The following is a 70,508-nucleotide window of genomic DNA, read 5'->3' as shown; positions in this document are numbered from 1 at the left end:
TATGGTAGTGGGAAGGCACAAATCTCCTTCTCATCAAAGTCTTCATTTCGTCCCAAGTGTTGATAGGATGCTCTCCATACCTTCTTCTCTCCTTTTGCAATTGATCCCACCAAATTAAGGCATAATTGGTGAACTCAAGGGCAGCCACCTTTACTTTCTTTGTATTATTGTAATTGTGGCATGAGAAAATTTGTTCTATTTTCATCTCCCATGCAAGATATGTTTCAGGATCATTCCTCCCTTGGAAGGAAGGTATCTGGACTTTCACACCTCCTAGATCATCTTCTCGTCTATGGTCTCTACCTCCTCTTTCATGTCTTCTTCCCCCTTCATGCCTCCTTCTTTCTCTTGGTGGATCATAGAATGGTTCACTTTGACGAAATTCTTCATGATTAGAATTGCCCCCACGGTTCGAAACTTTTTCTCCTTCAAGTCGGTCCATCCTTTTGTGTATTTCTTCAAGTTGTCTTTGAAGTATTCTCTCAAATTGTTGAGTAAGTGCCTCCATTTGAAGCCTATTAAGATCTCGCCTAGGGGAATTAGGTGATTTTTCCCCACTCATGCTTGCAACAAAAAAATAGAAGATAACAAGGAAAATTACAAAAGAAATGTTAGACGGATCTCACCACTCTACTCACGTGGTTGCACTCAAATTTATCCACTCAGCTTCCTTTATAAGTTCTTAAGGAAAGAACCTTATCAATATCTTTCTCAAGACAACAAGTAGACAATCAAGTGAATAAGAAACCAACAAAAGAAATATGAGTAGAACAAGAGAAATAAACGGATAAAACGAGAAATTCAGCAATGACCGAGAGCAATGGAAGGAATATATCTTTGAATTCAGATTTCACAAAGAAAGAATATTGAATCCTTTCAATTCACAAATCCTCCTCTCTTTTTTTTTCTTTTTTTTTCAATCAGAAATCAATGACTCTAATGATTTTTTTTCCTTTTTGTTTTTTTTTTCGAATTTTCCTTCTTTTTTTTTTTTGAGTTGAGGACCCAAATAGCGAATAGAAATTTATGATAGATAGGGACGAAGAGATCAACAAAGATGGACAAGAACAAAGATGAAAACAAGATACAAACCTAAAAATCAAGGAGCCAAGGCTCTGATACCAAATGATAAAGAAACCTTGTAAATGGATCGCCTTGAAATTCAGCTTGGGAAAGGGTATTGACGCCACACTCAAGCAAGATGAGAAGGTGAGTGATAAGTCATGGAGTTTTGATCGCCACAAGTTGCCTTGATAAGATCGAAATTAGTTCTTTGCCTAAGAACAAGAAGGAAGCTCTCACAAAAGATAAACTCAAATTTTCATTCAAACTTACATGATTTGTCATACAAGAGTTCTCCTATTTAACATCCCTTAAGATCCCCTATGCACTAATTATGCAATAAATATCATGCTTGCATGCATGGGTTTTATTATCCACTAATGCAACCACTAATCCCTAATACTAGCTTAATGCAACCATGCATGCATGGTATTTGTTATACTAGCTTAGGAACTTTCAAAAATACATTAAAAACACACAAAGGACATCAAAAGTCACTTTAGAAAAACCCCCCCATGCATGCACACGAAAATGGTCCTCATGTTGGACCAATTTCACTTTCAAATTGAAGGAATGTGATCCACTTAGTTGTTGCCTCCATTGTGCATTGATCCTCCTTTTCCTTGAGCCTTATTATTAAGCCTTCCAAAGCATGCTTCATTCTCTTAGTCTTGGACCTTGTTATGGGTCCCCCAATTCCCTTCAATGCCTCTTCTTGGCTCACATCACTCGTCCTCATCAGCAAGCAAGGTCGCACGTCGTTCAACAAGTAGTGGTTGATCGACCTAAACCCAGGGGGAAGGTATGGACTCCCATGTCTTGTTCACTTCATCAGTCAACAACTCACAACACCCGCGACTGTCGGAGCCTCCCCCCAATCACTCATCCCACACCAAGGAGCTATCGCCGTCGGTCACCTTCGCCAGGTCAAAGGCGTCAACACCCAAGTCCCGCTCGACGTACAAAAAGGAGATCTCCCGATCGGCAACATAATCAGCAGCACAGGGCCATCCCTCGGGCATCACATGAACGACCCCAACCATCTGCTCGGGAGGAGGAGAACAGAAGCAATACGTCGAGGGGTGAAATCAACATCATCGCCGGAGGACTGACCGGAGACGACTCCAACAGGGCAAGGAAGGCGCACGCCAGGCAGCTGGCGATCCATGCGGTTGGCTGCAGTCAGGAACAGGCGAACGGGACCGAGATCAGTTTTGGGCCTAGGGACCTCGAAGGAGTTGAAGTCCCGCATAATGACGCCCTCATCATCCAAGCGGTAATAGCTAACTACAATATTCACCGCATCTTTATTGATACAGACAGCTCGGTCAATATAATCTTCCGGAAGGCCTTCGATCAATTGCAAATTGACCGAGCCGAGTTGTTGCCGATGACAACCCCCCTCTACGGGTTCACCGGTAACAAAGTTTTGCTAGTCAGACAGGTCCGGCTGGCTATCTCGTTGGGGGAGGAGCCACTCAGAAGAAGGCGGACCGCCAACTTCATCGTGGTCGACGCTCCCTCCGCGTATAATGTTATCCTAGGGCGACTGGCTCTCAACGAGTTCCGAGCGGTCGTCTCCACCTTCTGCCAGAAGATCAAGTTCCCGGTGGAAGACCAAGTTGGGGAGGTCCGAGGAGATCAGCTTGCCGCTCGGAGATGCTATGTAGAGATGGTCCGAGCCGAGGCTAAATCCGCTCGGAAAGTGCCACGAGTCGAGGTAAACACTATAACCGAAAAGTCACCTTCTCTAGTTTATGAAGAAAAGGAGGAGGTACAGATCCACCCTGCCCGACCGGAGGCCACGACTTTCATAGCATCTAACCTGGAGGCAAGCCAAAAAGAGAAGCTGATCAGATGCCTCCAGAGAAATTGCGACGTTTTCGCTTGGTCGACCCACGAGCTGCCAGGAGTTTCGCCGAGCATAACGCAGCACGAGCTTCACGTTCGACCGGTTGCTCGGTCGGTAAAGCAAAGGAAGAGGGATTTCAGTGCTGAACAAAACATTATTATCCGACCGGAGGTGGAGAAGCTCTTGGAGGCCGGCCACATAAGGGACGTTCAGTTCCCGAGCTGGCTCGCAAACGTAGTGCTGGTCTCCAAACCAGGCAACAAATGGAGAGTCTGCATTGACTTTCGGGATCTGAACAAGGCCTACCCGAAGGATTTCTACCCTCTGCCCCGGATCGATCAACTAGTAGACTCCACAGCCGGGTGCGAGCTGATATGCATGTTGGATGCTTACCAATGTTACCATCAAGTCTCGATCGCCTAAAGAGACCAAGAGAAGGTCAGCTTCGTCACTACAGACGACACTTACTGTTACAACGTAATGCCGTTCGGACTCAAGAACGCTGAGGCTACCTACCAACGACTGATGAACAAGGTGTTCCGGGAGCAGATCGGGCACAACTTGGAAGTATATGTAGATGATATACTTATCAAGTCCTTCCGAGCGGTGGACCTTTATACGGATTTGGAAGAAACTTTCCATACACTAAGGAGATATGGGGTCAAGCTGAACCCCCAGAAGTGTCTGTTCGGAGCAAAAGGCGGGCGTTTCTTGGGCTATATTGTGACCGAGCGGGGCATAGAGGCGAACCCCAGCAAGGTGAAAGCATTGCAAGATATGCCTCCCCCCAGAAATCTTCGAGAAGTACAGCGCCTCACCGGTCGGATAACGGCGCTGTCACGATTCATCTCCCGAACGGCCGACCGAAGCCTCCCTTTCTTCAAGATTCTGCGCAAAGCTACCAAATTTCAATGGGACGAGGAATGCGATCGGGCGTTTGAGGAGCTGAAGACTTATCTCAATTCTTTGCCCATGCTGGCCAAGCCGGTTGTAGAAGAGTCGCTCCGTATTTACTTGTCTTCGACCGAGCATGCTGTGGGCTCGGCATTAGTAAGGTCGAATAGCGAAGAGCAGCCCGTGTACTTCTTAAGCCACATTCTAAAGGATGCTGAATCTCGCTACACTGGTCTTGAGAAACTGGCTTTTGCCTTGATCCTCACCACGCGGATATTGCGCCCTTATTTTTTGGCGCATACAATCATCGTGATGACGAATAGCCCGCTGGGAAGGGTGCTCCTGAATCCAGAAGCGTCCGAGCGGCTCATCAAATGGATAATAGAGCTGAGCGAATTCGACATTCAGTATCAACCCCGCCCGGCGATTAAGGCGCAGTCCTTGGCAGATTTTGTGACCGAAGTGCATAATCCTGAGTCCAAAGCTGTATGGAAAGTATTTATGGACGGATCGTCCACCCGACTCGGAAGCGGAATTGGTATCTTGTTACTTTCCCCTCAAGAAGAGTGGATGCACCTGTCCGTCTGGCTGGACTACCGAGCAACCAATAATGAAGTGGAGTATGAGGCCCTCATAGCCGGCCTGCAGGCCGCGCGGCACGTAGGAGCCACCCGGGTGACACTATTCTCAGACTCCCAGTTGGCTGCTCAGCAACTCTCAGGGTCCTTTGAGATAAACAACGCAAGGCTCAGGCTCTACGCGGAGGCCTTTGAACAACTCAGGGTCAATTTCGTCGAAGTTGTAATACAGAAGATCCCCCGGGCCAAGAACCAGTCTGCGGACGAGCTATCCAAACTTGCTAGTTCAATATCGCCGGTCGTCATCCAGCAGCCAATCGAGCAAGTGTCCCTGGTGGCGCACATCTACCGGATGGAAGGTCTCACATTCTCGAGCGACTGGAGGACATCGATAATAGAATTCTTGCGATCGGAAGCTACGCCATCCGATCGGGAGGAAGCCCAACTATTAAGGAGGAGAACCGGTCGGTTCACGCTCATCGGGGATCAACTTTATAAGAAAGCATTCTCCCGACTGCTGCTAAAGTGCGTCAGCTCGGAGGACGCAGAGTACATTCTCCAAGAGGTACACCAAGGATCTTGCGGAGGTCATCCGGGCGGCCGGTCTTTGGCGAGGAAGATCTTGCTGGCCGGGTATTTCTGGCCAACCCTACAGGAAGACGCCGCTCGGACCGTCGCTACCTACCTCTCCTGTCAGAAGTTCCACAACTTCTCCCATAGGACAACGGAGCAGATGAAGGCGTCTGCTGTGTCCTGCCCGTTCGACCAGTGGGGTATGGATATAGTGGGACCTTTCCCAATGGCAACCGGGCAATGGAAATTTTTGTTGGTGGCGGTCGACTATTTCTCCAAGTGGGTCGAAGCTGAACCACTGGCCAAAATAACTGAGCAGATGGTCAAAAAGTTCATCTGGCAGCATATAATCTGTCGGTTCGGCATCCCTCGTCGGCTCATCTCGAATAACGGGCGACAATTCGTTGGCCAGGAGCTCGGAGAATGGTGCAAAGGATACGACATCGAACAACACTTCACTTCCATGGCGTACCCTCAGAGCAACAGACAAGCCGAAGTAGCCAATCGGGAGATCTTCCGAATACTTCGGGTTCGGCTCGATCACATGGGAGGAAGCTGGGTGGACGAGCTGTCATGCGTACTATGGGCCATCCGCACAACCCCAAAGGAGGGAACGGGGGTAACGTCGTTCCACTTAGTGTACGGAGGCGAGGCGATCGTCCCAGTCGAGGTCGGAGTGGAGTCCGATCGGATCCAAAGCTACGATGGGGACAACACCGAGCGAAGGCAGCTGGAGTTGGACCTGGTGGACGAAGCGAGAGCTAAAGCAGCCGTCCGGCTGATGGTGTACAGGCAGAGAATGAAGCAAAATTACAATAGGCGTGTAATTCCCAGAGCATTCCAGGTCGGTGATCTTGTATGGAAGAAGGTGAAGTCGGTCGGCGATGTGAGCAAAATGGCAGCTCCCTAGGCAGGGCCCTTCAAAGTCGTCGAGAAGCTCCGATCGGGTGCATACTATCTGGAAGATGAGGACGGACGGCGGTTAGATCGACCATGGAGCGCAAACCACCTCCAGCCGTACCGTGCTGGATAAAAGGTGCACCAGTGTAATTCATTTTATGTATGTTCCGCTCGTCTGTATCCTTTGGCTGCAGGATTGAAGATAAGAAAAATTGCGAAGAGTCTGAGCGTTATTCGCCGAACGACAAACTACGTGAAGACCGTCGAGCGGCGACGTTAAACTCTAGAGTCGAACCGGCGACTATAAACCCCCCGGCCGAAAGACCGTCGAGCGACGACGTTAAACTCTAGAGTCAGACCGGCGATTATAAACCCCCCGGCTTGAAGACCGTCGAGTGGAGACGTTAAACTCTAGAGTCGAACCGACGACTATAAACCCCCCGGCCGGAAGACCGTTGAGCGGCGACGTTAAACTCTAGAGTCGAACCGGCGACTATAAACCCCCCGGCCGGAAGATCGTTGAGCGGCGACATTAAACTCTAGAGTCGAACCGGCGACTATAAACCCCCCGGCCGGAAGACCGTCGAGTGGTGACGTTAAACTCTAGAGTCGGACCGGCGACTATAAACCCCCCGGCTTGAAGACCGTCGAGTTGCGACGTTAAACTCTAGAGTTGAACCGGTGACTATAAACCCCCCGCCCGGAAGACCGTCGAGCGGCGACGTTAAACTCTAGAGTCGAACCAGCGACTATAAAACCCCCCGCCCGGAAGACCGTCGAGCGGCGACGTTAAACTCTAGAGTCGAACCAGCGACTATAAAACCCCCCGCCCGGAAGACCATCGAGCGGCAACGTTAAACTCTAGAGTCGGACCGACGACTATAAACCCCCCCCGGCTTGAAGACCGTCGAGTGGCGACGTTAAACTCTAGAGTCGGACCGACGACTATAAAACCCCCGGCTTGAAGACCGTCGAGCGGCGACGTTAAACTCTAGAGTCGAACCGGCGACTATAAACCCCCCGACCGGAAGACCGTCGAGCGATGACGTTAAACCCTAGAGTCGAACCGACGACTATAAACGGCTTGAAGATCGTCGAGCGGCGACGTTAAATCCAGAGTCAGACCGGCGACTATAAACCCCCCGACTTGAAGACCGTCGAGCGGCGACGTTAAACTCCAGAGTCGGAACTGAGGCCCAGCATCTAGGGCCAATGATCAGCAAGCCTTAATCCTAAGGACATGGAGAATACAATGGCGTGCGCTTACCAGCGCCGATCAACAAAAAACTAACGGAAATTCCATGTGGAGAAAAGATCGCTTGACCGAGCGGCGTAGTTGAGAAAGGCACTAACAAAAAACTAACGAAAGTTCCATACGGAATGAAGGTCGTTTGAACGAGCGAGGAAGTTAAGAAATTACATGCGGAAAAAAGGTCGAGCGATCAGTCGGCTCAGTTGCAAGGAGCACTCAAACAAAAGGTTAACAGAGCAAAAGCTGGCATTCCCAAGTTACATTTAAAAGTTCGCCGACCGGGGGCAAATTTACATATGCCATTCATTAAAATTAGGGTTTAGCCGATCGAGAGAATTACATAAAATACTTCATTCAAGGTAGTTGAAAACATGATTCGGGATGGTGGTGAGAAGCACCGCATGCTCCGTAGCAGGGATGATCACGGATTCGAGAAGCTGACCCTTGGACTTCAGATAGTCCGCCATGGCGGTGATGGCCAACTCGAAGGCGATGACCATCCGGTCGCAAACCTTCTCCACGAATTCCGCCGAGCGGATGTATTTTTGCCTCAAGGTAGCAACGCGGCCTGGCTCCGCTTCCTGGTACTCCTTGAAGGCAGCACGGGAAGCATCAAGAGCCTCCTGCAAGGCCTTCAAATCGTCCTTGAGTTTGGTCACCTCCTCCGAGCGGCCTTTCTGCTCTCCTTCTAGCAGCTCGGCCAGCTCTTTCACACGCTGCCCCAGAGCTCGGGCTTCCACATTCTTTTTATCCAGATCAGCGATAGCGGTGTTCTTCCGAGTGGTGGCGAGCACAATCTTGTGGTCATAAGTCTTGACCTGCTTGTTAAGCTGGTCCAGCATGTATGTCTGGTCGGCCGTTTTCTTCCGCTCGGTCTCTAACAGGTCCTTGGTTTTTGCGAGCTCCTTCTGCAGCTCAGCATAAGAGGGACCTCGAGAAGAAGACGGGTCGCCCGGACTCTTCAGTCTTTTCAGGTCCTCCTCCACCATTGCCAAGCGGTTGGCAACAGCAATTTCTTCCACCCATCTCTGATATACAAAGGCATGTTAAAAGGCCGACCGGGAAGGCTACATAAAAGGGCAGAAATGAAGCTAACCCCTGTGGACTGTTGCATATGACTGTCAGCTAGCTTGTCGAGCGGTATCATGGTCACACGGGCCCGGGCGTCCGCCCACATCTCAACGAGGGACCCCTTGATGGTGATCATATGTTCGGGAGCTGTCGGCCGATCGGACTCGGCCATAAACACCTCAGTGGGGAGGTGCAGGGTGGCCCTAATAGTACGGCACGGGCCCGGGGTTGTATGAGCGGACGCAGAGGAATCGGAGGTCGGGCTGGATATTGTGGACAGAATGCCCGAACGGCGAACTCGGCGGGGTACAGGGGGGAGAGAGCTGACCGGTACCGCTTCGATGGGGGCCGCGGGCGCATCCAGTTAAGAGGGGGTCCGATCGGAGGAGAGCACCTCGACCGATGGCGCTTTGCCGCGTTGAGATGCGGTGCTCGTCCGCTCAGACACTTGCACTGCGGAAGTTGCCGAACGTAGAGGCTTCTCAACATGTCGTCTTTTCCTGTCGAGTGGGAGCTCATCCTCCGGTTCGGAGTCTTCCTCCCGAACGGTCGTTTCCTTGGTAGGAGTTGCACCGCCAGCCGCATCCACAGGCGAAGCCTGAGCGGCCGACTCCCCTGCATTTGTCTCGCTCTCACCCTCGTGAGAGCCGACCGGAGCAATACCCAACTACTCCATTTCCTTGGTCGTTGCCGCTTCGAGCGCGGCCGCTTTCTTTTTCAAGATCTCGAACAGCACACACTCCATTACGATGTTCGCTGCAAGGAAAGGATAAAGAAATCAGTTAGAACTCAAGGCAAATGTACAAGTGAAGGTCTTACCAAAGCTGCTCGGGAGCGGGGTCCGGCTCGGACTCAAACCGAATATATACATCACTCCTTCATGTAGGAGTTTGTTGATGTCGAGCTTCAGACCGGCTAGCAGATTCGCTGCTTGAAGGTAGTCCGATCGGGTCTTATATTTCTTCAGCTCGGGGGAGATGGGTGGTCCGACCTACCATCTCGTACGGAAGGGGAGCCGCCCGGGAATACGAAGGAAGAAAAAGTTCTCTTTCCAATGTTTGTTGGAAGAGGGCAGCTTATTAAAAAAGACTAAGCTGGGCAGAGCTTGAAACAGATAAGTGTTCGGCTCGGACTGCTTGGGATAATAAAAATAATAGAAGACCTCCGAGTGGAGGGGAATGTTGTGTATCTTAAATAAGACCACAACTCCGCACAGGAGGCGAAAAGTATTGGGAACCAATTAGGCGAGCACAATGCCAAAAAAGTTACAAACTTCAACGATGAAGGGGTGGAGGGGAAACCGCAGACCGGCTACGAATTGGTCGCGGAAAAGATAAAAAGCGCCGCTCGGAGGTTTGTGCGGCCGAGCGGAAGGTGAAGGCAAAATCAGTTCAAAATCTGAAGGGATGTCAAAAGCGTTCATCAGGCTCTCGGCATCACGCTGATCGAATCGCAACTCCATGGTGGTATACCATGGGCCGAGAGCGAGGTCCGCGGGTTGAGAGGAACTTGTCATCGCCAGAACAACGGGGGAAGCAGAAGTCGAAAGGGAAAGCAAAGGCGCGAGCGAGAAGATGAGCAAAGTAGTAACCAAAAGACGAAACGCGGCCAAGAGCGCGAAGAAAACACAGGAATCAAAGAAAGAAAGGGAGGAGAACCTTACAGACAAAAAGATCGAAGGAAGAAGACGAGGGTTCGCCGGAGGGCCGGTGGACGAGGTCGCCGGAGAGAGGAGCGCAGCGAGAGCTTCGAAAACAAGAAAGCGAAGGTGCGGCGAAGGAGAAGGGCGAGGGCTTTATAGGGTTATGCCCGATCGTCCTGAGCCGTCGGATGTAGGTCACAGGGACCGAGGCCTCCATCGCGTCGTTCATTTCAAATCGTCGACGTCCCATCGGAAGTATCATTGCTGTCTTACGAGGACGACGACGATGCCACTTGGCACCAGGCCACAGGGGCGCATTTGATGAGCACCATTACGGTGCGCAGTGCTCGTGCTCGTGCTCATCTATAATGGTGAATATTTGCACGCATTCCGAGAAGATCCCGCGGGCATCGTCACAAGCCGATGGGGCAACCCTCGGCAATCAGCCGACCGGCTCTATTCGACCCCATAGGGGCCAAGCGGAGGCACACGCTCGGTCAAACTCATAGTCCAGTCAGTCGGACTCAGCGCCTCCTTCGACTAGACTTGAAGGGGAGGCATGTGATCCGGTGATAAGGATGGGGGATCCTCGTTGGCGGGAGGTCAACGACGTGTGGAGGTCAATGGTCAAGAGGGTCAACCCCAAAGTCGTGCCGAGCGGACTGGAGGGCTGACCAATCATCCGGCCGGCCAAACATCCAGCCATGGATCTCCACGGCCGGACAAAAGACAGCCCGATCAGGGGTCGGGTTTCCGATGCTCAAAGTAGAAGAGTCTCTGAGCCGAGCGGATAGGCCGCTCGGCCGACCCATATGACAATCAGGCGCAATCCCATCTGAGCACATGAGCAGGGCTTCACCGCCCGGGCAGAGGTATGCACATTCTCGGAGGCCGCGAGCGCCGAGCGGCTGGTCCGCTCGGCCCGGGAGCAGACAAGAGCGCTAGGAAACAAAAAGGACAGCTGGTAACTTCATCCTCGAGACACCTGCCACCGACAAACAGCATGGTCGGCGGCCGAAGCGGACAGAGTATCGTACAGTGGAAGTTTCCACCGTCACATCAGGGATATGCTCGGACGATTGCGGAATGGCGTCAGACATGCTTTTCTGATACAACCCTACCGAGGTATGTTTGGGGAAGCGTGCACGCATCGATAAGCGTGTCCGCGCCTCCCCGGGATCCTATATAAGGACCCCCAGTATTCGACGGAGGTATGCAATCTTGATCACTGTAGCCACAGTAGCGTTACTCTACTATTCTTAATCGCTGTCTGACTTGAGCGTCGGAGGGTCGTCGTCAGGAAACCCCTCCCGGCTCGGCTTCTTTGCAGGTCCGCTGGAGATCCACATCGCCCGTCGAAGACAACGAAGGGTGCCACGTCCCCAGCATCCGTCGACTTAGCACCCGGACAGGATCAGCTACATTTGATTAGATGTAATGTAATCTAGCTTGTAATTGTTGGGGTTGCAAGGTTGCAAACATAGTCCCATATTGGAAACGCATGGGAAAGATCATGGGTTTATAAGAGAAAAGATATCTCCATTGGCATGAGGCCTTTTGGGTAGAGCCCAAGAGCAAAACCATGAGGGCTTAGGCCCAAAGTGGACAATATCATGCAATTGTGGAGATATCTAAATTCTTTTCGATCCTACAAGTGGTATCAGAGCCCGGACTGCCAGAAGGTTTAACCACCGACTGTGCACAAGAGCTATGGTCTGATTGAACCATGTGAGTACAATATTGACCTCGAACAAAGAAAGTGGGGGCTCCTATATTCGGATCAAGAGGACCAGACACCAGGCAGGAAGTCCTAGTTGCGGCTAGGCATGGAAAGTCCTAGTAGGTCGGGTGGACCGAGGGGCAGGAAGTCCTAGTAGGTCGGGTAGACCGAGGGGCAGGAAGACCTGGTGAGTCGAGGATCGGACGTGGGAAACCTATAGTCCTTTGTTTGAGGGGGGGATTGTTGGGGTTGCAAGGTTGCAAACATAGTCCCATATTGGAAACGCATGGGAAAGATCATGGGTTTATAAGAGAAAAGATATCTCCATTGGCATGAGGCCTTTTGGGTAGAGCCCAAGAGCAAAACCATGAGGGCTTAGGCCCAAAGTGGACAATATCATGCAATTGTGGAGATATCTAAATTCTTTTCGATCCTACAGTAATGTAATCAAATTTGTAATGTAATGTAATGTAATTTTGATTACATTACTACGTTTGGTAATGTAATGTATGTAATCTTTAATTACAAGGATGATTACATTCTTTTGTTTGGTGACTATTATTTTTTATAAGTAATGTAATTCGTATTATTATAAAATGACAAAAATATCCTGCGACCTCTACCGATGGTTGTCCCACCTCTGGCGGAGCTTGCGGCAACCAGTGGCCGCCGTCGTTGGCCTCCTCCGCCGGCCGCCGTCGTTGGCCTCCTCCGCCGGCCGCTGTCGTTGGCCTCCTCCGTCGGCCGTCGTCGTTTGCCTCCTCCGCTGGCCACCGACAACCGACGACGGCGACAACTACGGGCGACGACGGTCGGCGGCCGGTGGTGGCCGCCAGCGGTGGTCGGCAGTGGCGGCGGCGGCGGCGGCGACGGTGGCCAACGGTGACCAACGGTGGCCGCCGCCGGCGGCTGACGGCGACGACGGCTGACGGTGGTTGCCGGCGTCGATGACGGCCGACGGCGGTGGACAGCGACGACGGCGGTGGGCGGCGACGACCGGAAGTGGCGGCGGCGGCGGCGGCGGTCGGCGGTCGGCGATCGGCGGTCGGCGGTGGTCACCGACGACGGCGGCCGACAGTGGCGGCCGATGGCGGTGAGCGGCGACGACCGGAAGTGGTGAGCGGCGATGGGCGGCGGTCACGGTGGACTAAGGATATATTCATCTCGTAATGTAATTATATTACATAGTATTTATTTTGTAATCCAGAATATAAAACTTCATTAACTTTTGTAATCTAGATTATATTATATTACAAGTTTAAAATTAAATCAAATAAAATAATCAACATTGTAATGTAATCCTGATTATATTACAAGGTAAATTATATCCTACCAAACGTAGCCAAAATTTTATTGCGTAACAGTTTCATATCAAGCAAGCATAGTCAACAAAGTTACAGATTAAAAGAAAATTGACCGCAAACTTGATACTGCCCAGGATATGTAGTAACAAAATACCATCAAGTTCGGAAATTGCCATTGTTCTAAAGACGGCTCGAGAACTGAGAAGCATTTGTAGAGGATGTAGCTGTTTCAAAAATCTGGAGCCATTCTAAATTTGTACAAGATTGCAAACCGAAGTTTAAATTTAGATGAAGATCAGGCACTAAAACAGCAGCCATGGTAATTTACCTGATGATGTTCATTTATTTCCATCATTGGTGGTTGTTACGCATTCCATTTTTGTCTTCTTCACTATGTTCCATGAGAAGATGAACCATGAGAAAAACTTGTTTCTCAAGATTAAAAAAAAAGGAAGTTGTTACCATTTTATAATTGCCAAATATGAATCAAAAGCAAACATAAGTGTTATGAGAAGTCTAGTTTTTCTTAAACAAATCTGCTTTTTTAGTGCTACAGAGTTAGCCATTAGGGAGCAAATTCAAATCTGATGTATTAGTCGACACAACTAATTTCTCGATGATAAACAACAGAAACGATCATCGTGAAAGTAACTTCAGAAAGAATAATGAAGCCAAAATGGTCCAGGTATGGGAGAAACCCTAAAGAAGAGAAATAAAGCTCAAAGAAAATAAAAAATCAAGATCCAACTAATTCAAATGACGTTTTTGAAGGATCCAATTAGAAATTACACCTCCGAGAAACCAAGGATCATCAAAAAGCTAAACAACCTAGGAAAAAGAGGGTGTTACGCAACCGGAAACTAAGAAAAATTTGGATGAAAATGGAAAAAAAAAAAATTGAACCATGTCTAAAAGCGAACCAAGAAATCGCTAGCCTTTAGAATTAACAGAGCCCAAGTATATTATCAAAAATAAAAATAAAATAAAATAATAATATTAATAATGCTAGGACCAAGTTGAACAATAACAAGCTGGTTAAATTTAATAAAACATATAAAGTATATATTTGGAGGTCAGCACGACCTGGAGAGATTATAATAAACCCTCTAGGATAGTAGTTTTTGTTGGATTTATTTTGGAGATTAATGAATGTAATAAACTGAGGCGAGACTATATATATAGAGAGAGATGAAATTAACTGAATTTCGTAACCCTTGTGTGATTAGCTTGTCTACTGTACAACATTCAAGCTCTTCAAAAATGTCTACACCCTCTATTCATATAAAATCTTATTATGACAAATTTAGGGTTGCAAAATAAATTCTTAAAACTCAAACTTTTCTTCATCTTCATCTTCTTCGGGGAGTGCTCCTCTCTCTGCAGTATCTCTTAGTATAGTAGCAGTCGCATCACTGATGCCGAGGAGGTACTGCAGCCGTGAAAGCTTCTCCGGTTTGGGGATGCTCTTCAGATACGCACAATATAAGTCGGCCAGTTCTTTAGGAGATGACCATGTAAGGGGGTCAGCAGGCACCGCCGTGTCACAGGCCAGCATGTCATTGAGAGAGGATACCTGTGTATGAAAGTTACATTTAATCGCCATTACCAAGAGCAAGGTTAAAGAAAAATATTTGCTACCGGTGTCAAAGCAAATGTAGCAACAATTAAGAGCCTCTAGAAATTCAACAAATATTGAACCCTTGAGTTCCATACCACTCCATCCCGGTTTTTCTGTCTGAGTTGAGCAACAGCTTGGACCAATGTGTTTGCCAGTCTGCTCTTTGCATGCTCCTTTACTATCGCTTTGGCTTTTTCTGCATCTATGCTAAGATCTGAGGGGATCCTCTCGTACACCTCCACTTCTTCAAATACACCTGTGCCAGATGAAAAAATCTCTTCCACTGTTTTTTTGAATAGATTCTCACGCAAGCGTTCCGAGATCATGTTATCCAGGTCAATATTAGCTTCTTTTAGCTCCCGAACCTGTTTAATGCCTATCCTCCCTTGAGCTACGGCAGTTTCGATAGCACGAGACATCTTGGTTGTTGTTATGTTCTTAATTACTTTCTGTGCGTACTCTGCAGGCAATCCCACCTGCTTCTGCACCTCATTGAGCTGCTCGATCCTCGCTTTGGTTAACTGGCCATCAGCTAGAATAATTTCAGCCTGTTTCATGAATGCTTGTTCTGCAAAGTTCCGGTGGACCTCCACTATTTCCTTATCACTCATTCCCAGTATTCCCCCTAGTTGTTTTAGCAGTTGGAATTCTGAATTGTCTTTCTTTGTAACAATCTGAGCCCCAAATGGTACTGCAGTAGTTTCCCCGGTTATGCAGAACAGCAAATAGGTTCTGTAGATCTCAGCCCTGTCTCTTTCAGGCAGGTCATCTCCGAGTGTTATTTCTGTCTGAACCGGCTTGCTTGATTTTGCATCCAGCTCTTTGCTTGGCCTTGTCTTTCTTAGTGTCTGCAGTGACTCCCATTCATCTTCTTCATCTACCGGTTTAGCTTCAACATCGATAGGCTCAGTTGGTGCAACATGCTCTCCTTTAATGTCAGATACCAAATCTGTGACCACCAAGGCATTGAATGCTATTAATTTTTTAAGCTCTTTTGCAGCTTCAGTACGACTGCCAGCACTTTTTGATCGTTGTATGTAGGTGAGGAAGACTTTCCGAACCTACAATAGTCAACGATTTAAAATAAGTGAACTGTAACCTACAAGTTTCTAACTCAAATGCAATACTATCATTTGAGTTGAAAAAATTTTCACTACAAATTTGATGTCGTCCATTGTAAAAGCACATACCGCCTTGCTAGCAATGGCCATGGCAGCCTCAGTTGTAAGCCGCAGACCTTGAGAAGCTTTTCTCACAGAGTTTCTCATGTCATCATCATATCCATCAACGCCTGATGCAATTGCATCTCTAACAGCCTGGCAAGAATAATATGATGGATTGACTATAAATAATAAAGTACAGAAAGATAGCTATAAAATATATTTTAACGGATTGCAAAGATGATACATTGACACAATCACAATGGTTGCTTCCGAATTGTTAACCAATAGCAAATACGAAATATTTCACTAGACTATAACCTCCAAAAAAACAGATATGCAACAAATGCTAGACTATAACTGTAATAAAGAAAATGGATGGCTAAACTTAGGAGGCATGGATTACCAAACATAAACATTAGAATAAACTGACGAAATTTATTTCCTTTGATTTTCAATCTGGCACCAAATGCCATAAACACTAGAGTCAACAGATGATAATTAACTTCCAAATTTTCACAAAATGCTAGTAAATGTATCTTGCAAACTTGGCCCCTTTCAGCCAGCATGTTAGCCTGTTAGGAAAATTTAATCCTTGCTTTAAGTAGCTTTTTTTTTTTCTGATCCTCGCCCACCTGGAATTGAAAGTTGGCAGTCTCTGGATATATGCATCTAACTCAGCATTAAGTATGCCATGGAATGTTTCACAAGTTGCCTTATGTAACTCTAGTCTTGATCCTGCTTCACTTAATTGTTATTTGAACAAAAAGATCAAAAGAAACTTTTGGTAAAAGTTATGTCTTGGTCATGTCAATCAAGTTTTGATAAATCCAAACGTCTCAGAAATAGATATAAAGATAGGAATTTGTCATATGAATCACACTCCGTATACAACAGGAGTCCATTGATGAAAAGAGGCTAGCAAAAGCTTGAACCCACTTTCAAGAACAAGTTAGAGGACAAATAGTTTCATTATTCAAGTAACTTTGTCAAAGGCATAAAAGAAGCTGGCAAGCCATGCTAAAGTGGTTTGACATATCAATGACACTATTTGCCACTGGTGCAAACAAAATGATGTAAGACAAGTAGATGAATCAAGTATGTTTCAACATCAAAAGCATAACCTCATCAGACACTAAAAGGAACATCATGAAATCCTTCTTGTTCAACTACAGGATGCACAGTATGCTAAATGGGATAAAATCCCTTTACTCTAATCGACATTCAGTGTAAGATAGGTGAACTTAACTAAAATGTTGATTAGTTTCTAAGAGAAATAATTATGTTATAATTAACCAAAAGAATTTTGAATCTAGGAACCAGAATGATGTTGGACTTTTTGGGAGCGGAGCAACAGCAGGTGCTAAGATTGCTTGAATTAGAAAATAGACATTCAGGAAAGCTTAAGAGATAATTATAACAGCCAAAGAACCCTCCCTAGGCTGAAACCTTGGCACTTGAGGCAGTTATGCTCAAGAAGATAGAGATGAAGCATATTTGCTAACACTCCTACGTTCTGTTTCAGGTGTGCCTGAAAGAGAACAAATAGTTCATTGCAACTCCCTTTTGTTACTAGGACTAGGGTATGAGTATCCATCACAAATGTAGATCCAAGTGTCTAACATGATTATTTGAAGTCAAATGATCAATGGGGATACTAACTATACAGTTGGAGTGTAGGTTTCCAATTGTTGGAATCCAACATGGATAAAAAGAGGGTAGAAAGTAGTTAGATGAACTGGCCAAGTACCAAAGTGAAATGTAATTATTCTCTTATACTCTGTTGCTGTTACCTCCTCTAAGTTTACATTTTTCCAGGGATGACCAAATGTTGATTTGACTAAATCCAATTTATTATAGTGCCTTCAGGTGCTGCCACTAAACGAGTAAGGAATATGTTAAGAGTGTAGGCCAAGTTAGAGTAGGGATGGCAATTTTCCCTATGGGTTCGAATACCCGTGGGGAAAATCCGAAATGGAGCGAGTTCGGGAAGGCATTATCGGGTTCGGGTTTGGGGATTTTTTAAAACCCCCGCGGCAGACTGGGGCGGGTATGTGGATGTTATCCCCATCTGCGAATCCGCCCCAATATCTCCAATAATAATAATTATTACTAAAATAATCCCCGGGGTTTGGGGATCCGCCCCCATCCCTGCCCCATTGTCATCTCTGTGGTGGGGATGGGGATGGGGGCGGGGATGGGGCTTTAATCCTCGTGAATTCGGGGATGGGGATTCCCCGATTAGGTAGAGACGAGGATGGGATAGGGATTTACTTCGGGGACACGGATGGCAAATCCGTCTCCACCCCACCCCATTGCCATCCCTAAGCTAGAGTAACTTAAATGTGAATCAAATGGTAAAGATGTGGAACAACATCTACCTTCTCAAACAAACGTCCACATATATCGGCGTGTGTAGCATCAACAGTCTCCTGATGAATGCAAAGAAGAACCCTGTAACGCTGTAGTGAAGCAACTTCCTCATCACTCAGTTCACCATCTTCTACGAACTGTTGAAGTTTCTGCCTGTAAATCTCTGCAAGATTAAGTAGACAGAATCAAATGGTCAAACAAAAGAAATGGCTGAATAAATTGCCAAGGATCACAAACAGCAGCAAGCCAAGCATTCAAACTACATATATAATACTGATTTAGTGCACCCATTTTAATCATAGCATCTTCTGAAAGAATTGTTTTTGTTTAAACTGCAGATATGAAAAACTAGGTATATTGTGCAGATTAACATGGAGTGCCAAAAGTAAGGATCCTGATTCACACAGTCAAATTAAATGCTTCACAAATAAAATTAAATATGATCTAGCAAGTATAGTCACTACCAAAAGACATCTTGCAGTCAAAGGACCACCAAAGCAATGTATTCTGCATGCCAATATAAAGAAAGAAATCAAGATTTATGGTGGCAAAGATATCCATCAACTTTGGCTCCTTATAAAGATTACCTAGGAACTTGAGAAGCTCAGTGTTCATTAACAAGCAATACACATAATTTGTATTTCTACTAAGAGTTTTTCAACAAAAGAGAAAACTAAATCATTTCTTGTTGAAGCTAGTATGCTTCATGCTCATCCACAAGCAATTAATTGTCAGGATGAAATAAGTTCCACCCACTTCACCATTTATCAGGCTCCTATCATGAGTCATGAGTGTGAAAGGGCATGTTGAAGCCAGGATGTTCCAGGCATGTCAGGCCGAAAGCCCACATGGACAAGTAATGACTAGTCATTTTTAGGATTGAATGTGGTCTAGCACAAATAACCTTGATAATCTTGCATCATACTTGTGGCTTCAACACACTGGAAATTTTTCTTGTCCTGCCTATCCTTTCTTAGCAATGTAGCTAGCTTAACTAACATACTATAGAAACTATAGCGATATGTAGTTTTTAAAAAAAAATTATAAATTAAGAATATGATTATGCCACATCATATAAATTTCCAAAAACTACCAAGTGAAAATCTTAAATAATAGCAGTAAACACAGGCAACCGTAAACTTACCATGGAAATTAAATTAAATGAAACAAAACTATCCCATTTGTATTAGTGACAGATTTAAAAAAAAAAACCCAGCATATAAATCAATATTTTTTAACCAGACAAGTTTCATACAACATATTATGGAATGTAGAAAGAACAGAGGAAAGGTCGTGTTGCATGCACCGGAGTTCACCAAAAGGCCCGCACCAATAAGAAGAAATTCAAAGAGTTTATAAATAAAAGGCAGAAAAAAAAAACAATCCTATATAAACTAACATCACTGTAAGTAGAGAAATCTGGAATTAATAAATTAATTCAATTACCTTCATGAATCTTGCTAGCATTATTTGGATCAAAATGTAAATCTTCACAAAGGTTTTGAAGGTAGGCAGCTTTGCTAGGAGCTGCATCCAGATCACCACCAGAAAATGCTCGAGCAAGCCTCCTACGATAGACTCTAGAGGTTACATCCAACATGATGTTCTCTGCCTCACGTTTCCCTAGACCAAATATATTCCTCAACTGGTTCAAAGCTGCAAGCTGCAATTTTCCATCACAGGGAACAACAATAAAGCAAACCAATATGTTTTAGGCACAACAATAAATTTTGAACCTGAAAGCAGCAAAAAAATTCAAGCAACATAATTCTGTAGTGTTGGTTTTCTTATGTCCAAGAAATACTACATTAGAATTTTTTGTTGGAGTTGAGAAAGTTAATGTTACACGGAATTCAAGTAATTAATACTGCACCCATAGGACTGGAAAAATATCAAATGACAAATATCTTGAGTAGAATTACACCCATATAGTATAAACTGACAAAATTTTAAATGATTAAATATCTGCTGTGGAATTACACCCATATTACAACACTCATATATAGTATAAACTTAATCCTTCCCCTCAAGCTGGAACATAAATAATAATTGATGTCAACTTGTTTTACAAACTAAAAGAAACCCACAACTGGATACGAAAGTTAACAGAGATGCAATACTAATTCAATGGTTGAGACTTGTAAGACAATTATGCAGCACACTAGAGTAAGTAGATTACTATCTTCAAATGATACTTTGATTGAGTTGATCTGGAGTAAGTGCCAATTTGTTATCTTCAATTCACAACTCAAAAAGGGCATTGTGCAACTACAAGCACGAATGATGCTGATGGATATGTTGTGTGGATGCTTCATGCAGAAACTCAAGAGGTTGTAGATTTTCAGAAGCAGGTGACACAACAAGATGTTCTTTGCTACTCTTCAACAACAGAACATCAACATAGGTTAGATCTCTTCCTGCGTATTCATCCCCAGCATGTCCAGTGTTGCTATGCGTAGTGCAAGAACAACAATGCCATAGTAGTCATCAAATTGATGTCCTTAGTTAGAATAGATATCATCCCATCTCAGGATATCTTTGTGTTTCACCTTCTTTTATATACTTTTGACAAGTTCTTAAAAATCATTCAATTAACTATCAATTCAAACTTATTCTCACTCATCCTAAACATATTTCTTTCAATTTCCGATTATTTCAATGGATTGACAGATTAAGAATTGAACATAATTTCTTGGACTTCAAACCATAGCAGTGCCCTCCAGTTTGAATCCAAGACAGCTGATCCAGATGTGAAATTGTCACTTTTTGTACACAAAAGCCTACTGAGGAGAGTTGTTCATCCAATTGTGTTAGAAAATTTGATTTGAATTATATTAGTATACATTCTAACAGATTAAATGAATAAGAAAGAAGGTTTGCAAGCCTCCATTGGATGGAAAAACAAAGAAGGGTAACAGAAAGCTTAATTCAGATGTTCAAAAGTTGCCCATATTGACGTTTCAAATTAAACAAAAAATACTTTACTGATTAATAGCTATTTGAACCTTTTCCTCTTGGAGACGACCATCTGGAAAAGACTCTTCTGCATAACTTCTATAAAGAATTTTTAAATCATCAAACTTTCTATCACCATCATATTCCCCACCTGATTGGAGACTGAAAGAGTCACAACTACTAGATCATAACGGATCCAATCACAGGAAAAAGGATGAAGCAGAAAGTACCAAGTAAGGATATAGGTCCAACACCAGGAGCAAATTGACCATTTTCATGATGCTTGCTTAGTGATATAAGAGTGTTGTTGAATTCCAAAACCTTATCCAGCTCTTGAACAACATGTGCTATTCCCATGCTGCAAGTATTTGCATATATAGAGATTTTAATTGAAAGCAGAATGAGAAACACCAAAAAATATACTAATTTTTAAGAAAAGATATCACATTTTGAACTCCATAAAAAAATCATCCAATAAAGGAAAAACAAATTTGTAGGCTTGTCTATGTTAGCCTTTCAGGTGGTAGGCGTGTATGTCTTATGTCAACTGGAAGAAAAATGAGAGAAAGAAGCTAAAAAAAATGATTGTATTTTACAAGAACTCTGCACCATAAACGACTTGACTGCTACAAATATCCTTTGACCAACTTGCTAAGGACACATACCAGATATGATCATAGCATTACAATAATAAAAAAAAAGGAAAATGGCATCCATAGGCTGTCCAGAGAATCAAGAAAGCCGACAAAGTGGACAGGCCAGATGACCAGGCAGACAAGCAAGTTAGGTGAGTCGGCAAGTGAGCAGATCATTAGACCAAACAAACAAAGCAAACTTAGGTGAATTGCAGAGACCAAACAAGATTAGGAACTATTTGAGTTGAGTAGAGCAAGTGGATTGAGTACACAGTGAGCTAGCAGACCAAATGGGCAGGAGTTAAGCAGAATACTTCTTATATTACTATCTATGTTCTTATTTCTCACATATTTAATCCCTTAGGAATAACTCTTTCATTCCCTATCAATTCATTCCATGATCTAAATGAATTATTAATCTTCTCAACTTATCCATTCTAATCTTTACCCCCCAAAAGCGTTCGTATATTCTAAGTCGTTAACCAAATCCTATAACCATGGACTTGTGTCTTTACTTGCATTTGCACATAACATTGCGAGTCCTTTGTTATTTTGCAACATGTTTGGATGTGGCATATGATGCACAAATGGATTATAGTTAACCTTATCCAGCTCTTGAACAACTGTGCTCTTCCCCTGCTGAATGTTTGGATTGTTAAATTAACACACATTCAAATAAAATTTTACAACTGGAAGCATAGCAAAGGCTAAAATAAAATCCTCAAATTTACCATGACATGGAGTAAATAGGAATACTAGGAATGGAATAACAAATTTTATCAGTTTAAATCAAATTTGAAAAACCACTATAATGATTCAATTTTAAATAACCTTCGATGTGGAAAAGAAATGGAGCTAATATCACTTCTGATGTAGTGATGTTAGCCATACTCCTGTCTAACCTTGAAATTTACAGTATTAGGCTAGTGACTATCGCTGAATCAGTGGAGCATTAAAGTCAATATGATTACTAGTACAAGAGAAATTTCCTCTGATGGAAGCACATGAAACTAGTTCATAGTTGTTGAAAGCATCTGAGTTATTTACTAAATTAAAACTGATAATCAAAAAATTTCTTTCATCAATTGATTGGCTGGCTCATGTGCTGAAATTGAAAATAGAAATAACTGGACAATAATATACAGTGCATAGTCAAATAAATCTTTAGAATAAACTATCTACAAATTTTCATGTCAGCTTCATTAATATAAAAGAAGACGTGGAGGAAAAAAAAAAGAGTAATATCACATAGAGAGCAATCATACGTAGCATGTGTGCGAGACTTCAAAATTAAAAGTGCTGATGAAATATTTTCTTCAACCAACTTTCTTGTATGTTCCCTGAACATTTCGCCTGCAGTCTGGAGAAAATCATAGTCAAATATTTCAAAATCAAAAGTATAATAAAAGAAACACAACAACACTCCAAGAGGGACAAATATCTGAGGCTGCATATGCACCTTATGATTATAGTTCTGGAATCAAAAAGATTGTTGATAAAAATACTCCATGTGATTGGCATAGACACAACTACTTAATGCCTAATTACTTGGAAAGAGAGAATAGAAGATAAATTAGAAGAGACGGCTTAAAAAAATCTTGTTTATTCAAAAGGAAATTTAGACAAGAAAGGAATTCGGACAGAACAAATCCATGAATATTCTTCCAATTTACTCGTTCCCTAAATGGGAAGAAGGTGGTGGGAAAGTGATTTAAAATCGATTAACATCATGGGTAAAATGGTCTTTCTACAATTTCTATTTCTCTATTTTCTTCCCATGTACAAAATGCAACAGTACAAAATCTTAACATGAGGTTAAAATTGAACTTTCTTCCTCTCCAACTTATCTCCTTGTTTCTATTTTCCCTAGTTTTTCCTTCCCGACAAAACAGGCTAAGTGTGGCTTATAACTTGATAGATTTACGTATTTAATCATGTTCATCTTTAATATATATAAAGCATCTTTCACATATGTGCTTATACCGAACATACAACAACAACAACAACAACCAAGTCTTTTCTCACTAGGTGGGGTCGACTGTATGAATCTTTTTACACCATTGAGCTCTATCTCCTATTATATCATCATCTATATTTAAATAAATTTTATCCTGTTTTATTGTTGCTAACCAAGTCTTTTTTGGTCTTCCTCTTCCTCGTTTGATATGCATGTTTATCATAGTTTCACATCGCCTAACTGGAGCATTTATTGGTCGTCGTACATGTCTGTACCATCTTAAACGTGTCTCTCGAGTTTTTCCTCAATAGATGCAACTCCGGCTTTCTCTCTAATGTTCTCATTTATTATTTTGTCCATCTTCGTATGTCCACACATCCACCTTAACATCCTCATCTCTGCAACTCTCATCTTCTACTCATGTGCTCGAGTCATAGCCCAACATTCAGCTCCATATAACATAACAAGTCTAACTACGGTTTTATAGAACTTACCTTTAAGTTTAAGAGGTACTTTACGGTCACATAAAACACTCGACGCTCCTCTCCATTTCACCCATCCTGTCTGTATTCTATGTAAGACATCTCTCTCAATCCCTCCATCATTTTGTAAAAATGATCCTAAATATGTAAATCTCTTGGTTTCGGACAACTCGTCCTCTCCTATCTTAACAATTGTTTTATTACTTCTAATATTACTAAACTTAAATTCCATATATTCTGTCTTTAATCTACTAAGCTTAAAATCTTTCCCTTCAAGTGTTTCCCTCCGAGATTCAAGCTTAGCATTTACTCCTTCATATGTCTCATCTACCAAAATAATATCATCTGCAAACAACATGCACCACGGTCTTGTGTCTTGAATGTGAAAAATAAATATCAACATAAGAAAAAGTTGAAACATTGCATATACAAAATTTATAATCTTCAGTCCAAACACTTGTCAGAAATAGCGGGTGGCAAAATTAAGATTAAAATGAATTTGCATCTTTTGTCCCCTCAACAGATATCAATTATAGAAACGCTACCCAACGACCATGTTCAAAGATATTATTGGCCAAGGTAATTTAATATTTTAAGCCCCCAAAATGGTAAAGGCTCATCTAGCATCATTGTACATACCTGATCAGAAAGCTTATACAACAGTTGTGACTGTCTAAGATCAATGAGTTGCTTCTCGTCAATATCTACAGATAAAGCATGACACAATAAGTTTCTAGCACTGAACAGCTAACTAGTAAGCAAATGAGTCCAAATATCAGCAATATTCAAAGTTCAATGATAAAGTGATCCTTGTCCACAAAGTAAAATTTTCAATCATGATTACTAAGGTTACCCAAAAAGATGGATAAAAAAAACCTCAGTCTAGATCCCTAAACAGATAGCTAGATAGTTTGGATAATAACTTGTAGAAATCCACCAGAATATGAACCCTGGATGACTGTAGCCATTATGTTTGACTTGCGACCCTGTTTGGTAGTTTAAAATTGAGTGAAAATGGGATGATTAATTCCCTCCACAGTTCCAGTTTTAATGTCTGGATGGACAATTCGAAGTGGAAAAATCATTCTAAGAATGTCTCGTGCTGTTGATTCTATAGTTTAAGTGGAACATTTCATTTCACCACTATGAAAACATTTCTTATCATTTCGCATATGCAGATAAATAAGACTGATGGAGCAGATGAGCCAACCTAATCAAACAAGCCTAACAGGCCAAGAGGATCAACCGGGCAAGAAGGATGGGTAGAGCAAACCAAGCACGCCAAATGGGCCAATGATTTCTGATGTGTGAACCAAGTGAGTCAAATCACAAATGAATCAGGGAATAGTGTTGGATGAATTAAGTTAGCAGGATAGGGTGACCAACTTGGAATAGATTGGTCAAGCAGTTTGTATGAACCAAGTGGCCCAGCGAATTGAATGGACTCAATACACCAGTCAGATTGGACAGAATTCGTGGCTTGAATTGGTTGAATGGATGACGTGCAATGTTGGTTGAGCAAGATGGGTAACCACGCAGAACATGCAACACAAGCAAAGTTGCAAGCCGACAAACTGAACTAGGGGTGTGAATGAATTGGGTCAGGGCGGTTTGTACAAAAATATGACACAACCCGATTTGATTCAAGTTATAAAAAAATCTCCGCATCCAGATCCATCCCCAAAAAAAAATTAAAACCCCAAAACTAAAATTTTCAATTTGTATGGTTTAGATTTCGGTTATGATTAATTTTCAAAGATTTAGGAGAATTAAAAGATTTTATATTTTTTTGAGTATGATACGTAAAAAAATTTATATTGTACAAAGACTCTAGCAATATAATTACAAAAAATATATTAGAATCTATAATATAAAAATTATACAAAATTTACACAATTGAATGCAAGACCTATAATTCATAAAAACTATATACATTAGAACTAAGAATTGTGCATTTAAAACAAAATACAACATCTATTACCAGGTTGTTTGGTTACAATTGCAGGCTACCATAAAAATAAAGTATTCAATAATTCTACACCTCGTATGATTGTGGAACGGTATGAACTCAGGAAGTTGAATGGGAAGTAACACAAATCATAACTATGTAACTTCTCTAAATTAATTAGACTATTAATTAATCTAATAAAGGATTGATATTTGAGAATAAATAACATATAAGATAGGCAACTCTTAATTAGCTAAATGAAATATAAATCAATTGATATAATATATGATATACATTACAGAATCCTGGTTCGGATTAGGTGTTTTGAGGTTTTATATGAAAACTTGAAAACCAAACCAAAACCCGAAACGCAAAATATTGAATCTATGAAACTCAAAAAAAATATGATTTTTTTCAGATCAGTTCAGTTTGGTTTTCAGTTCAATTTGGATATATCAGTTGTTTTTCCCACCCCTAGATCACATTACATGGAATGCACAACCATGTGACCTTGTCAATCCAACCAATTGGGAAACTAGGTGGATTGGGTGGGTTGAATGAACTAAACATGTTGGTAGACTGAAAAGACCAAGTATGTCAAACTGGTTGAATGAGTGAAACATAGAATGAATACTGTCACTTGTCATACCATTACATTGTAACCAAATAAAAGAATACATTGCATGTATCATTCTATTCCATTCCATTCCCTCCTACCAAGCATAACCTAAGTGAGGCTATGAATGTTACACAAACATCTATCCATCAGTAAACATTTGTTCTAAATACAAAAACTATCTGATAAGAAAGTTTCTGTTAGCATGAGAGGCTAAACCAAGATGTCATTATATGCAATAGATACATCAGTAAGTGCAAGGTGATATTTCAGAATAGAGAAACTTAGGTCATTTACCAAACTAACCATTAATTAGTGGCTGGACGTAGGACAAGCACAAAGTTACTAATATTGATCCATACACCTTGCTAGTTTTATGTACAAGATGGATTTTCAGGTTTTTAACTTCTGCTTGTTCACCTTATGATGATAAATGATATGGGAAGATGTACAACTCTGTATCTCAGTAACATATTAGGCTAATAAATTGTCAAAATTGTACCTGACTTGACCTTAAAACTTTATTCAATGCTGCAAAGCAGTTTCGACAGTGTAATAGAGTAGCAATAAAACTAACCATATGACATCCAGACAAGTGAATGAATAAAAAACAGAAAACTGAAGCAAAATTATTAAAATTTTCAAATAAGTGATCAAAGAAAGAGATAAAGCGAAGAATCAATAAGTAGAAATCTTGAATGTGTTACCTTGTCCAATTGCTTTCAGCTTTGAAGCATACAATTTTTGAGCATTGTCTCTGATAGCAATTTCAATCTGGCATTAAACCAAAACATAGGTCAAAACATTAGCTAGCCTAGGAACTCCTCAGAAAGATGGGAAAATTAAAATAAGCTGCAATGGCTTGAATCAATCTTTATGTCACACTTACACAACTAATTTCCACTACTTAGCATACATGCACATCCTTCGACAGTAATGGACAAGCGGAAATGCTCAAAAAAAAAATGATGCAGGAGTAGAATCTTGAGAAGATAATACAGGAGGTTAGAAGACAACAAAAGTGAAAGAAAGGGTTACTGATTGAATAAATGATCTAAGATAACTTCAATTCATAAAACATAACTTAATAGGTTTTGCACTAAAAAAAACATCATGACTCCTCAATTGACGCATACTAATAACCTCCATTACATAAAATAAAATGAATTCTGAAAAAGTTCAAGATCTTGAAATGATATCTTCAAATGTTAGATAGGAAAAAGGGTAACCTACCTCAACAACATGAAAAAGTTCAATGCAAATGTTAAAAACCAGAAGATGATGCAAGATCAATGGGCATTATTAGATATATAGGAAACCTAGTCTAAGGCATGCCTAACTATTGGGACAGTGATTCCTCCTTTGTAGTTAGATGTTATTTTTGATGATTTAGCAATACAACTTACGTTAGGTGTGCTTTTTAATTTGGTGCATCAAGGATGCAAGATTAGCCTTGTCAATTCAACTTAAAGTTTGGACCTGGCAATTGTGAAGATCAAGGATTAGAGGGTTGAAAGGTTGGATTGAGTGGAGTTAGAGCTCACGGAGAGCTCGAATCAAGGAGATGTTTGGACGGCTCGAGGGGCAAAGCCTGGATCAAGGAGCTGAAGAGTTGAAGACATGTGAAAACTCTGATTAAACATGGGTGTGATATTGAGTTTGTTTTTAGGCATGTAAAATAAAATGTATTTGATGTCATGATTGCTTAGTAATGGGTAAGCTACCAAGTACCAAGCACTTCGTTGTTGAAACCTTACGACATTAGGATGTTCCCAAGTCATTGTTCATTGACTAGCACAAGTATTAGAGCTTGTAGAGGCTTATGATTGGCCAAGTTTGTTGGAAGCATGCTAATCGATTGGCCAAGGGCTAGTAGTCAATTGGATTAGGGTTTGGGCAAACAGAATGCTTCTGATCGATCAAAAATCAATTGATAATGTTTTACTAAATGATCGAGCAATCGACTAGATGACTTTTTCAGTTATAGTCGTTGGAGTTCAATGTTTGACTTGGAGCATACCAAGTCGACTAGAGGTTTTCACCAGTCTATTAAAGGCAGCCAAAAGAAATTACTCAATATTCTGACTTCTAGACCAATTTTGAAAGAATGAGTTTATGAAGTACCTGGGAATCAGTAACATTGAAAAGGCGTTTCCAAGGCAGCAGGAACTTCGATGCTTCTCCAAATACAAGTGTTGAAACATAAATAAGCTTCTGGAATGCCTGCATAAACAATTGATTAGCTTTCTGTGTAATTATACAGTATTTTTAAATATAAAAAAATTACCTTGCGTTGCTCTATGTCAGCCTCACGGTCTCCTGTTTCCAACCTTTGCCTGTAAATGTGTCTACCGATCTATGATATAAAAAAAAACATTGCTCATATTTGTCCAAATTGTTACAGATATACAATTAAATAACTTGATGAATCAAGGGGAATACTTAAGAGAGTATTACTTCAACATGAACCAATGCAGCATCTGGATCATCAATGCCAAGAGCGTCTTTAAATTTAATTATAGTCTCAGCTTCATTTCCTTTGAGGTTTTCACTTCCAGGTGGAAGAATAGAAGAAACAAACCTAATATGAAGCACGAAACTATTAGTTTTAACAACAAGAATGGATGTCATTACAAATTCAAGAATTATGAACATTCAACTTCTGTTAGGTTGATATTGCAACATTTGTAATATGCGGAACTACTACACCAGAGAGAATGCAACTAAGATTAATCAACCTCCAATGAAACAAATTGGTAGCAGATGCAAACTTAACAGATTTCATCTATTTTGTACACATGTCACACGACTCACACCTCACTTGAGAAAAAAAAAATGCAGGGTCGAGAATCAGGGTCAATTCTTATCATGGATTCCTTACAAGCACATGTGGGCTCTACGCTTGCCAATATTTTTTTTACATAGTCATAAACACTGACCGCCTAAGCTTGCATCATTTATACTACATTTTGCAATAAGAGATTCGGTAAGATAATTGTCATAATGATCACCATGTTTTTTGGCAAGCATTTTCTCGTTATATTCGCCAACATAAGTCTTTGAGAGCAGAAATTTTCTTCATGAAATATAGTAGTGCAGTATAAGGGCCAAGTAGAACTCTTTGCAGAAACAAATTTTGCACAAAAGTACGGACAAACAAATTTTGCACAAAAGTACGGACATAAAGATTTGAACATTTTAGAGGTTACAAGATGGTAGTAAGGATTTGCACGCTTTAGAGGTTACAAGATTGCTCACCTACTATACAAGTCACGGAGCTCTGCTTTAAATGCATCATCCTGCTTACTAACGCCATATCTGCAGCAGTATATCGAGAATAAAACATAGGATAGTGATAGAATCAGCTAGATAACAACAAAAAGAAAGATCTTCAAGGTTTACGTTCCTACAGACCAAAAAAAATTATCGGATGCACACACGGTTTCTCTAAAAGCCTTAAACCTTGTTCTTCAGCAAAATGATTCAGGATCGAAAAAATCTAACATAAGTTAAGATTACCCAGATCCATCTCAAGAACAACTTCTTTCAATTAGACAAGAACAAGGAAACGAGGACTGAAATCTACAATGACTAACTTCTGCACAATAGCTTCGACTTCGTCCTTGCTTAGATCTGCCGGATCATCATACCCAACCACCAAATTGTGCAGGCTGACCGCCGCAACCTCAGGGACTTTCGAATTCAGTGAATAAGCTGCCGCACCACTGGCAGCTCCAAGGGCCGCCGCCACACCAATCCCCGCAGCTTTAGTTCCTCCAAGACGAACACCTATACCAAACCCGGCGGCAATAGCGATGGCAGTAAGGACAATGGACGATGCAAGCCTTGCTGGAGGAGGAAGGGAGCTAATGACAGCCTGAGGGCCGGACAGCTCCTTCGGACCCCCAAATACAGACGGATCAACGGAAGTCGCAACTGCGGGTGCTTGAGAGACGTAGCAACGCGGAAGGGAGAGGCGGCACCGACGGCAGCGGAGGAGTCGGCAAGATGGTAGGCGTGGGAGAAAACGGCGGGGGGAGGCGAAGGCGAGGCGGGACAAGAGGAGGCGGCGAGATGGAACAGGAGGCGTAGCGATCAACAGTGAGGTTTCCATCGCTGCTTCTCCGGGTTATCCGCCTGCCTTCGGAAGGATAACAGGAGCAGGCACGAGTATACACTACCGAGTAACAGGCCTTCTAAAAGCCCAATAAGAATGCAATTCTTGGTGAACGAAAATGTTCTAGTAACTTCTTTTTGGTAGGATGAAATTGAAGAGAGGGAATGAAAATGAGAATAGAAATGAAACGGATTAAAAAGTACAACAATTGGTCTTGCATTATGGTATGATGTTAAGATTGTTTGGTGAGGGTAATCAATAATGTAATTAGGATTATATTATAATATTTATTATTTTATTTGGTACACTTTGAAAATATAATATAATTTGAATTGATTACAAGACTAACAACACGTAATTCACATATTACATTTCAAATTAAATATTTAACTAAAATTTAAATACTAAATATAATCTTAATTCATTTTCTATACCAATTGGTCATCGGCGTCGTAGTCGTTGACCATCGCCCGCCACTTGCCACTCGTCTTCTTCACCGTTGTTGTCGTCATCGGTCGCTCGGCACCACTACCGCTGCTACCAGTCACCCGCCGCCCACCGTCATTTTTTTTATCATTTTATAATAATACAAATTACATTTCTTATAAAACAATAATATACACCAAAATGTAATCAAAGATTATATACAAGTCTTTTATCAAATGTAGTAATGTAATATGTTGGGATTCAATCAAAGTCCCACGTTGAAAAGATTTGAAAAAAATCATAGGGTTAAAAGGATATAGGATATCTTCATTGAAATGAGGCCTTTTGGGAAGAGCCCAGGAGCAAATTAAGTCATGAGGACCTAGGCTCAAAGTGGGCAATATCATGTCATTGTGAAGATATGTGGGCATCCTTTAGGCACAATAATGGTATTTCATGCGAAGGTAGTAGCAACAATCAGATTTTATCTTACAGATGATGTGATGTATCATGTCATGAACGAACGTGGAGTTATCGGTGGTAGTTTGGCAAAAGTTGGAAAGCCAGTACATGTCAAAGCATTGACAAACAAGCTGTATCTCAAGCAGAAATTATTCGGGCTGAAGATGACAGAAAGAATCGATCTGAGCCAGCACATCAATGTATTCAATCAGATTGTAAGCGATCTGAAGCGGATTGATGTGAAGATCGAAAACGAGGACAAGACGATGATGTTATTGAATTCTCTACCTTCATCTACTACGTACAAGAATTTGGTTACTACTTTGATGTGGGGTAAGGAAACTCTTAAATTGGAGGAGATTACAGGTGCGTAACTAGGTTTTCACCAAAGGAAGAAAACAAGCAATGAAATTTCTCAGGGAGAAGGACTTTTGGTAAATACCAACCAAGAGCGTGGTAGGAGTAAATCTCGACATGGATCAGGTAACAACAACAATATTCATTATAAATTGAGAAAGAAGAAGGTGATCACATGTTATGGTAGGAGTAAATCTTGACATGGATCAGGTAACAACAATAATATTCGTTCTAAATTGAGAAAGAAGAAGGTGATCACATGTTACAAGTGTGAAGGCAAAGGTCATATTAAGAGAGATTGTCCAGAGATAAAGAAACATGTTACAGAGAACAAAGGGAGTTCGGGAAAGTCTACAAACATAGTTGAAGAAGAAAATTCGGAGAGCGATGATGGAGATATGCTATCAGTTATGCCGAGTTCGGAGCAACTGACAGATGCATGAATTTTAGACTCTGCATGTTCTATCATATGACTCCAAACAAGGATTGGTTTGACACCTATAGGGCAGTGGATTTTGGTTCAGTGTTGATGGGAAACGATGCGTCGTACAAAGTTATTAGCATAGGGAACGTCAAAATCAAGATGTTTGATGGTGTGATCAGAACTTTAGGTAATGTCAGATATATACTAGAGCGATCTCTTTTCTCTCTTCCTCTTCTTCTGTACGTTAAAGGTTGAGAGGTGTTGCTCCTTCTTTGTGCAACAATTGGTATCAGAGTCATGGTTTAGACCAAATGCAATGTGGGGTGGCCTTGAATGAAGTTGAGGGTAGGCCGGGAGCAGGTCGAGGTGAATGGATACTTGTAGGGGCAAGTAGGTCAGGGTGATCGGATGCTCACTCGGAGGCCCAAAGCAGGTCAGGATGTCTGGATACTCACGGGGAGGCCTAGAGTAGGTCAGGGTGACCGAATACTTGCGGGGAGATGAGTAGGTCAGGGTGACCGGATACTCACAGGGAGGCCCGGAGTAGGTTAAGTGTGACCGGATGCGGATGCTCATGGGGAGGCACTGAAGCAGGTCAGGGTGACCAGATACACGCGGGGAGGCCCGGAGCAGGTCAAGATGACTGGATGCTTGTGGGGAGGCCTGAAACAGGTAAGGGTGACTGGGGCAGGGCGACCGGATGCTCGCTAGGAGGTCCAAAGCAGGTCAAGGTGACCGAATGCTCGCGGGGAGACCCAGAGTAGGTCAAGGTGACAGGATGCAGATGCTTGCGGGCCCAGAGCAGGTCAAGGTGACCAAATGCTCGCGGGGAGGCCCGAACCATGAGAGTAATGGTGGTCCTTTGTTTGAGGGGAGGATTGTTGGAGTTCAATCAAAGTCTCACATGGGAAAGATTTAGAAAATATTATGAGGTTAAAAGGATGTAGGATATCTCTATTGGAATGATGTATTTTGGGGAGAGCACAAGAGCAAAATAATGAGGGCATAAACTCAAAGTGGACAATATCATACCATTATGGAGATATGTGGGCATCCTTTTGACATAATATCAAGATGATTGGATACTTGCGGGGAGGCCTGGAGCAAGTAAGGTTGACCGGGTCAAGGCGACCGGATGCTCGCAAAGAGGCCCAAAGTAGGTCAAGGTGACCGAATGCTCGCGGGGAGGTCCGGAGTAGGTCAAGGTGACAGGATGCAGATGCTTGCGGGGTGACCCAAAGCAGGTCAGCGTGACCAAATGCTTACTGGGAGGCCTGGACCATGAGAGTAATGGTGGTCCTTTATTTGAGGGGAGGATTGTTAGAATTCAATCAAAGTCTCACATGTGAAAGATTTAGAAAAGATCATGAGATTAAAAGGATGCAGGATATCTCTATTGGAATGATGTCTTTTGGTGAGAGCCCAAGAGGAAAATAATGAGGGCATAGGCTCAAAGTGAACAATATCATATCATTATGAAGATATGTGAAAATATTTTTGACATAATAGAATATTAATTATATTATATTACATTACAAAGTTTATTATATTACAAGTTTGATTTTGTTACGAGAAGACCTTATTTGATTTTTTATAGGTATACATAGTATTTAGTATTGGTGCCCATTATTAAAAAGATTAGATTAAAAAAACACAATTTGTTAAAGAAAATGAACTTATAATTTGGTTTTGTTTTAAAAAAATTGACGTAACTAAAAACATAAAAGCCATCTATTAAGAGATCGAATTACTTAATATAATAAATAGTACTAGAATGTACCCCATGCGATATATATATATATATACGACGCTATAAACGCTAAACCCTAATTATCTCCATTCCTCTATCTTGCGATCACGCCTCGTAGAGAAGGAAGCCGGTAAGTTTCTCACCTCAAATTTTCTTCTCCCTCACACGATCTCTTCTTACTGTACGATCATTGCTTTCGTCTCGAGAGACCATTTCAATTTTGAATTGGGCGAGATTTTGGCCGATTCACTGAGATTTCCTTTCCAATCGACAATAAGCTTTGAATCAACCGATTTATTCGGATTTTTTTTCTTTGTCTTTGTTTTCTCTTTTGTGAAATCTGTTGGGATTGTGATGCTCTATTCGACAAACTTTGAGTTGTTTGTTCTTTGTGATGGATCACAAACTAATTGATTAATCTAGTGTTTTTCATGATTTTTCAAATCGTAGCTTTGCGTTTTTGAAGTCATGGATCCTCTGCAGCCTGAGCCTGTTAGTTACATATGTGGAGGTAAAAATTTGCCCCTTTCAATTTATGTGGTTGAGTTTTCATGAATTCATTTGATCGCTTTGATGATCTTTCTTATTAAGAAAAATTGAATTGGTTATGACTTAGATTGCGGAGCAGAGAACACATTGAAGCCAGGGGATGTCATACAGTGCAGAGAGTGCGGATACCGCATCCTTTACAAGAAGCGTACTCGCAGAAGTATGTACTAAGTGTTTTTTAATGTATATATACATTTTTTTTCAATAGCCCATCATAAATTGTTAATAATTATGGGAGGAAGAGTGAATAATTATATAACCGAGACAGCTTGCTAAAGTTCATAGCCACCTGCAAATGCCTTTTTCCTTTGGTACATGTCTTTGTTCATGAGATGCTTTCCACATCGAATTGTTTGGTTTTCATTTGGGGGTTTACCGTTGCTGATAATGTGGATCTTAATCTTTTTTGTCGTCAGTTGAATTAGTACAAAAAAAATAAATATCTTTGTAAGAGTTGACTGAAAGGAAATCAAGATAGATTTTTACAAATAGTTTAATCTTGGATTAGACTGTAATATAAACACTTCCATCTTGTGTGAGATTGTAGTTTTTGTTCTGTGCAGATGATAATCCTAGACCAATTGATTCCTCGTTACTCAAATTCTTATGCTTTTGTGAAGATTTTTATAATTGAACTAAAGTGTAATGGTCAAGCAATGAAATAAATATTCTAGTACTTGAGTACACTGAGATAGAAAGGTCACTATTTTTTCTAAAAAAATTATTTTCACTAAGTTAGTGGCAATGGCCATATCTTCTCTCATATGTAGTGCATGATCGATAGTTGAATTGACTTCCCTTAGCATAATCTACTAATTTATGATTCTTAGTTTCCCTTATCTCGATCTGCTATTTTATAATTCTTAGTTGAACTACTCTTTTAAGAATCAATTTAATTTTTTCTGATTTCAATACATGGTTTTGTTGTTGTTAATAAAATTTTCAATTTTTTCTTATTCATTTAGAACTTTTTAAATTTTTATTTTTATAATTATTTAAATTAATACCCGGGCTCAAGCTCTGGCCGACAGAGCTTGCGCTGGGCAGGAAAACACAACTTACAAGTTGTGTTGAGCATGACTTGTTAAACCCCATCTCAGGCCAGGTAAGACATGGAAAAAATAGACCAATCAGACCCGTGCCGTGCTCGGCTTGGGCACAACCCATTAACACCTTTTCAATGAATATTTTATTCAACCAAGGATATTTTCATCTTTTAGAGTTCAGAAGAATGCATACTTCACCAAATATTCAACCATCTTGAAGAATGCCTTTTGTGTCTCCAATCATATGTTATACAACCTTCATTTCTTCCTTCAAGATTTTGATCAATTCAATGTTAAATGCTGTTTTGAACCTTTTCTTTTATGTCTGTGAGGTCTTCGATTAATCAGATTGTTAGTTTTTATTTATTTATTCTCGGCAAACTACCATATGCTGATAATTAAAGGGTCTAGGGAAGTAGGGAGAAATCCAACTTATCATTTATAAATAAACGTCCTTTAAATAGAATAACTACAAGACAGCTTGCTTAATTAAAACCAAATGTCTCTTCCTATCCATGCTAAGAGCATCCACATCAGCTACCCTATCCAAAGATTTTATCCTAAATTTTGGATAGGATAGCTAAAAAACCTTTAGAGTATCCACATCAGTTTCCCTATCACTATGTCTAAAATTTAGGGTAAATAACTCACTTTATTAAATTTAGACAATCACTTTTCACTACGCATTACATCAACTACCCTAAAATTTTCATCATTCTTAATTTTTTATTATTTTATTATCTTTCTTCTATTTTTATTATTATATTTATGGAATGAGTGAAAGGAGAGAGATTGAAAAGAATGAGTAGAAGGAGAAAGATTAAAAAGAAATATTATTTTATTTTTAGGATAGAGGTTTCATTCCCTAATTTAAAGAATTACTATTCATCAAATCTAAATTTAGGGAATGGATAGGGTAGCTGATGCAAAGATTTTTTAGTTATCCTATCCAAAATTTAGAGTAAAATCTTTGGATAGGGTAGCTGATGTGGATACTCTAAATTTAGATTAATCTCCAAAATTTATATTAGCTACCCTATCTATTTCCTAAATTTAGATTTGATGAATAGTGATTCTCTAAATTTAGGGAATGTAACTTCTATCTTAAAAGTAAAATAATAGTTCCTTTCAATCTCTCTCCTTACACTTATTTTTTTCAATCTCTCTCCTTCCACTCATTCCATAAATATAATAATAAAAATTAGAAGAAAGAGAATAAAATAATAAAAAATTAAGGATGATGGAAATTTTAGGATAGTTGATGTAATGTGTAGTAAAAAGTGATTGTCTAAATTTAATAAAATAAGTTATTTACCCTAAATTTTAGATATAGTGATAGGGAAATTGATGTGGGTGTTCTAATGTCCGTTAAATTCTTCCTCGTATTATGTGCTCCTGTAGACATCAGGATTTTCATGGCTAGACAAATAGGAATAAAGATTTCGAGTAGCTTTTAAGGTTTCCAGCTCTATCTTGGTTGTGTATGGACCATTGGACATGTAACTGTGTTCTACTCTGAATAACAAATTTTAACCTTTCTGATAATCTTGTCTTTGTCATATGATCTGCACATAGTTCTATAATCTGTTACTCCGTCTTGGGATAATTCAGTCACTGCTCGATTTCCTTAAGATTAGAATTTTGTTTTTTTTTTCAATAAATTAATGTGATCGCTATCATCTCGATGGTGCATTGTATTCCTCTGATAAATTGCAGGAGTAACTCTATACACAATTGTTTGGTTCTCCCTCGCATTTTATGGTTTAGCTCGAACTAATTCTAGATGTCTTTTCAAATCTTGCAGTTGTGCAATATGAAGCTCGTTGAGGACAAAGAAGTCTGCTAAAGTATGTGTTAAAATAGAACTTGTATTAAAAGTTTGATGCTATTGTATGATTGTGTGGTTTGTAAAACCTCAAACTTGTTCATGGTTGTGGATGCGAATTGTTTCTATTAGCTCACGTTATTTGTAAGTTACTGATACTATGTTTATTGGGCGTGATTAAATTGGTAAATCCAGTTAGCAACATTATATTGCTTTTTCTAAAGAATTCTTTTTCAGCATAGCATATGATAAACACTTAATAATCCAAATACTAGATAACATGTTTAGATTTGCTAATGATATAGTTGGAATTAACATGATTTGGTGATTACAATTGAAGCATAAAAGTCAATCAGATAGTAGTAACACATGGTAATTTTGATTAATAATTCATTTTGATTTTTTAATTAAACCACTGGTGCGAAGTCATTTCGTTCACACCCAAAATTAACTACTTGTCAAGCCTAATTGTGTCTCTTCTCAGAAGAGAGATTATCAGAGTTGGTATGATCAATCTTGTTCACGATGATAAGAAACTAAGGATTAACAATATTTTGAAAATTTGCTTCGAACTATATATGAATTTGACCATTTTTTTTTCTAGAAGAAAAGTATCAAATACAATTTTTTGTGCTAAACCGAAACTCATTTTTGACGAGTGGTTAACGTGGTTGGCTAGTGCCAGAAAGGTTTTTGTCCTTGGCTTTACCGATATATCAACTCTACTCGGGATAACATTTGTGCCTTCTAATAAATACATATACACTGGAACGATGGCAGCTCGAAATCAGAGGAATGACTCTGATCATTCTTATTCAAATTCACAATGATGGACACTCATTATTGTTACCATGTACTCGCGTTAACTGGCACAATTAGTTGATGTGTTACTTACTATTCGATAGGGCAGATCAATTCCCAACAACGGCTACTCAAATTCGCCATGATGGACGACACTCTCTGCTGTTACCATTTACTCGCGTTAACGGTGCAGTTGGTTCATGTGTTATACTTACTGTCAATGGATAGGTCTAATATCAATCCCCAGCAGATATAAAATGCTTTGTTGGTTGTCTCAAGTCCTTCATACATGTATTATTATTATTATTATTGGGCGAAGTCCTTTGTCATTTACCTCCATTTTACAATGTAGAGAGCCACCTTAAAGGGGTCGTTGACGTGACAATTTTATCTTTTTTCCGCCAATATATACCCATGTTAAAAAACCCCATATATTGGAGCAGTTATATATATATATATCTATCGTTGACGTGACCATTTTATCTTCTTTCCGCCAATATATACCCATGTTAAAAAACCCCATATATTGGAGCAGTTATATATATATATATATAAAAGTGTTTACTCCAATAAATTTTTGGGTCAATTTCTAACAGTGTAAAATGTCTTATTGGATATCTGACATTTCCCATGCAAATAGTCATTGTATTAGGATAAAATATTTTCCGTGATTTATTTATCTATATTTTGCTATGGAGCCAGTGATATTGGATCTCTTGGGATGGACAATATCATATTTTGCTCCAATATATTAGTATTAAAAGCTCTCACAGGTTGACGTAATTGGTATTTGTATGGATGTTTACTCCCATAAATTTTAAGGTTAATTTCGATACAAAATATTTGATATTTTCATGTAAAGAATTATTATGTTATGATAAAATATCTCTCATGATTAGTATTATATTGACATATCACTTGTTTTTACTCCAATACTCGGATTAAAAATTCAATCTATTAGTCTTAAATACCTAAGCCCATTAGAAAACCGAGTTTTCATGGAGTCCATTCTAAAGTTGTACCCCCATTTGAATCCTCTTAGATGGAAACACACGAGATCAATCCATTTGCCATCTCCAACTTACTGCTTCACTGCCATCCTTCATTACTTGCATGGCCTGCACCATCCTTCTAACCTTAATCAATTCATTATATTGTAGTCCACCTCAGATCCTGATATTAGCTGAACTGTCAGTCTCTAGCCTAAATTAGCCATATTTTCATTTTTATCAGAGGCTGCCTCATTCTGCATCTGTCTCTCCAAAATTGAGCAGTCTTCCATTTCTCAATTTAAAACGCAAGCCTGAGATGAAATTTTCACTAGCCTAAATAATATCGAGAGCCAAGTTACAGACAAATGAGCCCTAGACTTCCCAGTTTCTTTGGTTTGGTCACTAATGCGGTGGTAAAAGAAGTACATCAAGGACGAGTCAGAGTCAAAAAATGCGATTAACATGGAGGTTAAAATTAAGACGATCAATACCAGAGAGTCAAAGGGTTCATCAATATTGACCGAGCGGACGCTAACTGTCAATCGACTCATCCGAGTAGATCGCTTGTCCGGCCGGGATAACTATAGAAAGAACATCAGATGCTCACAATTGTGACCATGTGAAACAACTTACTGAGCCGAGGGACTACGAAGAATAGCCTTGGGTGACCAGGAGAGGAATCTCGGCCGAGCGGTGTTGAGAGTAAACCCGTTGCAATCTGTGTGATTGTCTCAGAAGCTCTTTTCCACGCTTTTGAGTGCGTACCAGAGTCACAAGAACTTACAATCAAGTAGGTTTGAGCAGATAATCTCAAACTGTCGACTCTAGCGAGCTGAGCCACGCGCCGAGTAGGTAAGTCGAGGACACCGTGAGTTGTCGAGCGGCTCCACATTGCTGCTGAGAATTGTTGATAGGATGTCGAGAGCTGCAACACGAACTCAGAGTGGATGCCGAGTCCAGCAGAGCGCTGTCTCCTTAAAACAGATTCGGCCCCTCCGCGGTGCTCAGAGGATCAGGTGGACGTCTGTTTCCCAGGATAAAACGGCAGGATCACGAACACAACCGAGCACTGGTTGTCGTGATGATCTGAACTAGATCCGAAAACTATCACTATTTCTATTGAGCAAAAGAAGTGCACAACAGAAGAGAAGGAAACATGGGGATTCAAAGAGGAATTGAAGCATACTCTTCTCACACAAAGCTCACTTGAGCTTTTCCTCTCACAAAGCACAAAGCTTACTAGTGTTTGTTTTCAAAGCTCACTGAAGCTTTTCCCTCGTCTGCTTCATTCCTCTCCACTCCAAGGTCTTATATAGACCTTGTTGTGCTTGTCTTGCAAGCACAGCAAGCCACGTTGTGGCTTACCATGCAAGCCACAACGTGGCTCGCTGTTGGCTGCAATTTGCCAGCTAGCCACGTGTGGCTTGCAAGCTTGCTTGCCACGTGGCCTTGCGTGCCATGTGGCACAAGCAAGCGTGCCACGTGGCATAAGCAAGCGTGCCATGTGACGTGTAAGTAAGCTGGCGATCTTCCTTATCTTGTATGCTGGTCAACAAGTTGTCTGACTGATGTAACAAATAATGGGGTTCACAAAAATACCCCTCGGGTTGATGTCATCCGGGCCCTAGATTTCCAACCCCCTTTATTCCGAATCAGTCCGAAAGCATTGCTTTCAATCGTTGTGGGACTACAACCCACATGTCGCGTTTTCATTCAATTTTTTTTCAACAATCCCCCACATGAATGAAAACAAGGATTTGTGATAGTTTTCGACAGTTGAGTCGAGTATAGGATAGGTAGGTGTTATCCTTTGAACATTCCCTTGTAAACTCTGTTTGCTCACTGGCTGATTAGTAGACGTGATGTCTTTGAACTGTTTGGCCGTTGGTGTAAGCAGGACAGATCTTACCCAAGACTCTCCCTGATATAGCTCAAGTCTTATGAGTGTGTTCGTTCTTGGCCATGAACACGCCTAGTTCTGTGAGAAGCTCTCAGAATTGTGCCTCCAATTCTCTTCGAAGCGACCCACTTCTTTCTCACATAGGTGATCTCTCAAGAGTTACCATCTACTCTTTTTTTTTTTTGATCATTAAAAGCCCATCGGCTTATTCTGGTCTAGTCACTGTTTCATGGGACTTCCCCTACAGTGTGTCTAGTCAGTGCAGATTAGTTGTCCCTTTGAACCTAGTTCTTGGGATCTCCGGTCAGCATAGGTTGGGTGTCCTCTGCACTGATCGCTGACAACGACATTAAACTCATTCCCTGTGATGAGCTTGCAACTAACTCTCGATTTAACCCCTTGGTTAGTGGATCCGCTAGGTTATCTTTTGACTTCACATAGTCAACAGTGATAACTCCAGTTGAGAGTAGTTGTCTAATGGTATTATGTCTACGACGTATATGTCTAGACTTACCATTATACAGATGGCTCTGTGCCCGACCAATTGTTGATTGACTATCGCAATATATGCAAATCGCCGGCACAGGTTTTAGCCAACGTGGAATATCTTTTAAGAATTGTCGTAGCCATTCAGCCTCTTTACCACATTTGTCAAGAGCTACAAACTCAGATTCCATCGTGGATTTAGTTATTACGGTTTGCTTAGAAGATTTTCAGGAAATGGCTGCACCAGCTAGAGTGAAGACATATCCACTCGTGGACTTAGAGTCTTGTATATCAGATATCCAACTTGCATCGCTGTATCCTTCGATCACAGCAGGATATCTTGTATAATGCAGTCCATATTCACGAGTGTACCTTAAGTACCTCAGTACTCTTGTTATCCCTTTCCAGTGCTCAATACTGGGATTACTCGTGTATCTGCTCAGTCTGCTTACTGCGTAGGCTAAGTCTGGTCGTGTACAACTCATCAAGTACATCAGACTTCCAATCACTCGAGAGTGCTCTATCTGCGAGATACTTTCACCTCGATTTTTCGATAGATGTTGACTCATGTCTATTGGCGTTCGTGCCAACGCAATATCACCCTTGGTGAAGTTCTCAAGAATCTTGTCCACATAATGGGCCTGACTAAGAACAAGTCTTTCTGCCGTTCTAAGAATTTTGATTCGTAGAATCACATCAGCTAGGCTCATGTTTTTCATGTCAAATCTTGAGTTTAACATAGCTTTTGTGGATGTGATTATCTTATCATTACTCCCAATGATAAGTATGTCATCTACATATAGGCACAAGATGACGTAACTATTTTCTGTGACTTTCATGTAGACACATTTATCACATTCATTCATCTTGAAGCCACATTCCTTCATAACATTATCAAATTTCTTATGTCACTACTTTGGTGCTTGTTTCAAGCCATATAATGACTTCACTAATCTACAGACCTTGTTTTTCTGTCCTGGTACAGAAAATCCTTCAGGTTGGTCCATATAGATTTCCTCTTCTAAATCCCCGTTTAGAAAGGCTGTCTTTACATCCATTTGATGTATTTCGAGATTCCATAGAGCGGCGATAGCTAACAATACTCTAATGGAAGTTATTCTCGATACCGGAGAGTATGTATCGAAGTAATCAAGGCCTTCTCGTTGTCGATATCCTTTGATTACTAATCTGGCCTTGTATTTATCGATTGTGCCATCTGATTTCATTTTCTTCTTGAAGATCCACTTGCAACCTAATGGTTTACTTCCCGGAGGAAGATCCACGAGTTCCCAAGTGTGATCTTGTAATATAGAGTCTATCTCAGATGTAATTGCCTCTCTCCAGTGAGGTCCATCAGACGAGCTTACTGCTTCTGAGTAACTCCGGGGCTCACTTTCCAGCATGAAAATGATAAAATCCGATCCATAGGATTTTTCTACTCGAGCTCGTTTACTCCGTCTAAGCTCAACCTCCACTGGTTTAGCATTTTTTTCTTTGTCTTGTGTTTCATATGCCCGTTTTGAGGAGCTAGCATCCTCTCGGGTCTTAAAAGGAAATACATGCTCAAAGAATGAGGCATTTCTCGATTTGATTATCGAGTTCTTGTGTATCTCCGGTATGTGTGACTCAACCACACAAAATCTATACGCAGCGCTGTTTTGTGCATATCCAATAAATATGCAATCAACAGTCTTTGGTCCTATCTTAATCTGTTTCGGATAAGGTACCAACACTTTGGCAAGACACCCCCACATTCGTAAATATTTGTAGGACGGTTGTCTTCCATTCCACAACTTATAAGGGCTCTTATCTATTTTCTTCTGGGGCACCTTATTTAAAAGATAATTAGCTGTTAACACAGCTTCCCCCCACATAGACTCTGGCAATCCAGAGCTTAATAGAAGAACATTCATCATCTCCTTAAGCGTTCGATTCTTTCGCTCAACAACTCCATTTTGCTGAGGAGTATAAGGAGCTGTTGTTTCGTGTCTGATCCCATGTTCAGCACACAACTCAACGAACGGTGACACATATTCACCGCCTCGGTCACTTCGAACCACCTTAATCTTCTTATTAAGCTGGTTTTCAACCTCATTTTTATAGAGAGCAAATTTCTCTATAGCTTCATCCTTACTTTTGAGAAGATACACATTACAGTATTTTGTGTTATCATCTACAAAAGTTATGAAATATTTATTACCACCACGTGTTGGCGTACCTTTTAGGTCACACACATCAGTGTGGATTAGGTCAAGTGGTTTATTACTTCTTTCAATATGTTGAAAGGATGACCTTGTCATTTTTGCTTCAACACAAATCTCACACTTGTGTTTTGGGTCAAGATGGAATGTAGGTATGTTTTGCATGTTTATTAATCTACGTAACACATCGTAGTTAACATGTCCTAGTCTACCATGCCACAAACACGAAGACTCAAGCATATAAGTAGAAGAGCTTTCAGTTTTATTTATCTTGGGCCTAATGACTATTACATTGAGCTTAAACAGCCCATCAGATACATAGCCTCTTCCTATAAACACTCCATTTTTGGATAATACAACTCTGTCCGACTCAAAAACAATGCGAAAGCCATGCTTGCTCAACAGTGAGCCGGATACTAGATTCTTTCGAATCTCTGGAACATACAGCACATTGTTTAGAGTGAGATCCTTGCCCGAGGTCATTTTCAGCACCACTTTTCCTTGGCCTATGACGTCTAAGGTTGTAGAGTTCCCCATGAACAGTTTATCTCCAGTGACTTCTTCGAAGTTGTGGAGCAGCTCTTTGTTGCAGCACACATCTCTGGTGGCTCCAGTATCAATCCACCATTGCCGAGGATTGGAACCTATTAGGTTCACTTCAGAGATCACGGCGCAAAGATCCATATTCTGTTCTCCTGCCAGGTTGGCCTCAGGTTTTTTCTTCTTTGACCTTTTACAGTCTGAAGCTTTGTGACCCATACGATCACAATTGTAGCATTTCCCTAAGAACTTCTTTTTCATGTTTTGTCCTTTGGGTTGCGTCGTGGAAGATTTTGGATGCTTCCGTTTTGAGCTTTGTCCGTGCTCAACAACATTGGCTTTTACAATAGCCTGAGAGAGCAGTTTTCTCTCCGAATTCTTGTTGTCTTCTTCTATACGAAGGCGAACAACAAGTTCCTCCAGGTTCATTTCCTTCCGCTTGTGCTTCAAATAATTCTTAAAGTCCTTCCAGTCAGTTGGTAGCTTTTCGATGATAGCAGCCACTTGGAAGGTTTTGCTCAGAGTCATACCTTCTGAGTGAATTTCTTGTAAGAGTACTTGAAGTTCCTGGACTTGACTGATTACAGACTTCGAGTCACTCATCTTATAGTCCAAGAAACGACCAACAATAAACTTTTTGGCCCCAGCATCCTCCGATTTATATTTCTTATCCAGAGATTCCCACAGTTCCTTTGCCGTTTTTATCTCACAATACACAAGATAGAGTGAGTCGGCAAGATTGTTAAGGATGTAGTTTCGACAGAGGAACTCAGACTCGTTCCATTTGTCGAGCAGAAGGAGGGTGTTCACCTCATCTACACCCTTAACAACCTTGGGAATTTCCTCGGTCAAGATACGTGCCAGACTTAGCGTGGTTAAGTAGAAGAACATCTTCTGCTGCCACCGCTTGAAATTCACTCCTGTGAATTTTTCTGGCTTTTTCCCGTGATTGATTGGCACATTCCCAATCGGAGCGGAGGAGGCCGGCACATGTTGAGCCTGTTGCATCTCAACATTTTCTGCCGCCATGGTAACAGAACGAATCTGTTTTAAGTTTTGTTGGGAGAAAACCCGTTACAATCTGTGTGATTGTCTCAGAAGCTCTTTTCCACGCTTCTGAGTGCGTACCAGAGTCACAAGAACTTACAATCAAGTAGGTTTGAGCAGATAATCTCAAACTGTCGACTCTAGCGAGCCGAGCCACGCGCCGAGTAGGTGAGTCGAGGACACCGTGAGTTGTCGAGCGGCGCCAGGTTGCTGCTGAGAATTGCTGATAGGATGTCGAGAGCTGCAACACGAACTCAGAGTTGATGTCGAGTCCAACAGAGCGCTGTCTCCTTAAAACAGATTCGGTCCCTCCGCGGTGCTCAGAGGATCAGGTGGACGTCTGTTTCCCAGGATAAAACGGCAGGATCACGAACACAACGGAGCACTGGTTGTCGTGACGATCTGAACTAGATCCGAAAACTATCACTATTTCTGTTGAGCAAAAGAAGTGCACAACAGAAGAGAAGGAAACATGGGGATTCAAAGAGGAATTGAAGCATGCTCTTCTCACACAAAGCTCACTTGAGCTTTTCCTCTCACAAAGCACAAAGCTCACTGGTGTTTGTTTTCAAAGCTCACTGAAGCTTTTCCCTCGTCTGCTTCATTCCTCTCCACTCCAAGGTCTTATATAGACCTTGTTGTGCTTGTCTTGCAAGCACAGTAAGCCACGTTGTGGCTTGCATGCTTGCCAGCAAGCCACTTGGCTTGCAAGCTTGCTTGCCATGTGGCCTTGCGTGCCATGTGGCACAAGCAAGCGTGCCACGTGGCGTGTAAGTAAGCTGGCGACTTTCCTTATCTTGTATGCTGGTCAACAAGTTGTCTGACTGATGTAACAAATAATGGGGTTCACAAAAATACCCCTCGGGTTGATGTCATCCGTGCCCTAGATTTCCAACCTCCTTTGTTCCGAATCAGTCGGAAAGCCTTGCTTTCAATCGTTGTGGGACTACAACCCACATGCCGCGCTTTCATTCAATTTTTTTTTAACAAGCGGCTCACCCACTAGGCCAAATAATAGGACCCTTCCCATATCTCGTCATATCCTTCTGGGAGCTAGTGCCATTGACAATAGGGCATGATCAACAGATAAATCGTACAACGGAAGCTTCTATTGTCATGTCAGAGATTTGCACATTCTGTTAAAGTATGGTGTCGGAGACACTTTCCTAATATGTCTTTTAATAAGACAGTTGAAAAAATATACACGCGCCTTGAGAAGCATGCACGTCGCCTACTAGAGCACTATATAAGGGAGATGTATGTGTTATATGTTATTTGTACTTGAGCTCTCGTTGTTGTTATATTCTTTCGTCTTCTTTCTAATATTCCGATGACTGCATTAGAGGGCCAATGCTAGAGATCCCTTCTCTGACCCGATGCTGACATTCTTTGTATTATAGAGCGGGATGAAATCTTCACACGGTCAACTAAGAAATCATATCTCTAGTCAATCGCCTTTATCATTTTCGGACAGGATCCGTCACCATATACTGAAAACTGATACTTTTCTTGCCTAAGCTTCCCCATCTATGACAGAGAAGCTCGCTTCTCAATTTATCTACCTCTTAATTACGCACTTAGGTAAGAGAAAGACTCCAGTTTGATATAGGATTAGGCCTCCAGAAGTTTTGCGAAGATCTTTTGATGTCCAACTGTAATCCAAAGTAATTCAGAGGCAGATCCTTTTATTTGCACCAAAAGACTTGAGCTAGCCTACATCCCTCCTTTGTGTGCAGTTTATGTTTCAGTTTATAGTTTAGACTTGTTTATTCACACTCAGCTCAGCTCAAACCTCAAGATTGTTCCTGAAACTGGCCGCAGTAGAAGTTTCAGCAGCTTGTGACCAGTTTAATTTGTCCATTTCCTGATACTCTTTTTAAAATTTGTAACTGCAGATTTAAGGTCCCATCTCATTCTCAGACTGTTTCTGAACAATTCCAGTAAAATCCATGTTGCATTATCCACTTATTTTTCAGATTTAAAAGGTCCCAATCTGCATCTTTTTTACCATTCTTACTTGATATTAAGGAACACTAGTTCATCCATTTCTACCATTGAAAGAGGGTGGAACTTTAATATTTAAGCCATCTGAAAGAGGGTGGAACTTTAATATTTAAGCCATCTGGTGACCTAAGGGTTTGATAATTAATATTAAAATAAATTATTTAATGACGTCAGCATATTATGAATCCAGAAAAAAACAATTTTTTTTAAAAATAGAAAACTTACTATTAATAATAATAGTCAATTAACAGTAGTAATTCAGCCCTAAATCTCCCATCGTATTCGTAGCTTCCCCATGACCTCGGCGACGCTTTACGGTGAATGACGGCGGCTTCCGCTGGCTCTCCGACGACGAGGGTTTCTAAGCTAAACTGGGTCGGCAATCGCGACAGTGGACAAATGCTCTGATGAGGACAGGGCGGGAGGCGGCACTACGTGATGCTCTATCTGTGAAAGGGGCTTTGGCTTGGTTGGTGGAGGCAATCGGATAGATCAGATCGAGAAGCAGATTCGACAATGTAATGGATCCAGTAGTGGTTGAGCGGGGAAGGATCCTTTGGTTGTGGAGGTTGCTGGCTTTGTGGCTGCAACAATGAAGGATGAGAAGATTGTGCTACGAGTTTGATGGAGTGGATGATCTTTGGCGATGGATTCACGCTTGGAATCTAAATGTTTTACGTTTGATCTGGGCGATTCTGTGATCTTACCGCTGAAACCCTGTTTCCTCATCTGGTGGTGTCCGAGGAGGCAGGAAACGGCCGAGGGCGAGCGGCCGAGGGAGAGTTGGAAGCGTTGAAGGTGGAAAAAAGGGGGAAGCGCGCTCCTCGTGGTCCCCACCTCCCCATGTGCATCTCCTCTTCCTCTCTGTCTCCACCCTTTCCTTCCTCTTCCTCCTCCTCGTCCTCCTCCTCAATCATTGCGCTCCTCTCTCCTACTCCTTTCTCCTTCTTCCTTCTCCGTTTTTTTTTCCTTCCTTGAAACAAAATAGACACAAAAAAAAGTATTCTTTTTCCAGGCCATGAACAACTCTGATGGCGGCGGCGACGCCCTCGAGGGCCAGCAGAAGGCGCCGCGGGCGACCGCCGCCGGGAACGGCGTTTTGGCGGTCAAGAAACCGCCCACCAAGGACCGCCACAGCAAGGTCGACGGCCGTGGCCGCCGCATCCGCATGCCCATCATCTGCGCCGCCCGCGTCTTCCAGCTCACCCGCGAGCTCGGCCACAAGTCCGATGGCCAGACCATCGAGTGGCTCCTCCGCCAGGCCGAGCCCTCCATCATCGCCGCCACCGGCACCGGCACCACCCCCGCTAGCTTCTCCACCGCCTCCACGTCTCTCCTCCGCGCTATCAGCTCCTCTTCCCCCGCCCCTCTCGCGCTCCCTTCTTCTGCCGCCGGCACCCACCTCCTCTCCCACTCCCACTCCCTCGCCCCTGCCCCCTTCATCCTCGGCAAGCGCCTACGCGCCGACAATGACTCCGGAGGCAAAGAGGAAACCCTCGCCGACGCCAACGGCGGCGTAGGAGTTGGACCAGCCGCCGGCTTCTGGGCGGTACCGGCCCGGCAGGACTACGGGCAGTACTGGAGCTTCGCGACGCCGGATATGATCCCGGTGACGCTCACTGGAAGGTTCGCCGGGCAGCCGATGGGGGAGGCGTCCGCCGCCCGCGTCGGCAACTACCTTCCTCTTGCTGGACACCTCAATCTGCTCGCCTCGTTGTCAGGGGCTCCCGGTGCGTCTCCAACGGGAGCGGCGGCGGGAACTGACGACGATGCTCATTAGCTTCTTCGAGGTTAGGTTACGGTTCTAGCTGTTCTCTGTCCGAGTCAGGAAATCCTCAGCTTCTGTATGGAATTGGAGTCGCTGCCTCGTCTTTCTTTAGCCCTCTTTCTGTGTCTCAATAATTAGGGTCTCTGTGGATTTTCCTCTACAAAATTCTTCATTGGTTCGCATTCTCGGAGCTCAGATAAAACCATGGAAATTAGTTGAATTCTTCATCCCACATATGCCGGAATTGGTGGAAAAAAGGCTCTGATCATCCTCTGAAAAGCATAAAGTGTCTCAGTGCGTCTCATTTCTTCCCATAAGAATTTCATTTACATACTTCATTCTGTATGAAGATTTCAGGGAGAATGATCGAGCTATCAACAAAAAAATAACTTGGGCATGGATTGGAAACGTTGGAGATTGAGGGAAATCTCTATTTACTATCTGTAAGTCCTCTACTGTCAAAGCTCCATTCTGTATTTGCTACCATATTTTCTTCGATTAGACAATAATGATGGTTTATGTCTGTATTTATGGATGGTTTGGTTTGTCTGAAAGCTAATAATTCTTGCTTCTAGCTGCTGAAGTTGCTTTCTAGGATTTCTAATGTGTGGACCTCGTACAGTGCTCACCTTTTTATTTCAGCAGTTTGTCAGTATCAATTGTGACACGCATTATGAATTACTCATCACAATGTAGAAATTCTTTAACATTGGTAATTCCTGGTATATGCCATCCCAATCATGAAGTATTTAGAAAAAATATATGCATGCAACTCTATATGTAAGCTGCAATTCATCTGCAAACACAAGTTCTAAACATCTCAGCTAATTATTAAGATCGATGTTCAAGTCGCAGTAGTACCCATCATACATCAATTTAAATGAAGAGTCTACGATGGTTTCACTGTCCTGTTCTTTTCAGTTTTCTTGTAGTCAAGTGCATGGCATGATTTGGGTGTCCTCAAAAGATTTGATTTACAAGATGTTGTGCTGATTAACCATACCTTTAAATGAATCATGAAGCATGTGCTATAATAAGATTTGAGCTTCTCAAAGTTTGAATGGTTTACTCGTGCTCTTCTACATATCTACTATTTATTTTTCCTTTCTGTCAGAGTTTGTTCTTTCCTTAATAGTTTCGTGCGCCTGTAAATAAATTATTTGTCTGCCAAATGAATGCGACGTGAATTATCATCCATGTGAGACGATCATCCTACTCGAAGTACCCGATTATTTTTTGTATTTGAATGAATGTTGAGCATTAATCGGTGTTCTCAACCAACCGATTTCCAAATTCAATCGGAATATTTATACTAATTCAGTTTGATTTGGAAAATATATATTGATATATATATGGCTTATTCTTTCTGTAAGTTCCCACGTATACTTTGTCTGCTACTGAAACTTGTAGCTATTATTCTCCATTGCAATGCATGTGAATTTGACAATCAGGAAGAAAAGGAATCTGACAACGTTATTCACACAGCTGAGCTGCTCTCAATTAGTTGACTATTGTTTCACTACCACAACTGAGAATGCAGAGCAATTTTACTTTTATTCTCTGTGAATGTTGACTTCTTTGTTAGTGTCGTTCAAACCGTGCAAACGTGATGCTCCTGTTTGTCAGTTCCACCATACTTAAGTTGTAGGAAATGATAATTACATGGCCAGCTTCATTTCATAGCCTACTGTCAAATGATTAGAAGGTGGGAGAGATTTTTTTCGAGAATATATATCCATTGATCGTTATTTCATTATAGTAAATATATCCTCCTCTATATAATTGGACATCTGTTTAGATAGTTTACTTGCACTAGTTGTGGCAAAAAAAAAAAAAAGACAAATATATTTGTCCTCAGTGTTTTCGTCAATCCGTCCCAAGGTCAACACGGAAGAGATAGTTTACTTGCACTAGTGATGCTTATCGTTGTGCATTAGAGCTGGTGATTGGTGCCATCGAAATCAATAGGAAACCGACTACACTTCAGATCAAATGCATTTGACATTAAAAAGGATTGATATCAACGTAACGGCACTTGGTCGAGGAGACATAATCCAATCATTCATGGTTTTTATTGTTGCTTTCTTTAACAAAATATAGGTCCAGTGGCCAAGCTACCCCACCAAATCGACCTGATGTAATGATCTGGATTCTACAATTTGATTGCCCTTGGCGTGTTCCCTTTTCCTTCCACTCTTATTATTATAAACTATCGACTAATATTTAATGGCACCATTAACATTAATTAATTATAATTCAATGCGTGCAAATATTTATTAGATTAAGAAAGAAAGAAAAAAAAGAGAATAAATTATTAAATTAAAGATTTTAAATTTGGATTATGCTAGACCGGCAGGACATCTGCTGGGCCGAGTAAGCCTGAAGGCCCGTTTACACTTGCAGCTGCAGACTGCAGTGTACAGAAAAGCAGCCTGAATTATTCCCATTTTTCTCAGAATTCGCATGCCTCTGCGACTCCGACAACTCGAACGAGCACTCGCCGGCGTCGGCGCATCCCTCTCCTCCTACTCCACCGCCGCAGCCCACGCCGACGCCTCCTGTGGCCAATCCTTCCGCACGCAACTCCCCCCGCCCTCCTCCGTTCTCCAATGGAATACCCTCATCCGAGGCAGCGACAGCCCGCTCGGTGCCTTCCGCGTCTTCCGTTCCATGCTCCGCCAAGGCTTTCCTCCCAACAACTTCACCTTCCCCTTCCTTCTCAAGGCGTGCTCCGCGCGCGCGATCGAGCCTCACGGTTGCGCGGCGCATGCCCACATCGTCAAGGCTGGTCTCCACCTAGATCCCTACGTGCGATGCGGCTTGATGCACTTGTACTCCCAGAGGAACGACCTCGCCGCCACTCGCCGAGTGTTCCAAGAGCGCCTCGACGAGGACACTGGCTGTTGCAACGCTTTGATTCATGGGTACGTCGAGGCCGGAGAGTTGGGCCTCGCGCGGGGCGTCTTCGATGCGATGGAGCGCAGGGACGCCGTCTCCTGGAACACAATGATCCATGGCTACGCCGTCGCAGGAGACTTGAGCGAGGCTCGGAACCTGTTCGCTCGGATGCCCCAACTAAATGTCGTATCTTGGAACTCCATGCTCGCCGCGCACGCCAGACAAGGTGACGTCGAGAGTGCTCGGAAGGTGTTCGCTGAAATGCCGAAGCGCGACGTATTCTCCTGGAACACAATGTTAGCGTGTCTTGCCCGGAGCAAGTGTGCAGACGAAGCTCTGGCACTCTTCGAGGAGATGAAACGAGCCAACGAGAAGCCAAATGATGCAACGATGGTAAGCTTGTTATCAGCTTGCTCTCATTTAGGAGCCCTTGATCGAGGGAAGCAACTCCATCAGAGTATGGACGAGAAGAACATAAAGATCAATACTATCCTAGCCACTGCGTTGATAGACATGTATGCAAAGTGTGGAAGCATAGCACTTGCAATGGAAATCTTTCGAGATATCCAGCACAAAGACCTGCTCGCATGGAATACAATTATTGGTGGAATGGCAATCCACGGGCATGCTGAAGGGGCACTTCAGCTTTTTAATGAAATGACTAACAGTGGCATTAGCCCAGATGATATAACTTTTGTGATGCTCCTCACTGCCTGCAGTCATGCAGGGATGGTGACGGAGGGCAAACGCATGCTCGACTGCATGAAGGATGAGTATGGAATTGATCCAAAGGTTGAGCATTATGGATGTGTTATTGATCTCCTTGCACGCGCTGGCTTGTTAGAGGAAGCAATGGAGCTTACTAAACATATGCCAATGGAGCCCAATGCTCCTACATGGGGAGCTTTGCTGGGTGGATGCAAGATTCACAGAAACAGTGAGATCGCAGATGGTGTGGGTAAACACCTTATCCATCTTCAACCAAGGCACAGCGGCCGGTGAGTTTGGCATTATCCAGATGCTTACTCAGAGTCGATAACAATGGTACTAGTTTGAAAGGATAACCACTGTAATTTACAATGGGAAGAGGAAGTCTCTTTCCTTTCCAGTTTCCGCAGTAATGATTTATTTGTTCCATTCAAATTGTCTAACAGGTACATCCTGCTCTCCAACATTTATGCCACAGTTGGTCGTTGGGATGATGTGAACAAGATCAGAAGCAATATGTTAGTAAGTGGTGTTGCAAAGATCCCTGGTATCAGTATGATTGAGTTGGATGGTAAAGTAAGTCAGTTTGTGGCTGGTGATCAGTCCCACCAGCAGTATGAGGACATCTACCTGAAGCTGATGGAGACATTTGAGCGCTTGAAGGTTGAAGCTGGGCATTTACCTGCGACATGGGAAGTGTCACTCGACATTGAGGAAGAAGAAAAAGAACAAGCTTTGTCTGTTCATAGCGAGAAGTTAGCTATTGCCTTGGGGCTCTTGCGCACAGACACTGAGGCTACCATTAGAATTTTCAAGAACCTGAGAGTGTGTAACGATTGTCACAGTTTTACAAAGTTGATCTCAAGAGTTTACAAAAGACAAATTATCATGAGAGACAGAAATAGGTTTCATCTATTTAAAGATGGAGCATGTTCTTGCATGGACTTTTGGTAGAAGGACCATATCAAATTGACATCACTCATTGCCATTGAAGACATCGTAACAGATGCAACATCAGCCACATAATTCGAGCGATTTACTATGGGTAATGCTCTAACGACCCAAGTAGCAAAATCTTATAATTATAATACATATATTAGTAAGTGGACGGACGTTGCATTTACATGTATGCAGTTTATCAGGCGTGACCTTCGTAAAACTACTACACTCGCACAGGCGTGTGCATGCGTGTATATATGTACGAGCACGCGTGTGGAGATCTAAAAGCCCAATCTAGCTTGTGCATATAAAACTAATTAATTTTTCACAGAGGACATTGTCATAGAAGTTCCCTTTTTCTCCAACATAATAATGTTACATCCCTCATTGTCAGCCCCATAATGAGATGAAAGCAGATCAGATCAATCGGCACTAAGCTACACCTTAAATGAGAGTTATTTATCACAACCGCAACTCAAATCCTTGCTCATTATACAAATCTACCATTTGAGTGCCAATTCAACTGCGCCCTCGCTGTGAGGGTTTTAGAATGTATTAGTGAGAGGTACTATAGGGGTCCCATAAGAAAATTCTTTGTCTGATTTCACAGCATGAAATGCTTTATTGCCATATCATCCAAAGTAAACAAGTGGAATATAAATAGAAGTTAGGGACAAGCCATTCGACCTATACCATTCATATACTGGTGGCCTATCATTTTGGTGTGCTCTCAGTCCTTGCAGTAGAAGTGAATGAAACAGGGTTCTGCGGATGATCTTTCACGGTTAAGCTCAGCACCTCAGGCCTCGAGTAGTGCCCAACCACATCAAAATCAAACTTGGCTCGAACAACTTCTCCAAGATCTGCACACCATGCGCTTAAGCATTTATCTGGGTTCTTATCGCTATATGACTTTACAAAGTACAAAATCAAGTGATATTCTTTTATATGAGCAAAATATCGACCTAATGATTCTTTATGAACTGTCCGTTGTTGTTTACTCTTGATTAACTAATGTGCAAATTTAGATTTAGAAGCTGAATTGTTTCTTCTTTCTTGTTCTAAGCCAGCCTTTCCAGATCTATAAAAATTTCACCTTTATCTTCTGAAAAGTTGATTCTTCGATATGCAAAGGCAAAAGACTATCCCAGTTACAGACGCACAAATGGTAGAGACATACCTAGATCTGCAGAGATAAGGGCTTCTCCTTCATAATTGGGACCAGCTAAGACCTGTCCTGATGGAGAGATAATGACACTTCCTCCAGCACAGACGACGGTATCTGGAGATGGCTCCTCAGCAGCAGCTACGAAGACATAGTCAGGTGGGGGTGGGTAGTCATTTCTTCGACAGAACTGGTTTGCAGACAGCACAAAGCAACCACCCTCAAGAGCTATGTGAGTCATGGAAGCCTGCCAAACCTCCCTAGCATCCGCTGTAGGAGCACAGTATATCTCGATACCTACATAATAATGTTTTTCAACATCACTTCCATCAGTCTCTAAGAAACTGATTATATTTAAAGGTCAGATTTAAATTACACTACTCAAGTTAAGCCTTAAATTTCAAATCGAAATTAAAGGTACAAAAAAGATTAGTTCTCGTCTATAGACAATCATTTCAACAGTGAAAACCAAATATTTTTAAATTTTTTAATTAGATTTTGGCAGTTGCAGCATAGCCACTGAAGACTAAAGGAAGTTGTTAGTCCAATCACAGACATGGAAGTAATGCAACAATCAATTACAGTTTATAAAGCCGGAGAGTTATTTTAAGATGGACATTACCTTTACCATACATAGCCGTCCTCAGTAGTGGCATCCTATTCTCCCAGCATATGAGTGCTCCTATTTTACCTATAGGAGTTTCATAAACTGGAATAGTTGATCCATCTCCAAAGCCCCATATTGCACGTTCTAAGCCTGTAGGCATGAGTTTGCGATGCTTTCCCAGGTATTGACCCTGAGAATCAAAGAAGAGTACTGAACAATAAAGTGTATATCCAGATCTCTCGATAGCACCCATGACCAAGTAGATTTTATACTTCCCAGCCAATGCTGCCAATCGATCAACCTCAGGACCTGCATACTTGAAACTCTCAAACGTCAGATGAATACATGGCTAGATATGTGGAATCTCTTTGGATTCTTAAAAATCAGTGCCTATGAAATAATATCATGTGATTCTCTAATCTATGATTATGCTGAATTAGAGCTTTCAAATTTCAATGAATCTACGTTCTTGATTCTTGCTGCATCTAAAAAAAAAAATTGCAGCAAGTGTGAAGAATTACGAGGCAAGTCTAAAGAATTACGAGGCAAGTCTAATCTTCACTTCAGAAACTAAACTTAGTTAACATTGGTGACAGGTAGATGTAGAAACTAAAGTAGAATAATATTATCGGAATTTGTCCATCAAGAACCATACACTCGTACACTTTTTGCAGCCTCTAAAAATTATAAAGAACATAACATGTTTGAAGCAGTACCTCACTTCTTGGAAAGGTACTGATGCATAGATGTAACATAGACACAAAGGAAGCAGGTCTTCGGTTAAGTTCCATAATGTAGGGAGTAAGTTTCACATGGCATTCTTCCAACAGACTTATGAGAATCAAAAACAACTCAGAGAATCAATATCCAATCAATTTTCAAAAGAAAACAAGTCATGTAATGGATATTTTTAAAACTACTTCGAATGGATTCTTTGAATTCCAATAAAATTAATTAAAGTTGAACTACAACATGGGTAAATTGGCCCTACCAATTAAATGATACATGTGTTAAATTATGGTGATAACCATTTAAGGGTGGAGGTCAACAGACTCCATCTTTAAGTACAAGTTTCCTCAGGTGTTCTTCCTAACATGCATCAATCACTTTAAGAATGTCCGGCCATAAGAATGTCAGCGCAAACACAAGATATAAGGCTATAACTATGATATTTCATCAATCTCATTTACTTGAAAAAAAAAGAAACATGTTTTCTATTTAGTATGCCAACAAGTAATTATTCAGTTTCTTGAACTATTTTTTTGGATGAAATATTTGTTTGCAAATTCAGATTCAATATAAGAATGCGTATTATCTCAAAGCATACAGGCAATGGTTACAATAAAAAGTTGGCAAATAGAAAATATGAACTATTGCAAAGATGACTTAGATTTGTTGAAAAAAATGGTTTCCACAGTATTCAAGTGGTTTTAAACAATACCAGGCACATCAATTGCAGAAGCATGATATCTTCGAAATTCCTCCTTTCCCTTAGCTGTACGGTTACCTAGCGTGATACCAAAAGTAGAACCACGAGGATAACCACCAATAAATGCTTCAGGAAAGACAACTATTTGTGCTCCGTATGAGGCAGCTTCAGCAATCAATCTCTCTGCCTTATCTGCAAGAGATGGTTTCAGTGGCAGCATGAGGCATAAATGAAAACCACAACATAAAATGCTTCACAGAGTTCAGTACAAATTAATAGTTTTTCCCCACCAATACACACTACTGACATATTGGAGAAACTTGAATAAGTTGATGGCAACAACAACAGTACATACTTTTGACCAAAAGATAAGATTCAATGGAAAAGGTTAGATCTATCTACTTCTTCAACAGTTCTTAAAGTATCAAAATTATATATAAAAAAAATCTGTTTTGCATAAGTCCGATTTTATCTAGATCCTTTGGTTTCAAAATTTTTTCAACAAATTCAAATTTAGAATTACTTTAGCCAAGGGGCACGTGATGATGGCAACAAAACCCCAATAGCTCTCACTCTGCATTTTAATTGCCTAGCTTTTATTCCATAAAGAATATCTTCACAAATATTTGCTCATTGTTTAATAATACCTAACTAGGAATTCTTAAAAGAAAAATCATGCCATTTTTCATCATTCTAATAGTTTCTTTATGATAGCTAAAGCTACATTTTGCATTACCAGCCTTAGTCCAGTTCAGATGACAGAATGGTTTAGCTTCTAAACCAGATGAATTAATACTATTCTTATATAATATACAAGCCAAATGACAATAATGAAGCCGAATACTTCAACATTGAATCTCGGTAAGTAGGGAATTAGGTAAGATCACAGGTGAGATTAAAAGCCCTATTTTTCTCAAACCAACTCAGCATTTCTGGCCTACAAATGCATAAGAGCTCTCAGCAATTTGTTGGCAAACTGATGGTACACTATGACGGAGAAACCTAGATCCAAGATCGATAATACAGCGTTGCAATGCACCTATATAAAGGTGATGCAAAAAGTTCCACCTAAATGACCATGAGATTATATTATTCCATCACATGGAAGTTCAAGATTCACTGTTAGAAAAAGTTCAAAATTCATTTAGCAGAAAGATGACACCGAAGGCGCTCCTCCACAAACAGTAGAAACCCTATTTACTTTAGAATCAAAATCTAAAAGCAACGAATTAAAAAAAAAAGGATTGATCGCACGAATAAACGAACCGAGGGTAGCGGGGGTGTCGTAGAAGACGGTGGAGGCCTGCACGACGGTGGCGCGGACGACTGTGGAGGAGAGATCGGAAGCGCCCATATCGATCTCGGCGATCAGAGGGGGTCCTGCGGCGGACGGAGGGACGAGAGCCATCTGAAGAGAAAATTAGCGCCCACCGGCCCACGACGAAGCAGCAGAGGTGGCTATCGATACTTCAGGTGACGTCATACTTTACATTTATAGGCTTTGTTGGACCGTGAGCCGCCTGCTATTAAAGTGACGTTACACATGACGCTATACCGAGTCCATGGAGACCGTGGGGATGAATGGAGCTCACTTCAGTGATAATTTACGGCGGATACTCGAAATAAAAACTTGGTAATATAATAATTTCTGATTTACTTAGTCTCCATCTCTTTAAATGATTAATTTAAAGATTTACATAATGTATATTATTTCATTATGAATATATTTTTTCTCAAAAATAATTCAAAAGCGGAGAAACTTCACACAACCTCACAATAAAAAAATATAATAAATAATACACAACAAATTGAAAACGATTACAATTATGAAACCTACTTTGCTGAATCTTTTCTTGGTTAGAATAGTCTCTTTTAGATTTAGAGCATCCACATCAATTATCCTAAATTAAACTTTTACCTTAAATTTTACATTTTGCATTAAAAAAATATTCACATCAGGTACCCTACTCATTCTCTAAATATACATTTTATGAATAATAGTTCTTTAAATTTAGGGAATGGAATCCATTCCCTAAACATTAAAATACTATTTCTCTCTCCTCCCTTTAATAATAAAAAATTTCTCTCCCCTTCCTCTAATAATAAAAAATTTCTCTCTCCTTTATCTCTTTCCTCCATCTAATAATAAAAAAATATGAAGGAAAGAGAAAAAATAATAATAAAAAAAAATATATGGTAAATTATAGGGAAACTGATGTATCATGTGGTGAAAAATGAATATCTAAATTTAATAAAATAGTTCTTTTACCATAAATTTTAGATTTTGAATGAGGATACTGATGTGGATGCTCTTAGAAATACAGTAGCATTTCACTTTGAATTGTCCAAGATTCAGCTCCAAAAAATCTCTTCGAAACTCTTCCTTTAAAGCTATTAGATCAGGGCTGATTTTTATCTATCAGTCGACTGATCTGATCCATTAGTTGATTGATATGGTCTCTGACCGTTAAACGATCTCTGATGCTTCTAAACCTTATCTGATTTTGTCTCAAGTTGAAGATCAGTCGATAGATGAAAATATTAATTGACTTATCACAGTAGTCGAATGGAGCACGCGAGTCCCACTTGCTTCTGTGTCTTCAATTCGATATTAATCAACTGATCTCATCAATTGAATAGAACAAGCGAGTCTCACTCGCTTTTGTTCTCTTTTTATGGTTATCAGTTGACTGAGTTTACCAATCAGTCGACTGATTCCATTAGCTGAGTCTAGCACATAATTGACTTGCTTCTATTTAGTTGCTAAAGTCATCAATCGACTGATCAAATCTATCAATCGACTGATACCTGAGTCTGATAAACATGAATCCATGGACGAGCTTCGTTTCACAATAAAAATCACCTCGTTCTGATATCCAAGTTAAAAGTTACGACTTTTGAAAATTTATTATATCAAAACTTTCTTGTTGCATGCCAACTCAATATTGGTCTTCCAACTGTTAAGTGCCCGGTCAATTTTTGATCTACTTGGACTTTGCAATTTGCCTAACTCTGCTAGGATTTCTTCTGTAAATATTTGGTTCATCTTTGATCTACTTAGACTTTTCTATTGTCCTTTTATCGCCTAGTTCCCAACTAGGTCCTCAACCTCCTAGCTCGGCTAAGCCTTCCATCGCCTAGTTCCTAATTAGGCCTTCAACAGCTTAGTCCTGCTAGGACTTCCATCGCTTGGTTCCCAACTAGGTCTTCAACCGCCTAGCCCCACTAGGACTTGCATCACCAAGTTCTCAACTAGGTCTTCAACCGCCTAGCCCTGCTATGACTTTCATCGCCTAGTTCCTAACTAGGTCTTCAACCGCCTAGCCCCGCTAGGACTTCCATTACCTAGCTAGTTCCCAACTAAAAGTCTTCAACCACCTAGCCCCGTTATAACTTCCGACGCCTAGTTCCCAACTAGATTTTCTACTGCTTAATTCTGCTAGAACTTTTCATTATCTAACCTCCACTTAAAATTTCTCAGACAAATATTCAATCCTCCTTTAACCTATTTAACCTCTCTCTCATATAAATATTGAAACTTAAGCTCCTGTCAATCTGAACTTAGTCAACTTCGTTAATGATTGCACCAATATTCTAACGTCAATTCACGACGGACGTGAGTAAAGCTAAAGCAATAGTAGTATTTATATCATTCGTGGGTGCAGCTAATTCTCCATGAGGTAACTGTATAATTTTCTAAGGTAAAAGAGCACCTGACCAGTTAGAAACAAAAATAAAGAGGAACATAGTTCCAATAAAGGGAACCCAAGGGCCATATTCTTCTCCAATCTGGGTTTTGCTTAATTCTCGAATAAATTCAAGGATATATTCAAAGAAATTCTGACCGTTGGTCGGAATGGCGATTTAAAATTCTTTTTTATATATAAAATAATGTGAGAACATATCAAAATAATATAATTTCTAGCGACTTAAATTACAATTTGGCGTATTTAAATGAATTTTATAATCAAAATAAGGTAAAAACAATTCAAACTGAAAAATAAAAAAAGACGACAACAAAAATCAAAAGGCAACCTATTCTTGAAACACTCGACGACACATTTTTATTTATTATTAAAATAATACTCAACAATCTCAATCTATTTTCATTTTAAATAATATTTTAAACCCAATAATGGAAATAATTATTATACCATCATAGCAGCTACTAATTATTACAATATAATATTATTAATATTTATAAAAATAAATAACAACTATAATTCATAATTATTATACTAGAACGTTGATTAGTTTTGGTTAAAAATAAAATATTTATATTGTAAAATTGTAATTGCTATAATATAGTTTTATTAATATTGTCCATATCAACATCAAATAAGATTATTTTTGAAAATAAAAATGGCTCGAGATAAAATGAGATGTTATTTTAATGATAAAATTTTTATAAAAAAAAAATCCTTTTGACTGTTTCAATAAAAAGAACCCCTTTTGATTTTTGCTAACAAAAAAATCTAAGTAGTAGTTAACCTGACTAAAATAGTGTGTATATATACAATGTTGTTATGCTACGGACCATATTTTACGGATTACTACGGACTAAGCTCCACGTCATTTTTTTTAATATCGTTTTTTATTTTCCATTTTTTTAATCAAACTTTTTCTCTTTCCTTCGTTCTCGCAACCGAAGCTCATCGCAGCTCCACCCTCGCGCCTCCTCGCGCCCCGCCGCCGACCGACAGCCCCGCAGCTGGCCTCGCACCCCGCCGCCGACCGACCACCCCCGCTGCTGGCCCGGCAGCCTCGCGTTCGGTCGTGACGCGTCCGGAATCCGGCCGCGATCACGCCAGATTTCGGACACGATCGCGACCGGAATCCGGCGCGCGATCACAGCCGGATTCCGGCGCGATTGCGGTCGCGCCGGATTCCGGCCGTGATCTCGCCGGAATCTGGCACGATCGCGTCCAGTCGCGATAGCGGTGGGTCCAGGCGGCCGGAGGCCGCCGGCGGTGGGCAGATGGCCGGCGGCCGGGCGGGTGGCCGGCGCGCGAGGAGGCGCGGTGAGCTTCTTCGGTTCGGCGAGAACAATGGGCAGGCGGCAGCAGTCGGAATCCGGACGCGATCGTGGCCGGCGGCCGGGAGGGTGGCTGGCGGCCGAGCAGGTGGCCAGCGGTGACGAGGCTTGGGCGAGGCAGGGTGATGAGGCGCGGCGAGGTGCTGTGACGAGGCGCGGCGAGAACGAAGAAGCAGGAGAGAGAGAAAAAAAAGGAAATGTTGTATTAAAAAAATTAAAATGAAAATGACATGACAAAGTCCGTAGCAATCCGCAGGGTAGAGTCCGTAGCATAACAATTCTCTCTCTATATATATATATATATATATATATATATATATATAAAGCATAACTAACTATGAAATTTTTTAATTTGATTTGATTAGCAAGTTAGTCTTCATAAAAAAATCAATTAATTTCCTTTGGATTAATTATAAATCAAACCATTTTTTATCATATTTATTTCGATTTGGTCGTTGAGTGTAATGTTGCATTTATATTATTTATATAAAAGTTAGAACGTTTGGACACGTTTCTCATACGATATATATATATATATATATATATAAAGCATAACTAACCATATTGATACGGTTGGTAATGGAGGGACCCATGAGGAAAGGGTTGGAAAAGTCAAGACCATATGGCGGTCAAAAGTCAAGAGGACGTGGTGGTCAATAGTTAAGGTGATGTGGCAGTCAATGGTCAGGCTGGCGGGGCGGTTAAAGGCAAGCAGATGTGGTAGTCAGAGGTCAAGTAGGCTGGTCGATCAAAGGGGCAAGGCAGTCGGAAGGCGAGGGAAGACGTCAGGCGAAACACAGGTCACGGGTCGGCATCGGCAGAGCTGATCAGAAGCAACCCGATCTACAGACCTGCGGTTGAGGGCCAGGAAGTACAAAGCGCAGGATGCAAGTCGAGATCGGCAGAGCTAAGCAGAGGCCAAGAACTGGAAGTATAGGCCAATGGGTCGGAAGCGGCAGAGCTGATCATAAGCAACCCGATCTACCGACCTGCGGTTGAGGGCCAGGAAGTACCAAGCGCAGGGTGCAAGTCGGGATCGGCAAAGCTAAGCAGAGGCCAAGAACTGGAAGTATAGGCCAATGGGTCGAAAGCGGCAGAGCTGATCAGAAGCAGCTCGAGCTACAGGCCTGCGGTTGAGAACCAGGAAATACAGAGCGCAGGATACAAGTCGGCATCGGCAGGGCTGTTTAGGGGAAGTCTGATCTATAGGCCTGCGATTCAAAGAACGGGGAGTATAGGCCAATGGGTCGGAATCGGCAGAGCTAAGCAGAGGCAACTCGAGCTACAGACCTGCGGTTGAGGGCCATGAAGTACAAAGCGCAGGATACAAGTCGGCATCGGCAGGGCTGTTTAGGGGAAGTCCGATCTATAGGCCTGCGATTCAAAGAGCTGGAAGTATAGGCCAATGGGTCGAAAGCGGCAGAGCTGATCAGAAGCAGCCCAAGCTACAGACCTGCGGTTGAGGGCCAGGAAATACAGAGCGCAGGATGCAGGTTGAAGATCAGCGTAGCTGGGTCTAGACAGCTAGGGCTGCAGGTCTGCGAGTTGGAGGCCCGGAAATGCGAACCACGGGTGCAGGTCGGTGCAGGTCACAGTGGATCAGAGGAGCCAAGTAGTACGGGTGCGGAGAATCTCAACGGTCCGTCAAGGAAATCATTACATATCAACAATGCGGGCGAAGGCGGAGGTTCCTAAGACGAAAAGATGCCCTCATAACCAGTAGTAGCCTGCCAGCTGTCCCTCACTACAAGACAAAATCCATGTACGAAGGCGGAAGTTCGAAAACGGAAAGATGCTTGCACAACAAATGGCAGTACGACAGGTGTCCGGAACTAGGCGACAAAGCCCAGCGTCTAATGCTTTTTCTGACAGGATGGCAGGCTCCAAAAGGAGGAGGCATAAAAGGCGAGAAATCCCTCGTATGCAGGTACGCGCACACACTCTCTCGTCACTTTTTTCCACAACTGTTTTTTTCTTCTTCTTCTCTCTGCTTTTTTCTGGGGAAAAAGGACATAACTTGAGCGTCGGAGGGCCTGATCCGGTGACTTTTTCCCTGGGTTTCGGTCTCTAACGTGAAGGGGGAGATCGTCTGAGTGTGCGCAGGGTCCTGCAGCAGCGTCAGCCACCCGTGGGAGCCGAATCATCTTCTACGACCTTCCGTCAACCATCGGGACACCTCGACCAGCCTCCGTCCGACTCAGCCTCCGGATGGGATCAAATTTGGCGCCGTCTGTGGGAAACACAACAACCTGTTCCGGAGCGTGAAGATGGAGGACTCTGGTCGAAGCTCCAACAGGAGGATTAACGTCACCATGACCGCGGGGGAGTACGAGCTCTTCAAGGAGGTCAGGAAGCAGGCCGCCTCGGAAAAACAAGGAACGGTTTCACGACCTCGCTTGGCGCCCGAAGCATCTAGAGAGCCAGCTCCTGCCTCCGACAGGGGCTCAAAGAGGAAGCAGCAGGAAGAACCCCCCTGTGCCTCGTTCCGGGAGCCTCGCCGCAACTATCATCGAGCCAAACCCCGTGAGCATAGTCCGAAGAAGGAGGAGCCGCCGGCATCGGTAGCGGAAAGCTCTTTACATCCACCTCAGGATTCCGGAAGGGGAAAAGCTATAATCCATGCCGGAGATCTGCCTGAAGATCCGGATGACAAGGTACCCTTCTCGGCCCCGATCCTGAGGGAAAGCCTGCCCAAGGGATATCGAGCCCCGAACATTGGAGAATACGATGGGAGCAAGGACTCAGAAGAACACCTGAGGAAGTTCAAAAACGCGGCCATCTTGTATCAATACAGCTATGCTGTCAAATGCCGAGTATTCCTACCCACCCTGTCCGGGTCGGCGCAGAAGTGGTTCGACGAATTGCCCCCGGAGTCCATCAATTGCTTCATGGATTTCAAAACGGCCTTCCTGCGCCGTTTCGCCAGTAGTCGTAAGTATCAAAAAACCGATCACTGTCTTTTTACTCTCAAGCAGGATTCGACTGAGCCCTTGCGAAGCTACATCAACCGGTTCAGTCAGGTGGCCAACGATGTCCCCTCCGCCACCTCAGAAATATTGATGAGCGCCTTCTCCCACGGATTGCGAGAAGGGGAATTCTTCAGGGACCTCATCAAAAACCCCGCCCGAAGCTTCGACGATATGGTGGAGAAAGCTTCTTGCTACATCAAGGTGGAAGAAGCGCAGGCCGCTAGGCGGAAAGCCGAGAAGACGGTGGCTCCGGGCAACCGACCTGAAAGGAGAGCACCGCAGCCAGCTCAGCCCTTCCAGCGCGTTCAACCCAGGCCTGCCCCCCAGCCCGCTCAGGGAGTCAGGCCAGCTCCGCGAGTCGCCGCCGTACACGCGCCCAGGCCTGGACCAAGGGGGGCACCATATTGCACATATCATCGGTCCAGGACGCACGATCTCAGTAACTGCTTCCAATTCGCCCGTGACTCCAGGCGAGCTGCGGAGCAGGGCTTGCCTCCCCCGGCGTTGGCGCCCCAAATACAGAGAATGGAGGAAGAACGGGCTGCAGCTGGGCGTGCTCGGCAGACCCGGCCCGACCTAGCCGGCCCATCTAACCAAGTTGGCCTCGGGGAAGAGATGCCGGAGAACTGGAGAACCGGGGCAACGTTGCTGTGCGAGAGATCGGTATGATCTCGGGAGGGCCCACCGACGGGGACTCGGGCCGAGCCCGCAAAGCGCATGGCCGGCGGTTGTATGTGGGAGCCGTGGGATGCAGCCACGAGCAGGCCTCCGGCCCTGTTATTAGCTTTGGGCCTCAAGACCTGGAGGGTCTGGAACTGCCCCACGACGACGCCCTCATAATCAAGGCGGTTATTGCTAACAGCCGAGTGGCTCGGGTCTTTGTGGATACCGGGAGCTCGGTCAACATTTTATTCAGAGCTGCGTTCGAGGAGATGCAGATCAACGCCGCGGAGCTCCAACCTGTAACCACTTCCTTGTATGGGTTTACAGGTAATGAAGTCAAACCCATGGGTCAGATCAAGCTGGCCATTTCCATGGGCACTGAGCCATTGGTGCGCACCCGGAGGAGCACCTTCATTGTGGTGGATTCGCCTTCCTCCTACAACGTCATCCTGGGAAGGCCAGCTCTGCATGAGTTCCGAGCTGCCGTCTCCACCTTTCACTAGAAGATCAAGTTCCCAGTAGGCGAGCAGGTCGGAGAAGTAAGGGGAGAGCAGAGGGTGTCTCGAAGTTGCTACATCGATATGGTCCGGGTGGAGGCGCGCAAGAGCCGGCGGACTCAGGATGGCGGTGTACATGCCATCCAGGAGGAGCCTCTGCCTATTGCTGAGGAGCCTGTCTCCTGCGAAGATATTCAGTTGTATCCTGACAGAGCTGAGAGCATCACTCGCATTGCTAGTGACCTGTCGCCGGAGCTGAAGGCGGAGCTGATACAATGCCTGATCCGCAACAGAGACGTCTTTGCTTGGTCCCCGGAAGAACTGCCCGGGGTCAAACCAGAAGTAGCTGAGCACAAGCTGCATACTATACCCGACCAAAATAAGATTATCCGGGCTGAAGTGGATCAGCTCAGGAAGACAGGACATGTTCGAGAGGTGCAATTCCCATCCTGGCTTTCCAACGTCGTATTGGTGAAGAAGCCCAACAACAAGTGGAGGGTGTGCATAGACTTTCGCGACCTCAACAAAGCCACCCCCAAAGATTGTTACCCACTCCCACGGATCGATCAGGTGGTGGATTCAACTGCTGGCTGTGAAAGGATATGCATGATGGACGCTTATCAGGGATACCATCAGATACCCCTGGCTAAGGAGGATCAGGAGAAGGTTAGTTTCATAACAGCTGATGGTACTTTCTGCTATACTGTCATGCCGTTTGGGCTCAGGAACGCTGGAGCTACCTACCAAAGGATGATGGATAAGGTTTTTCGGAGTCAAATCGGGCGGAACGTAGAAGTCTATGTTGATGGCATCCTGATCAAGTCCCCCCTGGCGTCCAGTCTGATAAAAGATGTAGAAGAAACCTGTGGGACTCTGAGGCAATATGGGGTAAAGCTGAATCCCCTGAAATGTTTGTTCGGGGCCAGAGGAGGGAAGTTTATGGGCTACTTGGTGACTAAGCGAGGGATAGAAGCCAATCCTGAGAAGGTTCAAGCACTTCGTGACATGCAGATCCCACAGAATCTGAAGGAAACACAGAAGCTGGTCGGCCGGATAACAGCACTATCCCGATTTATCTCCAGATCTGCAGATCGAGCTGCGCCCTTCTTCAAAGTGCTCAAGAAGGCAACCAAGTTTCAGTGGACGGAGGAGTGCACGCAGGCCTTGGAGGAGCTAAAGCAATACCTGGAATCCTTACCGTCGCTGTTTAAGCCTGTTGTGGGAGAGCCTCTTTGGGTCTACTTGTCGGCTACCCCTGAGGCCGTGGGGGCTGTGCTGGTTAAGGAGCAGGACAATGTACAACGGCCAGTGTATTTTTTCAGAAGGGGGCTGAGTCTCGGTATACGGCCCTAGAAAAGTTGGTTTACGGACTTGTTCTAATGGCTCGGCGCCTCCAACCGTATTTTCTGGCGCATCCCATCACCGTCCTAACAAACAGTACCATGGGCCGAGCCCTCACCAAGGTGGAGGTAGCGGGTCGGCTTATCAAATGGGCGACCGAGCTAGGGGAATATGATATACAGTATCAGCTCCAAACCGCGATCAAAGCACAGGCTCTGGCGGATTTCTTGACAGAAGTTTATCAAGCAGACTCGGAGGAGGTCTGGAAGATTTATGTGGATGGATCAGCTACCCATCGGAGAAGTGGTGTAGGCGCACTTCTAATATCTCCATAGGGAGATATTATGCAGCTGGCTGTACGGCTGAATTTCAGGGCTACCAACAATGAGGCAGAATATGAAGCCCTATTGGCAGGTTTGCAAGCAGCTCGGCATGTGGGGGCGAGCAAAGTCGTAATACATTCAGATTCGCAGCTAGTAACTCAGCAGGTAACCGGACACTTCGAAGCAAACAACGAAAAAATGCAAGTTTACAAGGAAGCCTATGAGAAGATGAGGAAAGATTTCAAAGAAGTCACAGTTACCAAGATTCCCAAGGCTGAAAATAAAAGGGCAGATGAACTAGCTAAAATGGCCAGCTCTCTGACTACTTGGGTACTGGATAGATCTATAGCGCAGACCTTCCTTATAGCTCAGATTGATCTGCAAAATAATCTGGGAGGAGTAATTGATTGGAGGGCGCCCATAATAAGTTTCCTCCAGCATGGAATTGTACCCGCCGACCTAGAAGAAACACGTATGCTCAGGAGACAGGTCCATTCTTATATTATGATTGGAGAACAACTGTATAAAAGGTCTTTCTCCAGACCTCTGCTCAAGTGCATGAACATGGAAGACGCAGACCAGGCCTTGCGGGAGATACACTTGGGGTGCTATGGCAATCATGCAGGTGGGAGAACGCTGGCTCAGAAAGTACTATTGGCCGGATATTTCTGGCCTACCTTGCAGAGGGATTCCCAGAAGCTGGTGAATACTTGTCTGTCATGCAAAAGGTACCAGAACCTGACACACCGACCTACAGAGCTGCTGAGAGCTTCTACAGTATCTTGCCCGTTTGACCAGTGGGGCATGGACATCGTGGGACCATTCCCGATGGCTACGGGACAAAGACGTTTCTTGCTGGTGGCAGTAGATTACTTCTCTAAGTGGGTGGAAGCGGAAGCTCTGGCCAGAATCACCGAAGATGCAGTGATCCAGTTCTTATGGAAAAATATCTTTTGCAGGTTCGGCTTGTCTCACAAATTGGTGTCAGACAATGACAGACAATTTCAAGGGCGCAAGATACAAAATTGGTGCAAGGGGTTCGGCATAACTCAGGCCTTCACTTCGGTGGCTCATCCACAAAGCAATGGTCAGACAGAGGTAGTCAATCGGGAAATAGTGCGGGGGCTCAAAGTCAAGTTGGATCACACGGGAGGCAGTTGGGTGGACGAGCTGCCGAGCATTTTATGGGCCTATCGTACAACACCCCGGGAAAGTACAGGTCTGACACCTTTCCATTTAGTGTATGGCAATGAAGCAGTGGTACCTCTGGAGGTCGGGATATAGTCTGCGAGAAGAATAATATATGATGAAGGGAACGCAGAGCGACGGCTGGTTGAGCTAGATTTCATCAGCGAAATTCGTGAACAAACAGCGGCCAGGTTGGAGGCCTACAGACAGAGAATGAGGCAAAACTATAATAGAAGGGTGACCCCCCGATTCTTCGGAGAAGGAGATCTCGTTTGGAAGCAGATAAAGCCCTTAGGGGAAGTGACGAAGTTGGCTCCTCAATGGGACGGACCGTACAAAGTTATCAAGAAATTGGCATCGGGAGCCTATTATTTACAGGACGCTCAAGGAAGGAAGCTGGATCGACCTTGGAGTGCTAACTACTTACAGCCCTATCGAGTTTGAGGGGGCTGGCTCTGTGGACGTAGGCCGGATCAGACGAAGGGCGTGGAGACAGTAGGACAGTTAAGTGAAAACTCGAAAAGACATGTGTACATGTAACAATTTCCCAGTTTAAGTGGCTAGTACAGATCATTTGAAAGGAGCAAAAATCTCATCCGGAAAGCCTTGAATGATTTGGTCGTGATTCAAGAAGTCTGTCGAGGGGATAGAGCTCAAGAAGCCCTGTGCGTGCAGTTGCCTGATAACTCCAGCCGCCGTATATGGCACGGTCGTAGCAAAGCGTGCCCCAGCCTGGGATAGAAATTCGGGAGAAGTCAGATACGACATTCGGCTTCGCAGGCAACGAGTCTCCTCTCCTTCTTGATAGACGGTTAAGGCGGTGGATACTCCAGTTAACGCCGCTCGGGACTGTGACAGTTCTGCCTTCAGAGCCCTCAGTTCAGCTGCCTGAGTCTCCAGTTGAGCTGCCTGCACTTCCAATTTCTCGCTCCTCTCTTGCAGAAGGGTATCTCTGGACTGTATCACCTGAGCTTGATGGGCAAGTTGCTGTTGATACCCTACCTCAGATGCAGCTCTCTCCTCCCTCATAGCTCGGAGCTCATCCTTCACCTGCGTCAGGGATCGCCTCTGCCGGTCGGTCTGATTAGTTAAGGCTTGGATTTCGGCTCGCAAAGCATAGCTGGCTTGGGCAGGGTCGTTCAGCTGCAGCTCTAACTCGGAGACCCTCTCCCGTAGTTCTTTGCTTTAATGATGGAGGGTGTGGAAGGATTGGTTCAGCACCAAAGATTCTGCATGAGTCTGGATGAAAGACGTAACCCTCAGCTAAGACAAGCCAATACCCAGTATAAGGTGAAGAGTACTTACTTTAGCCCAGGACTTCGAAAACCTGTCCATCTGGGCTAATGGAGGCGAGTCACCCATTTGATCCATGCTCTCTGCCCACAAACTGCCGAGACAGCCTTTCATCATCAGAAGGCTCGTGGGGGCGTCGGGCCGCCGAGCTAGAGCAGCTTCGGAG

At 42.6% G+C, this 70,508-nt stretch overlaps 6 protein-coding genes across 6 annotated transcripts; 3 read left to right on the top strand and 3 right to left on the bottom strand.

The window, feature by feature from the left end:
- Nucleotides 1-14,023: 14,023 nt before the first annotated feature.
- LOC121967644 (protein TIC110, chloroplastic-like) lies at nt 14,024-30,767 on the bottom strand. The gene is made up of 15 exons (XM_042517996.1): nt 30,189-30,767; nt 29,851-29,910; nt 29,050-29,173; nt 28,880-28,948; nt 28,717-28,815; nt 27,300-27,366; nt 24,668-24,732; nt 22,855-22,949; nt 21,185-21,312; nt 21,005-21,105; nt 19,446-19,662; nt 18,008-18,162; nt 15,657-15,782; nt 14,562-15,527; nt 14,024-14,421 (listed from the first exon to the last, which is right to left on the bottom strand). Exons 1-15 carry the CDS (start codon nt 30,704-30,706, stop codon nt 14,173-14,175), a joined length of 3,039 nt encoding a protein of 1,012 aa, XP_042373930.1. The 5' UTR covers nt 30,707-30,767; the 3' UTR covers nt 14,024-14,172.
- A 3,360-nt stretch (nt 30,768-34,127) lies between these two features.
- Nucleotides 34,128-37,755, top strand: LOC121967643 (DNA-directed RNA polymerases II, IV and V subunit 12). Its single transcript, XM_042517995.1, has 4 exons — nt 34,128-34,258; nt 34,579-34,639; nt 34,745-34,837; nt 37,528-37,755. The coding sequence occupies exons 2-4, from the start codon at nt 34,597-34,599 to the stop codon at nt 37,548-37,550; spliced, it is 159 nt and encodes a 52-aa protein (XP_042373929.1). The 5' UTR covers nt 34,128-34,258; nt 34,579-34,596; the 3' UTR covers nt 37,551-37,755.
- A 1,835-nt stretch (nt 37,756-39,590) lies between these two features.
- LOC122055215 lies at nt 39,591-45,497 on the bottom strand. Its single transcript, XM_042616589.1, has 3 exons — nt 44,999-45,497; nt 44,586-44,860; nt 39,591-39,674 (listed from the first exon to the last, which is right to left on the bottom strand). The coding sequence occupies exons 1-3, from the start codon at nt 45,495-45,497 to the stop codon at nt 39,591-39,593; spliced, it is 858 nt and encodes a 285-aa protein (XP_042472523.1).
- A 2,295-nt stretch (nt 45,498-47,792) lies between these two features.
- Nucleotides 47,793-49,816, top strand: LOC121967642 (transcription factor TCP7-like). Its single transcript, XM_042517994.1, has one exon. It carries the CDS (start codon nt 48,538-48,540, stop codon nt 49,297-49,299), a length of 762 nt encoding a protein of 253 aa, XP_042373928.1. The 5' UTR covers nt 47,793-48,537; the 3' UTR covers nt 49,300-49,816.
- A 172-nt stretch (nt 49,817-49,988) lies between these two features.
- LOC121967640 (pentatricopeptide repeat-containing protein At1g08070, chloroplastic-like) lies at nt 49,989-54,282 on the top strand. The gene is made up of 2 exons (XM_042517992.1): nt 49,989-53,183; nt 53,340-54,282. The coding sequence occupies exons 1-2, from the start codon at nt 51,751-51,753 to the stop codon at nt 53,845-53,847; spliced, it is 1,941 nt and encodes a 646-aa protein (XP_042373926.1). The 5' UTR covers nt 49,989-51,750; the 3' UTR covers nt 53,848-54,282.
- Nucleotides 54,283-54,431: 149 nt separating this feature from the next.
- LOC121967641 (bifunctional nitrilase/nitrile hydratase NIT4B-like) lies at nt 54,432-58,508 on the bottom strand. The gene is made up of 5 exons (XM_042517993.1): nt 58,300-58,508; nt 57,046-57,225; nt 55,620-55,913; nt 55,013-55,294; nt 54,432-54,695 (listed from the first exon to the last, which is right to left on the bottom strand). The coding sequence occupies exons 1-5, from the start codon at nt 58,439-58,441 to the stop codon at nt 54,547-54,549; spliced, it is 1,047 nt and encodes a 348-aa protein (XP_042373927.1). The 5' UTR covers nt 58,442-58,508; the 3' UTR covers nt 54,432-54,546.
- Nucleotides 58,509-70,508: the final 12,000 nt, after the last annotated feature.

This window comes from Zingiber officinale, chromosome 3B (assembly GCF_018446385.1).
Source record: "Zingiber officinale cultivar Zhangliang chromosome 3B, Zo_v1.1, whole genome shotgun sequence".
In the NCBI taxonomy this organism is placed as follows: Eukaryota; Viridiplantae; Streptophyta; class Magnoliopsida; order Zingiberales; family Zingiberaceae; genus Zingiber; species Zingiber officinale.
Note: the sequence above shows the minus strand (reverse complement) of the source record. Positions and strands in the feature narration are given on the sequence as shown.

What these genes read in the sequence shown, in the direction of transcription:
- LOC121967643 (XM_042517995.1), top strand. Translation starts at nt 34,597, where the DNA reads ATGGATCCTCTGCAGCCTGAGCCTGTTAGTTACATATGTGGAG. An exon ending in TGTTAGTTACATATGTGGAG is followed by an intron (nt 34,640 to 34,744) that starts GTAAAAATTTGC and finishes GTTATGACTTAG; the next exon opens with ATTGCGGAGCAGAGAACACA. An exon ending in CAAGAAGCGTACTCGCAGAA is followed by an intron (nt 34,838 to 37,527) that starts GTATGTACTAAG and finishes CAAATCTTGCAG; the next exon opens with TTGTGCAATATGAAGCTCGT.
- LOC121967641 (XM_042517993.1), bottom strand. Translation starts at nt 58,441, where the DNA reads ATGGCTCTCGTCCCTCCGTCCGCCGCAGGACCCCCTCTGATCGCCGAG. An exon ending in GACGGCTATGTATGGTAAAG is followed by an intron (nt 55,295 to 55,619) that starts GTAATGTCCATC and finishes ATTATTATGTAG; the next exon opens with GTATCGAGATATACTGTGCT. An exon ending in CCTTATCTCTGCAGATCTAG is followed by an intron (nt 54,696 to 55,012) that starts GTATGTCTCTAC and finishes CATGGTGTGCAG; the next exon opens with ATCTTGGAGAAGTTGTTCGA.
- LOC121967640 (XM_042517992.1), top strand. Translation starts at nt 51,751, where the DNA reads ATGCCTCTGCGACTCCGACAACTCGAACGAGCACTCGCCGGCGTCGGC. An exon ending in CAACCAAGGCACAGCGGCCG is followed by an intron (nt 53,184 to 53,339) that starts GTGAGTTTGGCA and finishes ATTGTCTAACAG; the next exon opens with GTACATCCTGCTCTCCAACA.
- LOC122055215 (XM_042616589.1), bottom strand. Translation starts at nt 45,497, where the DNA reads ATGGCGGCAGAAAATGTTGAGATGCAACAGGCTCAACATGTGCCGGCC. An exon ending in ACAAGAAATTCACTCAGAAG is followed by an intron (nt 44,861 to 44,998) that starts GTATGACTCTGA and finishes GCCTTCGTATAG; the next exon opens with AAGAAGACAACAAGAATTCG. An exon ending in TTTGCGCCGTGATCTCTGAA is followed by an intron (nt 39,675 to 44,585) that starts GTGAACCTAATA and finishes GATATTATTTAG; the next exon opens with GCTAGTGAAAATTTCATCTC.
- LOC121967642 (XM_042517994.1), top strand. Translation starts at nt 48,538, where the DNA reads ATGAACAACTCTGATGGCGGCGGCGACGCCCTCGAGGGCCAGCAGAAG.
- LOC121967644 (XM_042517996.1), bottom strand. Translation starts at nt 30,706, where the DNA reads ATGGAAACCTCACTGTTGATCGCTACGCCTCCTGTTCCATCTCGCCGC. An exon ending in CTGCATTGGTTCATGTTGAA is followed by an intron (nt 28,949 to 29,049) that starts GTAATACTCTCT and finishes TTTATATCATAG; the next exon opens with ATCGGTAGACACATTTACAG. An exon ending in TGGACCTATATCCTTACTTG is followed by an intron (nt 21,106 to 21,184) that starts GTACTTTCTGCT and finishes GTCTCCAATCAG; the next exon opens with GTGGGGAATATGATGGTGAT.